At 39.5% G+C, this 72089-nt stretch overlaps 1 protein-coding gene across 1 annotated transcript; it reads left to right on the top strand.

The window, feature by feature from the left end:
- Positions 1-29837: 29837 nt before the first annotated feature.
- Positions 29838-67675, top strand: TSHB (thyroid stimulating hormone subunit beta). The gene is made up of 3 exons (XM_063444314.1): positions 29838-29923; positions 50199-50361; positions 67169-67675. Exons 2-3 carry the CDS (start codon positions 50200-50202, stop codon positions 67409-67411), a joined length of 405 nt encoding a protein of 134 aa, XP_063300384.1. The 5' UTR covers positions 29838-29923; position 50199; the 3' UTR covers positions 67412-67675.
- Positions 67676-72089: the final 4414 nt, after the last annotated feature.

Genomic DNA, 72089 nt, shown 5'->3' with positions numbered 1-72089 from the left:
CTTCAGGTATGGAATCAGCTAAGCATTAGCGCCTTTTTCGTACTATGCACCTCAGCACTCGGTGACCCCACTCTGTGACTTTACGCGGTCTTTTGTTTCGTGGCTGAGTTGCTGTTGTTCCTATGCACTTCCACTTTCCAATAATACCACTTACAGTCGACCATGGAATATCTAGCAGGGATGACGTTTCAGGAACTTTACTTATTGCAAAGGTGGCCTCCTATCACAGTACCATGCTTGAATTCACTAAGCTCTTCAGAACGACCCATTTTTTCTCACCAATGTTTGTAAATGCAGACTGCATAGTAATGTGCTTGATTCTATACACCTGTGGCAATAGGTCTAATTGAAACACCTGAATTCAATAATTAAAAGGTGTGTCCTAATATTTTTGTCCATATAGTATAATTACATAGAGCTCAGTACATATGACAAAGTATAATGGTAATAAAACATATCAGTCTGACCCTGATAGAAGAGGCAATACAAAGGGGGGGGGGGGGGGGTGAGTGAGGAAGGAAAGAGTTGCTAAAGTTTAAAAAAATATATTATGTGTAGGACTGAATGAAAGTGTGAACAAGTCTGATCTCAACTAACTTAATAAGTAGCATAAAGATATAGTGCCCAGTTGTAATTAAATCAATACTCAAAGTAATCAGCGTTATTCATTAAAGTGGGAAATTAAAGAACATCTAAAATTTAAGGCAGTAATAGCTGAAATATAAAATTTCTCTAAGTCAGCTATGATTCTCATTTGGCTACTTTGGCCTTACATTTGAAATTCACTTCAAATTCTCACTTTAGTAAATAACCCTGTATGTTTCAGAACAAAGAAACTTTCACAAATGTTCACAAGCTTGATGAGTTCAAATAATAACCAGGATAAACATCAGGATAAAATTAATGACATACCTTTTTGTAAGTTTGCACTTAAAATGTCAGTGGCCTTTTCCTCCCGCTAACACTTTGTTGCGAGGCTTATTATACTGGAGAGTAAAGGTACCTCACTGGTTTTCCATAATTTCAGCATAAATATACTTTGTGTTACTTGTTACTGTTCTTGGGGAGTTTAGTGTGTGGGGCTAACTTTCAAGTACAGTTGTGCTCAAAAGTTTGCATACCCTTGGAGAATTGGCAATATATGTACCATTTTTAAAGAAAACATGAGTGAGCAGAACATTTTTTTTTTTAATTTCTTTTGGGATTCATATTCAACTGTAGGTTATAACAGAATGGCACAATCAGAAAACCATACCATGGCAACAAAGAAAAAAAATGAAATGACCCCTGTTTAAAAGTCTGCATACCCTTAGTTCTTAATACTGTGTATTGCCCCCTTTAGAATCAATGACAGCATGCAGTCTTTTGTAATAGTTGACTATGAGACCCCTAATTCTTGCAGGTGGTGTAGGTGCTCATTTGTCTTGGCAAAATGCCTCCATGTCATGCAAAGTCTTTAGTCGTCTTCCATGAACAGCACGTTTGAGATCTCCCCAGAGTGGCTCAATTATATTTTAAGGTCAGGAGACTGTGATGGCCACTCCAGAACCTTCACCTTTTTCTGCTGCAACAACTGGAGGATCAACTTGGCTTTGTGCTTAGGGTCATTGACATGCTGGAAATTTCAAGAGCGTCCAATGCGCAGCCTTCGTGTAAACTAATTTAAATTGTCTGCCAGTATTTTCTGATAAGCTGCATTCATCTTGCCATCAATTTTCACAAGATTCCCCATGCCTTTAGAGCTCACACCCACCCAAAATGTCAGTGAGCCACCACAATGCTTCACAGTGGGGATGGTATTCTTTTCACTATAGGCCTTGTTGACCCTTCTCCAAACATATTGACCATAAAGCTCTATTTTGGTCTCGTCACTCCAAATTATTGTGTGCCAGAAGCTCTGAGGCATGTCAAGGTGTTGTTGGGCATATTGTAACAGAGCATTTTTTGTGGCATTGGCGCAGTAAAGGCTTCTTTCTGGCAACTCGACCATGCAACTCATTTTTGTTAAAGTATTGTAGTATTGTGCTCCTTGGAACAACCACACAATCTTTTTCCAGAGCAGCGTGTATTTCTCCTGAGGTTACCTGTGGGTTTTTCTTTGTATCCCAAACAATACTTCTGGCAGTTGTGGCTGCAATCTTTCTTGGTCTACCGGACCTTTGCTTGGTATCCAGAGATCCCCGAATTTTCCACTTCTTAATAAGTGATTGAACAGTACTGACTGGAATTTTCAAGGGTTTGGATATCTTTGGATATCTTTTTACATCTTTATAAAGTTCCAATAACTTGTTATTTGTTATTGTTATTGCTGGTCTCTTGACCGTTCTTTTCTGCTCCCCATGGCTCAGTGTCTAGCCTGCTCAGTGCATCCACGTGAGAGCTAACAAACTCATTGACTAGTTATACACATTCAATAATTGCAATTTAAAAAAAAAGACACAGGTGTGAGAAATTAAGCTTTAATTGCCATTTTAACCTGTGTGTGTCACTTGTAGTGTTAGAAACAGAGTTTACAAACCAGTTAAAATAATGTGTAGATCCACCAATAAATCAAATTAGAGTACTTCACATCCTACCCAAAATCTACTGTGGGCTGTTTCTTTTCCTTTCAGTCTATAAGTCATTTGCTCATATTGGTAGCTAGTGTCCACCCTTTTCCATACCTCCTGAGGTGTAGGTACAATTGCCTCTTTCCAATGGCTCACTATACTGGTCTTTGCTGCCAAAAGAATGTGTAGAATCACAGTCTTGTTGGGAGAAGTCCAGATTTCAGGGGCTATATGTAACAAAAACCCTTCTGGTTTTAGTGGTAATCTGATTTGTGCTAGGTTTTTGATGGTCCTCTGTATTTTAGACCAAAAATCTTTTAGAATATGGCAATCCCAGAAAATGTGCTTCAACGTACCCGGCTCTTGATGGCATCTCCAGCATTTTGGAGAAGTGCTTATGTAAATTTCTGAGAGAAGTGCGGGAACCCAGTACCACCTCATCAGCATTTTACAGTATGCTTCCCAGTGTGATAGGCTCTTGTATGCGGCCTTTGTTAGTTGGATCACCTGTAACCACATAGGCATTGAGATTGAGGTGCTCAAGTCTTCTTACCACATGATCATATACGGCAGCTTGGTCAAAGCTTACGCATTTGTATGGGCATGACAACAATTTGGGAGTCTTTTTGCCTATGCAGCATTGGCCGAAGGGTGTTAGGTGGGAGTCTTCTCCAATAGTTACCTGGAGGTTCGATAGCATATGCTTTACTCGAAGATACGTAAAAAATTACCTTGTGGGAAGGGATAGTTCTCTTTTTAAACACTGATATGCCACATGACAGAATGGAGGCTTTGTAATACATTTTAATGTTTGGGGTGCCTAGGCTCCCCCTTGTAGGGTGTAAATGGGATAAGCGATTTGCAACCCTCTGAGTTTTTTTCTTCCATATGTAGGTGTTAAACGTGGATTGTATCTTGTGTAGTATTTTATTGGGCACCAAAATAGGAGGTGTTTGAAAAATGTATAGTACATGAAGTAAAGACATAATTTTAATCATATGAATACGACCTATATCCACATCCTTCAAATTATCTAGCTGGTTCTTAAGTTTGTACATAAGTGGAACGTGATTGTCCCTCACTAAGTGTTGGTAGGATTTTTGAGGTTGATCCCTAGGTATTTTATGGAGGACTTCCTCTAGTCAAATTGGTAACTTTCTTTTAGGCTTTGCAGTGTGTTGTGCGGTATGCCTATCAGTAATGCTGGAGTTTTTGTTACATTGTTTTTGTAAAATGAAACCTGACCGTATCTGTCCAGCAGTGATATGAGATGCAGAATAGATGTGTCGGGTTATGTCAGAAACAGCAAGTTGTCATCCATGAACAATGTGATACCCTGTTCACCTATCAGTGTAAGTAGGCCTGTTATTTACTTGTGGGCTTTAATGTGATGGATCAATGGTTATAGACATAAGATAAAAATGAGTGGGGAAAGCGGACATCCTTGACGCGAGCCATTAGTAATCTTAAAGGATTTGGAGAGAAACCCTGAGTTGAAAACCTTTGCAGTGGGAGACAGTTAAAGTGCTATTATTCTTTTTAGGAATGCCTGTGAGAATCCCATTCGTGAAAGTGTAATCTGCATGTAAGCTCAGTATAACCGGTCAAACGCCTTTTTGGCATATAAGGCTAATATCACTTCGATTTGTTTGCTTGAATGTGCCCAATTGAGCAGGTTGATAAAGTGTCTTGTATTATCCCCCACCTGTCTCTCGGGGACAAATCCAGCTTGTTCTACTGAAATTAGTAGGGGAAGAAATTGTTTTATCCTAGACGCCACTAACTTTGCATAAAGCATGAGATCTGCGTTTAATAAGGATATAGGATGCAGATTAGCGCAAACAGTGTTTTGTTTTTCTTCCAGCTTTGGAAGTGTGATAACATGTGCTTCTAACATTTCTGTTGGAATTGAGCCCTTTAGTTTAAACTCATTAAACAGTTTAGTGAGAAATGGGGTTAACTTAGCCTCCATCTTAATATAGAAATAGTTAGAGAACCTGTCTGGTCCTGGGGCTTTGTGTTTCGGCAGGGATATTATAGCTGTGCGTACTTCTTCTTCAGTGAAGGGACTGTCAAGGACATCAGATTGTTGTTGAGTTAACTGCGGTAACTGTGTGTCATCAAGGAATTGGATTATGTCATCACGGGATGGCTGGTAAAGTAAGGGATCTCATTGTAAGTTGTAGAGATTAGTGTAGTAACTAGCAAGTTTGTTTACTATGTCTGTAGGATTGAACAGGTTAACATTCTGACTTGGTATTATGTTTGGGATCTTTAGGATCGATTATTGAGTCTGTTTGCGGACATTCTGCCTGCTTCATTGCCTTGTGTGTAGTGTTTTAATTTGAGGGCCCTCAATTGCTTCTCTGTGAGTCGTGTCTCTAGAGCTTTCAGTTTATGTTGGATATTGCTAATTTGTTTTGAGAGGCATTTCGACGGGTTGGCTTTATTTTGGGATTCTATTGTCTGTAAGTCATTGCATAACTTTTTTTCTGCTGTTCTCGCTGCCTTTTTAATTCTTGAGCCCAGTTGGATGAATTTCCCTCATATAACCGCTTTTTGCACAAGCTAAATGAGGTGGTTAGAGCTTTCATCTGACTCATTAGTGTGGAAACAGTCAGAGATTGCTTCCATTATTTCTGATTCCAAGGTTTCCTTGTCAAGCAAGGCTTCATTTAGCCCTTGCCTCTAACCGAATATAATGATCCAAATGTAGTAATGGTCGGACCATGTACGGAGGCATTAGGGAGAGTACTTTTGTCCACTAAGCACATATCTATCCTGGAATAAGTGGAGTGCACTGGAGAGTAAAATGTATAGTATCTGCTGGACAAAGACTCCTCCAAGAGTCATAAAGATCATAGGTGTGGATTAAATGGGATAAAGATTGGCTCTGCGATAGTGAGAACTTGGTAGGACACTTATCGTCTTCCCTTTTCACGTCCAGCATGGCATCTAGAGTGCAGCTAAAATTTCCACACATGATAGTATGACCATGTTTCATTATTTAAAATTACAAGAGCCTTACATAAAAAGGATATTTGAGCGTCATTATGCGCTGTTAGTATCAATATTCTCCCGGACTCCTCTTTAAATTGGTCATGCAATTGAAATACAAGTCAAAGTGGAAAAATATGGATACCCCTTTAGATTTGTATGGTGATTGCGTGTGAAAAGCTTGGGTGTAATTGTTTGGGTGAAAGAGGATAGGTTTGCTTGCACAAAAGTTGGTTTCTTGGAAGCAGATTATTGCTGCTTTGGATTTGTACATGTCTCAGGCAGCTTGTCTGCGTTTATATGGGCAATTAAGCCCTTTCACATTGAGAGATAGGCATTTAAACAAGCTCTCTGCCATTAATGTAAATGTATGCTGCTTACGGTGGTATTAAGTAAGGAAATACAGTATAAGGGCATAAGGTAGATATTCACCATGTTTACTGCTCTACTGGAGCTTGGGAATATCGAGGAAAGTTGGGGGAGAGTTAAGAACCATGGGACAGGGGGAGGGATAACTATCATGGAAGACATATCATCCACACATGAACAGTAAAACTTATGTACAATCTTCTTGCTCTGAAAGCAAGAATTGTGACCGTGATGGGGGCAATGAGAAACCTCGCACCTAGGGTCGGTCATAGGGGTTGTGGGGGTAACCACCGCCTGGAGTTGCCCTATATTCTTTTTTGTAAGGCCAGCAACATCTGAAAACTCAATAAAAATTACAAAATTCGGTGGATAAAACATTATACCTATATATTATGATTTTTTTTTTTCGTATACCTGAACAGAAACCCATTGTATAGTAGCCTTGAGCAAAATTTTGCCGAACTTGCAACCGTCAGCTAATAGTAGTAACATGGAGAGTATGTGTTAGGCATCCCATGCCTGGGTACTGCGCAGATGACTAATGCCATAAGTAGACTGTGAGCGAGACCATGCTGGCGTATTTAAGCCATCTCCCTTCTGGTGTGTCAAGGTAGACAATGAATGAGAGCATATTCGCTATCCTGTCCTATTGTGTTTTACACCCCAGCTCCTATAGAATGTAAGTTCATTTGAGCAGGTTCCTCTTCAACCTATTGTTCCTGTAAGTTTTCTTGTAATTGTCCTATTTATAGTGAAATTCCCCCCTCTCATAATATTGTACAGCACTACGGAATCGGTTGGCGCTATATAAATGGCAATAATAATAATACTAATAAGGTGTGGGACACAAGGGTCTAACGGGGCAATCTCGCTTAGGATAGTCATGTGACAATCCCTTTTTGCATTAGGGGATTATCCTTTACAAACTACATTTACGCCCCTATAATTTCCTTTGAACTCGATTCCCTCCTATGTTGTGGGATGGGCGGGATGGCTTGCTGTGTTCTCTAGTAGTGATGTACAGAACTGTTCGCCGGCGAATAGTTCCCGGCGAACACATGCGCGGTTCGAACCGCCCCCTATTCATCATCATTGAGCAAACTTTGACCCTGAGCCTCATGGTCAGCAGACACATTCCAGCAAATTAGCAGCAGACCCTCCCTTCCAGACCCTCCCACCTCCCTCCCAGCATCCATTTTAGATTCATTCTGAAGCTGCATTCTTAGTGAGAGGAGGGAAAGTGTAGCTGCTGCTCATTAGATAGGGAAATTGATAGCTAGGCTAGGGTATTCAGTGTCCACTACAGTCCTGAAGGACTCATCTGATCTCTGCTGTAAGAACAGCACCCCAAAAAGCCCTTTTTAGGGCTAGAACATCAGGGTTTTTTTCTGTGTAATGTAATTGCAGTTGCCTGCCTGCCAGCTTCTGTGTCAGGCTCACAGTGGATACTGTGCCCACTTGCCCAGTGCCACCACTCATATCTGGTGTCACAATAGCTTAAGCTTGCATTTAAAAACAAAACATTTTTTCCACTGTAATAGATTGAAGAGCAGTTAGTTGTCTGCCAGCTTCTGTGTCAGGCTCACAGTGGATACTGTGCCCACTTGCCCAGTGCCACCACTGGGCAAGTGACTATAGAGTGCCTTTAAAAACAAAAAAAGTGTTTCACTGTAAGCTAATAGCAGTTAGTTGTCTGCAAGCGTCTGGGTGTCAGGCCTTCAGCGTGTGCTCTGCCAACCTCAGCAAGTGTACTTTGCCACTCATATTTGGTGTCTCTATAGGGTGCTTTTACAAAGAAAAAAAGTTTTTCAGTGTAAGCTAATAGCAGTCAGTGTCCTTAAAGCAGGTGTCAGGCCTTCAGCGTGTGCTCTGCCAACCTTAGCAAGTGGACTTTGCCACTCATATCTGGTGTCTCTATAGCATGCCTTTACAAAGAAAAACGGGAAATGAGTAGCTCGGCATCCAACCTTGTGCAAATGGGGTCTTTCATGTTGTCGTGCCTGTTGAGGGACCCTCGTATAAAAAGGCTGAAGGAGAACGACCTGTACTGGGTGTCCACGCTACTAGACCCCCGGTATAAGCAGACAGTGGCGGAAATGTAACATTTCCGCCACTGTCTGCTTATACCGGGGGTCTAGTAGCGTGGACACCCAGTACAGGTCGTTCTCCTTCAGCCTTTTTATACGAGGGTCCCTCAACAGGCACGACAACATGAAAGACCCCATTTGCACAAGGTTGGATGCCGAGCTACTCATTTCCTGTTTTTCTTTGTGCTCTGTCAACCTTAGCAAGTGGACTTTGCCACTCATATCTGGTGTCTCTATAGCATGCCTTTACAAAGAAAAACGGGAAATGAGTAGCTCGGCATCCAACCTTGTGCAAATGGGGTCTTTCATGTTGTCGTGCCTGTTGAGGGACCCTCGTATAAAAAGGCTGAAGGAGAACGACCTGTACTGGGTGTCCACGCTACTAGACCCCCGGTATAAGCAGACAGTGGCGGAAATGTTACCGAATTACAAGTCGGAAAGGATGCAGCATTTGCAAAATAAACTAAAAAATATGCTTTACACAGCGTATAAGGGTGATGTCACAGCACAACGGGAATCTAACAGGGGAAGATGTGAAAGTCATCCTCCTCCTCCCACGACCACGCCATATCTGCCGAGTGACCCTATGTAGGGGGAACAGTCTCTCTTCTGCTCTGTGTCAGTGTGTTTCAGGGATCCTTAGGATAGGTGTCAATCCATATCTGCCAAGTGACCCTATGTAGGGGGAACAGTCCCTATTCTGCTCTGTGTCAGTGTGTATCAGGGGCTTTGAGGACAGGTGTCAATCCATATCTGCCAAGTGACCCTATGTAGGGGTAACAGTCTCTACTCTGCTCTGTGTCAGTGTGTATCATGGTCTCTGAGGACAGGTGTCAATCCATACCTGCCAAGTGGCCCTATGTAGGGGGAACAGTCTCTATTCTGCTCTTTGTCAGTGTGTATCAGGGATCCTTAGGATAGGTGTCAATCCATATCTGCCAAGTGACCCTATGTAGGGGGAACAGTCTCTATTCTGCTCTGTGTCAGTGTGTATCATGGTCTCTGAGGACAGGTGTCAATCCATATCTGCCAAGTGACCCTATGTAGGGGGAAAAGTCCCTATTCTGCTCTGCGTCAGTGTGTATCACGGTCTCTGAGGACAGGTGTCAATCCATATGTCAAGGTGTCAATATGTCATATGTATGTCAATATGTCATATGTCAGGTGTCAATCCATATCAATTGTGATTTAGGAATGTTAGGTGATTTCTGCCCTTTATGGATTAAAACCAGACTCTGCATCAACTGTGTAATTTTCCATGGGAGTTTTGCCATGGATCCCCCTCCGGCATGCCACAGTCCAGGTGTTAGTCCCCTTGAAACATTTTTTCCATCACTTTTGTGGCCAGAAAGAGTCCCTGTGGGTTTTAAAATTCGCCTGCCCATTGAAGTCAATGGCGGTTCGCCCGGTTCGCCGGTTCGCGAACGTTTGCGGAAGTTCCCGTTCGCCATTCGCGAACCGAAAATTTTGTGACATCACTATTCTCTAGCTGAAGCATTCCTACCGCCATTCACATGTTTCCTAGCCCTTCTGGTCTATGACGTTATGGCTGTCCCATAAAATCCCTCTGTTCACTGACATACATGGGAGGAAAACGTTATATGCATAAAAATAATATATGTGACAGATCCATCTGTCTAAGTACTATTTGCTGGTTAGTCTATTTTGTCTACATTCATGGAATTACCTGCCAGTATGTCCCTGTTCGTTTATTGCAAGTTATACCGAATAAATCTACCGAACGGACGGCCACCCATAAGAGAAGTGTGCTGCTGGTTAACCTATTGGCCTCAATTAGAATGTTGTGGTTAATGTGTGCTCAGATCCAGGCTATCTGGGGATACGTTACACAAATCAAATGTATTCGGTAGTTTTACAGTTATGGATTTTTATGTGTTTTTAATAAACCATGTAAAATGGCAGTTTGCCTCTATCCCTGGAGATAATTGGATTTCTTCCCAATTATCTCCAGGATAGAGAGGAGGGATTTACTTGTGCAAAGGGGAGTGTTTAAACCCGAGCCACTGTGATTGGTTACTGTACGTTATCTGGTCCCCTAGGGGAGTGTCCACCAGGTGGGAGACCTGCATAAATACCGGGCAGGTAGCCCTCATTAAAGCAGATTCCTGTTTTTCCCTCAAGACGGAGCTTGGTCTCGTGTTTGGGGGGATTGCTACTTGGAAGTATTATTTTGCCTGTTCTAGGGGAGAAGGAGTTCGGCTGATTCTTTGTTCGGGAGTTTAAAGCATTCCCGTATACTCCGTTCGGGAGTTTGGCGGTCTACAGCAACAGCGCCTGTGTCTCTAAAGGGGGAAGATCAACTAAACGGCGGTTTCACTCATTTAAGCTGGGAGTGTCTTAACAATATATAACCAAATAATCAATAAAAAAAACGTAAATATTGAGATCACCTCAAACTTATTAGCACTGACATAGGTCGCTGCTTCCATTCTTATGTGCATGGTCAGCAACGTATGGAGATATATTGCAATGGTGTTGCATTCAGTTGCCAAGCACTTGAACAAATACTGCAGTAACACATTCTAGTATCTTTATTGGTGCTTAACTAGGCTAAACTGCATTTAACCAATTGCCGTATATACTCGAGTATAAGCCGACCCGAATATAAGCCGAGGCCCCTAATTTTACCCCCAAAAACTGGGAAAACGTATTAACGCGAGTATAAGACTAGGGTGGGAAATGCAGGAGCTGCAGGAGGGGTAAGTAAGAGCTCCCTGCCAGCCCCCCTCCTACACAGCCCCCTGTCTGTATTATGGCAATGTAAATTGCCATAATACAGACATTGACTCGAGTATAAGTCGAGTTGGGGTTTTTCAGCACAAAAAATGTGCTAAAAAACTCGACTTACATTCGAGTATATCCGGTACTTGCTTTTAAACCATCTGATTATTTGAGGAAATCACTACATGCATTAACAGAATATATATCGAAATAATCAATAATAAACATAAACATTGAGATAACCTCAAACTTATTAGCACTGACATATTAGGCCTCTGCTTCCATTCTCATGTGCATTGTCGGCAACTGATGGAGATATACAGCATGCACCGCCCTTGAGCAAATACTGCAGTAACATATTCTAGTATCTTTATGGTTGTTTACTATGCTAAATTGCATATAACTAATTACATGTTCCATCTCATTGGGTATGCCGTGCTGGGGAACCAGCCATCTGCCACTCCGGGTGCAGCTTAATTGGAGAACGGCAAGTTGAAGATGGTGGGTTAGACGACCAGAACAGTCCCCATTCCATTAGTTTGGCTAAGACCAACTCCGGTTCCAAGATAGATATGGTTCTCCCTCCTCTCCAGACCAATATCTTCGTGGAATACCCCCACCTGTAGGAAACATTATAATTTCAGAGCGTTTTGGTGATGGTAATAAATTCCATGGAAGCAAATATTGTTGGGCCATGAATGGTCCTCTATGTCGGCAATCTTGTGCCTTAAGGCAGTCTGATCTTCCTCTAATTGTTGTAATTTATTTGCAGCTGAGTTGTGGGCCACACATAACTCATCCGTTTTCTGCTCAAGGTGAGTAATCCTCCTACCTAAGTCTGCTATAGCTTTTGAAAGTCTGCTTGCAACAAGTTTTTTAAATCCAATAGCATAATCAAGATACTTTTATCTGTGACTGGGGTGTCCTCAGGGGAGAACTGATCCTGATCTTGCCCTCTAAAGCAGGCCAGTGCGCGCCATCGTCGCCATCTTGGATGGACTTGATCCAATCTTTGCGATTTTGGCACATGGGATCTGTAATCTTTAATTGTTTTTAGGGTGCCATTGTCTTCTGAGGGTCTCGAGGAATCTTGTGATCCAACGATTATCAGTTTTTGGCCAATTGAAACGCTTTTTTGGGCTTGGCGGCAACAAAGATCTCACTCCATGCGGCTTGTTCCGTCGGCCATCAGTCACACCCCCCGACCTAATGTTTCTATCAGGCTGCTCTTCCTTCTCACTCGCAGAACAGGAGGCACTTGGTCTTAAAATACAAAAATGTTTTTATAATAATCAAAATGTTCATGATTGTGTCTCATAAACTTGGGGCTTCATCTTTTGTTGTCTCAAATCCCTGGTCCTTATACCAGGTGAGTTATTAGTATTCCCTGATCAGTTGGTGTATTTAGTGTCCTGTTTTTAGAAGTTCAGCCATACATAATCCCCTCAGATGTTGTTTTAAATGAAAAGCTTTGTTTATTACACTATTTTTTCTTTCCTTTTGAAACATACAGTTTTATTTATTCCCTAATTTGTTTGTGTTTTTTCTTATTATTATTTTAGTTGTGTTATTTTTGTTTGTTTGTTTGTTTTGCTTTTTCTGCTATTAGGATTCCAAAGAATCCAGTTTGGTTTTATATTAGTTGTCTTTTCATATTATAGGAGATTCTGTTAATACCTCATATTTGTCTTCCATGTATATCTGTGTCATGTGGGAATTGTCTTATGCTTTACGTTTCTTGATCTAACTATTAAAACATGTAGTTTTCCAGCTTCTAAATGTCTCAATGTCATCCTCTTCTTGTTGCAGAATATATTATGCCAGCCCTTGTGTACTTTTATATATTTATATATTATTTTTATAGCAATATGTATCGTTTGTTTGCTCAGATTAATATCACTCCCTATGGTGCACCATCTTTCACAGCAACGTACACGTGTACATTAACAAATGAGAAAGCGAAAACAGTACAATATATATTTAGACAGCACGTGCAAAAGAAAAGGTAATCTCTGTCTGTCAGTCTAAATTCTAACACTTTCATGCACACAGTACACAGTGGGGTGGTATGTGAGTTTACATAAAATGTAAAGGAGATAATGGGACATGAGACAAAACATAGCAGGGATTCATTCAAATCTACAAGATGTTAGTCAGAAAAGAGTCCAAAACTGAGAATAGGTTGGATTCTGCAATAAAATGGTATATTAGGAAACAACATAACTGACAGTAAACGGGTTTGAGCAAAGTTCTCAGCAACCTATTGATCCTGTAACATGTTGTAATTGTCTAATTTTTTATTACATTTATACCATTTTATAATATTGTAAAGCACTGTGGAATAATGCTGAGATGTATGCACATATTCACTGTCACACATGTAACTGTCACACTGTAAAGCACATACTCACACAGATACACACAGACTGAAACACATGCAGATACACAGATATACACACTGATTGCATACAGATACACAGATATACACACTGACACAAACACACACATACTGACAACATACAGATACATACACTGACAAACATACAAATAGACATAGACACAGCCTGACACACGTGCAGATACAAATAAATAAATACAGGTGATACTCGAAAAATTAGAAAAGTTCATTTATTTCAGTAATGCAACGTAAAAGCAGAAACTAATATATGAGATAGACACTTTACATGCAAAGCAAGATAGTTCAAGCCGTGATTTGTCATAAGTGCGATGATTATGGCTTACAGTTCATGAAAACCCCAAATCCACAATCTCAGTAAATTAGAATATTGTGAAAAGGTGCAATATTCTAGGCTCACAGTGTCCCACTCTAATCAGCTAAGTAAGCCATAACAACTGTAAAGGGTTTTTGAGCCTTTAAATGGTCTCTCAGTCTGGTTCAGTAGGAATCACAATCATGGGGAAGACTGCTTACCTGACAGTTGTGCAGAAAACCATCATTGACACCCTCCATAAGGAGGGAAAGCCTCAAAATGTAATTGCGAAGGAAGTTGGATGTTCCCAAAGTGCTGTATCAAAGCACATTAATAGAAAGTTATGTGGAAGGGAAAAGTGTGGAAGAAAAAGGTGCACAACCAGCTGGGATTACCGCAGCCTGGAGAGGATTGTCAGGAAAAGGCTATTCAAAAGTGTTGGGGACTTTCACAAAGAGTGGACTGAGGCTGGAGTCAGTGTATCAAGTGCCACCACACACAGACGGATCCTGGACATGGGCTTCAGATGTCGTATTCGTCTTGTCAAGCCGCTCCTGAACAACAAACAATGTCAGAAGTGTCTTACCTGGGCTAAAGAAAAACAGACCTGGTCTGTTGCTCAGTGGTCCAAAGTCTTCTTTTCTGATGAGAGCAACTTTTGCATCTCATTTGAAAACCAAGGACCCAGAGTCTGGAGGAAGAATGGAGAGGCACACACTGCAAGATGCTTGAAGTCCAGTGTGAAGTTTCCACAGTCTGTGTTGATTTGGGGAGCCATGTCATCTGCTGGTGTTGGTCCACTGTGCTTCATTAAGTCAAGGGTCAATGCAGCCATCAACCAGAAGATTTTGGAGCACTTCATGCTTCCTTCCGCAGACGAGCTTTATGGGGATGCTGACGTCATTTTCCAGCAGGACTTAGCACCTGCCCACACTGCCAAAAGCACCAAAGCCTGGTTCAATGACCATGGGATTACTGTGCTTGATTGGTCAGCAAACTCACCTGACCTGAACCCCATAGAGAATCTATGGGGCATTGCCAAGAGAAAGATGAGAGACATGAGACATGTTGAATTTTGGGGCATAGCCACCATATATAGGCTGATGTGTCTAGGGTTTTGTGGCATCTCCCATAGGAGGGTGAATTATACCCTCAATATTTTATCTAAATCATGTGTTGTCCGATGCCAGTGTCTGGCTATCTTATAATTATTGAGTTGTATGGATCTTCAGAGGAGTACCCAATTTTCTGCTAGGGAAATTAATGTTCGAAATCCCATTTTTCTCTAGATTAATCATGAATCCTGATATTTTACCAAATGAGTCCATCAGAGCAGACAGAAATGTGATCAGGTAATTTAAACAGAACAATAAATCATAAGTAAATACAAAAACTTTGTAGTCTTGGTCTGATAGCAAGATACCACTCCATTACGTTGGTACTTGGAGAGGACTGCAGATCAGCCTTCTTCCCACTGACTATGGGGCCTGGTCTGGAATGGGGTTCTGTTTTGGGGATGCAGGTATACGGGGGTCATTCAGACTACTTTTCCCCCTGGTTTTGGTCTGACATTGTTGCAAAGTTGGGCTACTCTTTTATTAAAAGGAGATTTGTATTTTTGTAATTACTCGCCATTCCCCTTTGTTGGTAAAACCAAAAAATGCATTGTTGGCATAATCACAATATCTAAATTAGGATATTGGAAAAACTGACAAGTTGCATCTATATAAGTCTGTTTTCCCAGTTTGTAAAGTTGCAATTTTGTTATGTATTAAAGCGATTATTATGTTGCTTGTTCTTCACATTATGTTTGTTGTTTATATTTTTATGGTTTTCACCACATACTTAAGGACTAGTTGACAAAGGCTAGTTCAAGATAAATTATTGTATGATAATTTATTTTGGAACTGTGTGTCCTGTGTCTAATTTGTTCAGTGAGTATTTGTACCTGTTGGTTGGCTGCCTGGTCCCTGTAACATTGGACAAAGAGCTAGGCTTGAGAGCCACAAGTGCCTTTATAAAGGCAGGAGTTAATCATGTTACAGGCAAAGCTAGGTGTGATGAGACCAATCTCGCCACTGTGAGGCATTTAAATACTTTATTTTCCTATGCAGAAAGGTCTATTCATGTATGTCTGCCCAGGCGTTCGGTAGATTTTGGCCGCCCAGAAGCTGGCGAGCGCCGCCAATTGACCACCCAGTAGCTGCGGTTAACCGCAGCTTAATTGACTATACCGGGTGGCCGCGGCTATGCATACTGAACACTGGATGGCAGCAGTTTGCAGTTCACATGCGGCCGGTTCATTCACGGATTTACTGAATGAACTAATTTAACCCAGATAGCTATGCCATGGAGCCTATTCGTATAATAAAAGACTTTGGCTCCATGGCAATTGAACTGTATGTGTTGTCTGAGCGCCATTCAGTAAGTAATAATGTGCGCTCAGACCTAAGCTATTTTATTGTATTCTACTGTCTTTTTACTGCCATGTGCTTAATTTAGTTTTGCCTCTGTCCTTGGAGATAATTGGATTACTTCCCAATTATCTCCAGGATAGAAAGGAGGAATTGTGATGTCATTGTGGGAGTGTTTATCTGTGTTGTATGTTTTGATTGGATGTTCCACAAAACCCTGTGGGTGGGCCTTTGTCTGTAAAATGTGTATATAAGGCCAATAAAGGCACAGCTCAGTCTGTTCCTGCTTGACCCTCAAAACTGAGCCTTGTCTCGTTCTTGGGGGGATTTATTGTATGCTGTTCCAGTTCGACTGCTAGGAGTGTAAACCTATTCGTATGGTTTTTCCTATTCGGCTGTTTACGGCATTCATATGGTTTCCTATTCAGCAGATTGGTGTCTTTGGTAGCTGCCTGTATATCTGGAAGGGGAATATCTACTAAATGGCTGTTAACCCCTTTTATGCCTGGGGGTGCCGTTACATTGGGGATATCTACGTGGAAGGAAAGCTGCAGAAGAATAGGCAGAGGGGACAATACCAGCCTGTAAGAAAAAAGCGGCAGCCTGGTTGGGTAGAAAACCTCCGGAGAGACCCCAATCAAGCTTCAGCAACTGGGTCTGGAGTCCCCTGTTGTGGCTAGGAAGTGGACTGTGTGGAGGTACTCAGTCAGTGTACAGGGGCTCATCACACCACTGATGAGGGATATTATGGATGGCCTGAAGAAATGGTTCCAGTTTTAAAACAAATATTTGGGGGCATAGAGGACACCCCTGTGAGTACCATTACTCATTGTAAAGGGTGGATAGTAATAACCATAACTATTATTCTAGTTGATGGGGAGATATAAAAGGCTTTTATCCAATTAATCCATTTTTTTTTCTGAAACCATATACACAGGATAGCAAAGAGTATAGACCAGTCCACCCTGTCAAATGATTTTTCAGCATCTATTGACAAAAGACAGGAAGTCTCAAAGAAGACCTGGCATGATGGAGCAAGTTAAGGATCTTTATAGTGTTGGCTTTGGTTTCTGTTTCAGGTATTAACCCATATTTATTATGGTGAACTAGCCCCTGGAGCAGCGGTTCCAGAAGAGTTGCTACTATTTTAGATAACCTTTTTAGATCCACATTAATCAATGATATGGATCAATAGTTCCTGCAGGTCAGTGGATCTTTGCCAGGTTTGGTTTTTAAAGTTACAGAAGAGTTTGCTAAGGATGGTGGAAGCACTGGAGTTGACTAAAAAAATGTAAGGCCTCTAGGAATCTCGGACCTAGTTCTTCTAAAAAACACTTGCAATATGTTGCTGTATATCCAACCAGGCCTGGGCTTTTCCCTAAGAGGGTGGTCTTTACTGTCTATTTATGTTTATCTAGAGTCTGCAGGATTTGTTTATGGTATTGTCATTCCAATATTCTTGCATAGGTAGGCCTAGATAGTGGTTGCTAGTGGTGGGAAGGAGCATAGATTGTATAGAGTTTGGTAGTATTTATGAAATTTATCTAATATGTCTTGAGTTGGGTGTTTGACTTGAGTTGGGTTTTTGATAGATTCGTCATCAGATCTAATTTTTTAAATAAAAACAAAAAAAGTATACACCTTATACACAATGTACCAGTGGATAAACACAAGTGGGTATATATACGATAAAAGAAATTACCCAAATATTATAAGGGAGTATGAAGATTCCTCAACATCTTCAGAAGAAACACAAATGTATAATACAAAATCTCCCAGTATAATCACATTGAGCGTAGACAGGAGGATCAATGGAATTCTCTTTTTCCCAAGGATTTCGCTTAAAGGGAAAAATAAAAGAACATAGTGTACCACTTTAAGGATAGAGGAAACACTTTATTGTATGCACTTACAAAATGCCAGAAAGTTAAAAGCCCATCAATTATCGTTGCCAACTTCTCAATGGATCCCAAGGTGGAAATTCAGGAACCCAGGTGGAAGAAGCACGAACAAAATAAAACTTAAAATACAAAATAAAAGTCCGTAATGTAAAGTATTCCTGCCGCCCTACGCGTTTCGTCCTTAGACTTCGTCAGGGGCATCCGGCTGGTGAAGTACACTCCATGATCTTCCGTTCTTTTAAATGTCCCGCCGAGAAACAAGTCTTTTCCGTCGGCCAATCAGAGGCAGTCACGTATTTCGCGGCCGCCTATCAAAAGTGCATCTGTAGGGCCAATGGGCTGCTCAGAACCAGTCTCTCGCGGGAAACTCCTCTCCTCACACTCTGTTGGAACGCAAATGCGTTCCAGTGCTCGGGTGGGAGTGGCCTCGCGGAGGAAATGGATAGCACAATTCATTAAAAAAGAATGGGATAAAACAAGAGTTAATATCATCGGGACATGTTATCCATACAAAACCTAAATTTAAATACAAGATGCTGTATACAATATAAGAGAGAAACATAAAAACAAAGAATATATATGTATATAGTTTCGTCATGATAAAAACTACCTTCATACCACAAAAAATTGTATCATACAAGTCATAAAAAACATACTATATCAAAATCGATGTTCATACCCTCAGGTTGCATAGTGTTGAGGGTATGGATCCAAAACCCCTCTCTTTGCCTCAATTTGAGTAATAAATCACCACCTCTTTGATCTAAAGTGACTTTTTCGATCGGAGTGCAATTAAAATTGTGGAAACTAAAACTAGGGCACCTATTGCAGTGCAAAGGAACTGAATGGGTAGTAATCTTCTTTCTGATATTGTTCCTGTGTTCTAAAAATCTTATTTTAACAGGTCTGGTAGTTCTACCCACATATTGAACTCCACATCCACATTTTAAAAGGTAAACTGTGTTACTTGTGTTGCACGTAATGTGTCCCCTAATTTTAAAACTCTGGCCTGTCACTGTACTAGTGAAATTTAGAGTCTTCTTTGAGATTTTTTCACAGCTTTTACAGGCACCACATGTAAAAAAGCCCTCATTTTGTTGAATCGGTTGGGCATAGTTCTTAAAAGTGCTGGGTGCTAAGAGGTTCTTAAAGTTCTTGCCTTTTTTAAAGATGACTTGTGGGGCTCGAGGAAGTTCAGTCTTTAAAAATTCATCTTCCAATAACAAAGGCCAATGTTTATTTAAAATATATTTAATTTTCTTTGCATGGGTGTTATACTGTGTATTGAAAGAAAAGGCAAATTTGTTAGCTGTGGGGCGCGTCAATTTGTTAGATAAAAAGTCGTCCCTTTTGGAGTTGTGGGCCTTCATAATTTCCTTATTGATAAAATTCTCGGTGTAACCTTTTTCTAAAAATTTATCTTTAAGGATTTTCGCTTGATCTAAGAAATTGTGCTGATCTGTACAGTTCCTCCGTAGTCGAGAAAATTGGCTACGGGGAACGCTTTTTAGCCAAGGGGGGTGGTGACCACTTTCTGTATTTATAAAACCATTTGCATCTGTTGGTTTAAAAAAGGTTTTGGTTTTAATCTTAAGATCCTCAATATAGATAGTGAGATCTAAAAAATTGATCTCTTTTCGACTCATGGTAGGGGTAAAAATCAGAGAAAAATGATTTGCATTGATATATGTAAAAAAGTTTTCCAAGGATAAAACATCGCCTCTCCAAATGATTAAAATGTCATCTATATATCTTCTCCACAGCACCAAGTTCGCGCCGAATGGGTTATTCTTCCAAATAAAAAGATTTTCCCAAAAATCTAAAAAAATGTTCGCATAACTCGGCGCGAACTTGGTGCCCATGGCTGTTCCTTTAAGTTGCAAATAAAAATCCTCATTAAATAGAAAAAAATTGTGAGTAAGGATAAAATTGATACTTTCAAGTAAAAATTGACACAAATCAGCTGAGAGTTCTAAATCAGTCTCAAGGGCTTCTTTAACTGCTAGTAGACCCAATTGATGTTCGATTATGGTGTACAGGGACGTAACATCCACCGTTGCCCATATATAGCCATCTTTCCACTCCAAACATTCTAGTTCTTGAATCAAGCTTTTGGTGTCCTTTAAATAAGACTTAGCCCTTTGGGCATATTTTTGTAAATGGAAGTCAATAAACTCTGATAACTTTGACGTTACTGAGTTGATCCCACTAATAATGGGTCTCCCTGGGGGGTGGGTGGCTGATTTGTGGACTTTAGGGAGAAAATAAAACGTGGGGATTCTGGGAGCCTTTAAAAACAAATATGAAAAAATTTTATTGTCAATAATCTCCTTTTCTTTGCCAGAATTTAATAAATTCTCTAATTCTTTGTTAAAAAGAGAATTGGGATTATAGTTCAATTTCTGGTAGGTGGAAATATCGTTTAAAATTCTATTTGATTCTTCCAAATAAAAATCGATTGGCATCACCACAATACCCCCTCCCTTATCAGCACTTTTGATAATAATGTCTTTGCGATTCTTTTGATCTCTTTGTCGACTTAAACAAATTCATACGGAAAATGTCGCTAAAAAGATTTTTTAAAAAGAAAGAGTTAGATAACACAACACTAAAAATTGAAAGCATTGAGAATAAATATTCGAGATTTAAACCCAAATCTACCTTCTTCCCCAATGAAAAGGATCATCAGTTAGAGGCTTTCAACAAAATGGTCCTTAAAGATCTGAAAGGATTAGATTACAAATTGAAGGAATTTAATTTGACCAAACAGGAAAATGCTATCTTAAAATCCATCAAGAATCGCAAAGACATTATTATCAAAAGTGCTGATAAGGGAGGGGGTATTGTGGTGATGCCAATCGATTTTTATTTGGAAGAATCAAATAGAATTTTAAACGATATTTCCACCTACCAGAAATTGAACTATAATCCCAATTCTCTTTTTAACAAAGAATTAGAGAATTTATTAAATTCTGGCAAAGAAAAGGAGATTATTGACAATAAAATTTTTTCATATTTGTTTTTAAAGGCTCCCAGAATCCCCACGTTTTATTTTCTCCCTAAAGTCCACAAATCAGCCACCCACCCCCCAGGGAGACCCATTATTAGTGGGATCAACTCAGTAACGTCAAAGTTATCAGAGTTTATTGACTTCCATTTACAAAAATATGCCCAAAGGGCTAAGTCTTATTTAAAGGACACCAAAAGCTTGATTCAAGAACTAGAATGTTTGGAGTGGAAAGATGGCTATATATGGGCAACGGTGGATGTTACGTCCCTGTACACCATAATCGAACATCAATTGGGTCTACTAGCAGTTAAAGAAGCCCTTGAGACTGATTTAGAACTCTCAGCTGATTTGTGTCAATTTTTACTTGAAAGTATCAATTTTATCCTTACTCACAATTTTTTTCTATTTAATGAGGATTTTTATTTGCAACTTAAAGGAACAGCCATGGGCACCAAGTTCGCGCCGAGTTATGCGAACATTTTTTTAGATTTTTGGGAAAATCTTTTTATTTGGAAGAATAACCCATTCGGCGCGAACTTGGTGCTGTGGAGAAGATATATAGATGACATTTTAATCATTTGGAGAGGCGATGTTTTATCCTTGGAAAACTTTTTTACATATATCAATGCAAATCATTTTTCTCTGATTTTTACCCCTACCATGAGTCGAAAAGAGATCAATTTTTTAGATCTCACTATCTATATTGAGGATCTTAAGATTAAAACCAAAACCTTTTTTAAACCAACAGATGCAAATGGTTTTATAAATACAGAAAGTGGTCACCACCCCCCTTGGCTAAAAAGCGTTCCCCGTAGCCAATTTTCTCGACTACGGAGGAACTGTACAGATCAGCACAATTTCTTAGATCAAGCGAAAATCCTTAAAGATAAATTTTTAGAAAAAGGTTACACCGAGAATTTTATCAATAAGGAAATTATGAAGGCCCACAACTCCAAAAGGGACGACTTTTTATCTAACAAATTGACGCGCCCCACAGCTAACAAATTTGCCTTTTCTTTCAATACACAGTATAACACCCATGCAAAGAAAATTAAATATATTTTAAATAAACATTGGCCTTTGTTATTGGAAGATGAATTTTTAAAGACTGAACTTCCTCGAGCCCCACAAGTCATCTTTAAAAAAGGCAAGAACTTTAAGAACCTCTTAGCACCCAGCACTTTTAAGAACTATGCCCAACCGATTCAACAAAATGAGGGCTTTTTTACATGTGGTGCCTGTAAAAGCTGTGAAAAAATCTCAAAGAAGACTCTAAATTTCACTAGTACAGTGACAGGCCAGAGTTTTAAAATTAGGGGACACATTACGTGCAACACAAGTAACACAGTTTACCTTTTAAAATGTGGATGTGGAGTTCAATATGTGGGTAGAACTACCAGACCTGTTAAAATAAGATTTTTAGAACACAGGAACAATATCAGAAAGAAGATTACTACCCATTCAGTTCCTTTGCACTGCAATAGGTGCCCTAGTTTTAGTTTCCACAATTTTAATTGCACTCCGATCGAAAAAGTCACTTTAGATCAAAGAGGTGGTGATTTATTACTCAAATTGAGGCAAAGAGAGGGGTTTTGGATCCATACCCTCAACACTATGCAACCTGAGGGTATGAACATCGATTTTGATATAGTATGTTTTTTATGACTTGTATGATACAATTTTTTGTGGTATGAAGGTAGTTTTTATCATGACGAAACTATATACATATATATTCTTTGTTTTTATGTTTCTCTCTTATATTGTATACAGCATCTTGTATTTAAATTTAGGTTTTGTATGGATAACATGTCCCGATGATATTAACTCTTGTTTTATCCCATTCTTTTTTAATGAATTGTGCTATCCATTTCCTCCGCGAGGCCACTCCCACCCGAGCACTGGAACGCATTTGCGTTCCAACAGAGTGTGAGGAGAGGAGTTTCCCGCGAGAGACTGGTTCTGAGCAGCCCATTGGCCCTACAGATGCACTTTTGATAGGCGGCCGCGAAATACGTGACTGCCTCTGATTGGCCGACGGAAAAGACTTGTTTCTCGGCGGGACATTTAAAAGAACGGAAGATCATGGAGTGTACTTCACCAGCCGGATGCCCCTGACGAAGTCTAAGGACGAAACGCGTAGGGCGGCAGGAATACTTTACATTACGGACTTTTATTTTGTATTTTAAGTTTTATTTTGTTCGTGCTTCTTCCACCTGGGTTCCTGAATTTCCACCTTGGGATCCATTGAGAAGTTGGCAACGATAATTGATGGGCTTTTAACTTTCTGGCATTTTGTAAGTGCATACAATAAAGTGTTTCCTCTATCCTTAAAGTGGTACACTATGTTCTTTTATTTTTCCCTTTAAGCGAAATCCTTGGGAAAAAGAGAATTCCATTGATCCTCCTGTCTACGCTCAATGTGATTATACTGGGAGATTTTGTATTATACATTTGTGTTTCTTCTGAAGATGTTGAGGAATCTTCATACTCCCTTATAATATTTGGGTAATTTCTTTTATCGTATATATACCCACTTGTGTTTATCCACTGGTACATTGTGTATAAGGTGTATACTTTTTTTGCTTATATTGTATTTCCTCACTATTTCACCTTGCACTAATGGCACAGAAAAGGAACATGTTTTCAGAGCTACAACAATCCCGAGAGGCTAGATTTAACTCCTTATTCACAATGAATAATATTGAGAAACAAGCTAATCACCCACCCAACTGTGATGAATATTTCTTTAAACTGGAAAAAATTGCCATAAAAGAAACAAAAAAATGGTGGGAGATAAGGTTTCTTGAAACTTATATAAAAGAAAACCTCATTCCTAGAGGTTTACGTCTCAAAAAAGATCCAGCTAATGGTCTGGAGTATTCTCCCTATGCCCTCAGGTGGGATTCAGCTCTTGAGAAATGTTCCTTCACCCTTATGGAAATTATTATAGATTTTGAAAAAGACAATCTACAAAAATTGTCAATTGATATGGAAAAATTGGAAAATGACTTCCCCCTTGATAAAGAACAAGAAGTCTTTAAGAATAGAGAAGGGGTGTTACTTGAGAAAGTCAATAAAATAGATGAGAAAATTGCAGAGACAAAGAATAAGAAATATATGAGAGATAAAAATGATAGAGTTTCCAATGTACATTCCATCACTAACAAATCTAATAGGAGTTTTGTAAAAAACAGTGGATATAATCGGAATAGTCGAAATTATGTAAATAATAGTTCCAATAAGTATGAAAAAAGGGGAAGGTCTATAAGTTTTAACAGACACAATAGTAACAGCAACAAAGATAAGTCTGTAAAGGAAAAAACCCCTCTAAAAAATCCCCAAACAGTACAAGGGAAAAGCCCGTGGAAAATACCACAAAAAAGATCAAATAGAATTTATTTGCCCAGAGGGAAAGCGGGTTCACCCACAATAAGGAGTCCACAGGAAGACTCAGGCGATTTTTTAGAGAAGGGGCAAAACCTAAACAAAAGACATCAAATAAACCAATTTTTTTCCCCAAAGAGACCCAAGATAGACCTTACAAACAAATTTGCTCCTCTGGGAGAGTGGAACATCCCAGAGAAGAAAAGACGTCTAGAAGACGAGAGGATCCAAACGAACTAATAGAAATGGCCCGTTCAAAAGGCATTTTTTTAATATCAGATGCTGTTTTAGAATTGAATGAAATCCGTATTTTAGAGAAAGGTTTAAAATTCTCCCCAAATAGTGCTGCCAATTCTTTTGATCTCTTTGTCGACTTAAACAAATTCATACGGAAAATGTCGCTAAAAAGATTTTTTAAAAAGAAAGAGTTAGATAACACAACACTAAAAATTGAAAGCATTGAGAATAAATATTCGAGATTTAAACCCAAATCTACCTTCTTCCCCAATGAAAAGGGTCATCAGTTAGAGGCTTTCAACAAAATGGTCCTTAAAGATCTGAAAGGATTAGATTACAAATTGAAGGAATTTAATTTGACCAAACAGGAAAATGCTATCTTAAAATCCATCAAGAATCGCAAAGACATTATTATCAAAAGTGCTGATAAGGGAGGGGGTATTGTGGTGATGCCAATCGATTTTTATTTGGAAGAATCAAATAGAATTTTAAACGATATTTCCACCTACCAGAAATTGAACTATAATCCCAATTCTCTTTTTAACAAAGAATTAGAGAATTTATTAAATTCTGGCAAAGAAAAGGAGATTATTGACAATAAAATTTTTTCATATTTGTTTTTAAAGGCTCCCAGAATCCCCACGTTTTATTTTCTCCCTAAAGTCCACAAATCAGCCACCCACCCCCCAGGGAGACCCATTATTAGTGGGATCAACTCAGTAACGTCAAAGTTATCAGAGTTTATTGACTTCCATTTACAAAAATATGCCCAAAGGGCTAAGTCTTATTTAAAGGACACCAAAAGCTTGATTCAAGAACTAGAATGTTTGGAGTGGAAAGATGGCTATATATGGGCAACGGTGGATGTTACGTCCCTGTACACCATAATCGAACATCAATTGGGTCTACTAGCAGTTAAAGAAGCCCTTGAGACTGATTTAGAACTCTCAGCTGATTTGTGTCAATTTTTACTTGAAAGTATCAATTTTATCCTTACTCACAATTTTTTTCTATTTAATGAGGATTTTTATTTGCAACTTAAAGGAACAGCCATGGGCACCAAGTTCGCGCCGAGTTATGCGAACATTTTTTTAGATTTTTGGGAAAATCTTTTTATTTGGAAGAATAACCCATTCGGCGCGAACTTGGTGCTGTGGAGAAGATATATAGATGACATTTTAATCATTTGGAGAGGCGATGTTTTATCCTTGGAAAACTTTTTTACATATATCAATGCAAATCATTTTTCTCTGATTTTTACCCCTACCATGAGTCGAAAAGAGATCAATTTTTTAGATCTCACTATCTATATTGAGGATCTTAAGATTAAAACCAAAACCTTTTTTAAACCAACAGATGCAAATGGTTTTATAAATACAGAAAGTGGTCACCACCCCCCTTGGCTAAAAAGCGTTCCCCGTAGCCAATTTTCTCGACTACGGAGGAACTGTACAGATCAGCACAATTTCTTAGATCAAGCGAAAATCCTTAAAGATAAATTTTTAGAAAAAGGTTACACCGAGAATTTTATCAATAAGGAAATTATGAAGGCCCACAACTCCAAAAGGGACGACTTTTTATCTAACAAATTGACGCGCCCCACAGCTAACAAATTTGCCTTTTCTTTCAATACACAGTATAACACCCATGCAAAGAAAATTAAATATATTTTAAATAAACATTGGCCTTTGTTATTGGAAGATGAATTTTTAAAGACTGAACTTCCTCGAGCCCCACAAGTCATCTTTAAAAAAGGCAAGAACTTTAAGAACCTCTTAGCACCCAGCACTTTTAAGAACTATGCCCAACCGATTCAACAAAATGAGGGCTTTTTTACATGTGGTGCCTGTAAAAGCTGTGAAAAAATCTCAAAGAAGACTCTAAATTTCACTAGTACAGTGACAGGCCAGAGTTTTAAAATTAGGGGACACATTACGTGCAACACAAGTAACACAGTTTACCTTTTAAAATGTGGATGTGGAGTTCAATATGTGGGTAGAACTACCAGACCTGTTAAAATAAGATTTTTAGAACACAGGAACAATATCAGAAAGAAGATTACTACCCATTCAGTTCCTTTGCACTGCAATAGGTGCCCTAGTTTTAGTTTCCACAATTTTAATTGCACTCCGATCGAAAAAGTCACTTTAGATCAAAGAGGTGGTGATTTATTACTCAAATTGAGGCAAAGAGAGGGGTTTTGGATCCATACCCTCAACACTATGCAACCTGAGGGTATGAACATCGATTTTGATATAGTATGTTTTTTATGACTTGTATGATACAATTTTTTGTGGTATGAAGGTAGTTTTTATCATGACGAAACTATATACATATATATTTTCTTTGTTTTTATGTTTCTCTCTTATATTGTATACAGCATCTTGTATTTAAATTTAGGTTTTGTATGGATAACATGTCCCGATGATATTAACTCTTGTTTTATCCCATTCTTTTTTAATGAATTGTGCTATCCATTTCCTCCGCGAGGCCACTCCCACCCGAGCACTGGAACGCATTTGCGTTCCAACAGAGTGTGAGGAGAGGAGTTTCCCGCGAGAGACTGGTTCTGAGCAGCCCATTGGCCCTACAGATGCACTTTTGATAGGCGGCCGCGAAATACGTGACTGCCTCTGATTGGCCGACGGAAAAGACTTGTTTCTCGGCGGGACATTTAAAAGAACGGAAGATCATGGAGTGTACTTCACCAGCCGGATGCCCCTGACGAAGTCTAAGGACGAAACGCGTAGGGCGGCAGGAATACTTTACATTACGGACTTTTATTTTGTATTTTAAGTTTTATTTTGTTCGTGCTTCTTCCACCTGGGTTCCTGAATTTCCACCTTGGGATCCATTGAGAAGTTGGCAACGATAATTGATGGGCTTTTAACTTTCTGGCATTTTGTAAGTGCATACAATAAAGTGTTTCCTCTATCCTTAAAGTGGTACACTATGTTCTTTTATTTTTCCCTTTAAGCGAAATCCTTGGGAAAAAGAGAATTCCATTGATCCTCCTGTCTACGCTCAATGTGATTATACTGGGAGATTTTGTATTATACATTACTAATTTTTTAAATACATGGCTCAGCAACAAACACGGGATGTGTTAGGGAGATAAATATTGACAAATGTAAATAGAGTCTGCTATCTTTTCTTTAAGCAATGAATAATGAACTTTAGAGTCTTCTAGGTATAGAGGTAAAAGGTAGGGAGGCCATTAAGATTACTCCTACTCCTCTCAACTTTCATTCTGTTACTTACTAAAGTACCCAACTGGATATCAGAGTTTTTGTAGGGTGGGTTTTTTCCCCATTTTAAAGTGGTCTTTAAGTGGAAAATGACAACTGCCTTTTGTCGGCAAAACTCACTAACTGCCATATATCGCCATTCTGTCAGGTTAAAGGACCACTCTAGTGCCAGGAAAACATACTCGTTTTCCTGGCACTAGAGTACCCTGAGGGTGCCCCCACCCTCAGGGACCCCCTCCCGCCGGGCTCTGGAGAGAGGAAGGGGTTAAACTTACCTCTTTTTCCAGCGCCGGGCGGGGAGCTTTCCTCCTCCTCTCCATCTTGATCGCGACGTCATCGGCTGAATGCGCATGCGTGGCAGGAGCCGCGCTCGCATTCAGCCGGTCGCATAGGAAAGCATTTACAATGCTTTCCTATGGACGCTTGCGTGCTCTCACTGTGATTTTCACAGTGAGAAGCACGCAAGCGCCTCTAGCGGCTGTCAATGAGACAGCCACTAGAGGATTTGGAGGCTGGATTAACCCTCATTATAAACATAGCAGTTTCTCTGAAACTGCTATGTTTATAAAAAAAAGGGTTAATCCTAGAGGTACCTGGCACCCAGACCACTTCATTAAGCTGAAGTCGTCTGGGTGCCTAGAGTGGTCCTTTAAGTACTCTAACATTGAAGAAAAGGAGATTTATGGTGGCCATTTTAACAACATGATTGATGCAATGTATAAGCTGCTTTTGTGAAAAAAAAAAGTAATAACATGAAATTAAAAAATAAATTAAATACGTAAAAGCTAGTGTCGGTCTTTGGGAGTCCATCAGATCCTAACAGACCTTTTCTAGTAATAAACACTGTGTGTTGGTTCATGTCGTATATCCATAAGTAATCATGGGTGGTAATACAAATATATGTGGAAACATAACATCGATGTAAAGCAAGATGGTAATCTCTCAAGGTTCAAATGGGATATACATCTTTACCTTAACAGCAAGTGCTCTACCCAGTTAATCAGATGAGATCAGGCTAACTATATGGTTTTAACAGGTAAAAGTTTTTATAATCTAAAAATAGATTATAACAAACAGTGGGAGTGGGAGTGTCCATAGCAAAACAAACAACGTCCACAGCCAATCATTGGAACCCACAGCAAAATCAAATACCTGGCTGTGGGGCCAAATTACCTGTAGGGAAAAAAGGAACAACTTGAGAAGGGTGCTTGGCTGCCTGTCAAGAACAATTGTAGTGACAGGTAGGCACTAGTCAGTAGTAATGAGGACGCTCTTTTAGAGTGAAAGCATCAGTTATGCCTCTGATGTTCAAGTGGTTTCACTGACATTTGTAATCTAGTGTGGTCTTTTAGAGAAAACAGACTCTGTTTGAAGTCCACAATCACCCCTTCTGAGGCCCTGATCCTATATTGATACATTGCTTTTTTATATGATATATGTCTTGATATTTTAATATGTTGAACATTTGGAAAAAAAACATTAATCCAACATTATTTAATTGAAGCCTATTTGGTTTGTATTGTCTATTTGTGCCATGTGTTATGTTTTCCTCGTGCCCTTTTGTTTATAAATACAAATCAGAGATATATAATTATTGTATCTCTTTCTTTTATCTATTTACAGATTTTCAGAAATACAAAGGAACATCCAGAATTAAAAGTAAGTAAACTATAATTTTACCTTTACTTTTCAACAGACATAACTTTTCTTCAGACATTAAATAATTAGGCTGATACTTACATCTACCTCATAGTAGCAATAAATATAAAGCAAAGAGCCCTGAATAATTGATAAAACAAAAGTAGAATATTTAAACAAAGTCTATGAAACAATCCAGGTCTTCGACGGTTAACTTTTAAGGGTTTGGTAGATCCATTTTCCAATACCTAAACAATCAGGTGTGGTAATATTAAATCAAGCAGTCAAAGAGAGGGGAATCCTAAAGGTACAATCCAATTAACAGAGTAGTACACAGTAAATCAGTCCGAGACTGAAGGGTAGATGGGAGAAACAGTAATCCTTTAAGCCTGTCCAGTATGATAACAGTAATTGAAGTCAGAATTTAGGGACACCCACTAAGCGAAGGTCAAATAACAAGCCGGGTCATACAGGAGAAGTAGTATAAATCAAAGATTCTTGTGATGTTATTCTTTTTCAGCTGACAAAGCGTTGGGGCCCTTAAATGAACTTCCTATAGAGAGGAGAGATGAAAGGTTTCTCAAGGCAACAAACATTTACAGGCAAAAGGCACTGACGGTGCACGGTATTTAACAGGTAGTGTGACGTCCATCAGTGTCTCATGAAGATACAGTTGCAAAAAAAAACATTTAAAGATATATCACATATTAAGAGATTCATGACACCTGTTCGAACATACTGAATATGTATATTGTATTAAGCTTCGGTAGCTTTGAGCTTCAAACTACTAGTTTAGATTCATTTTGTTATGCTATATAGATGCCAATAATAATAATAATAATAATAATAATAATAATATTACAGACGTGTAAGATAAAATACAACAGAGGATGGGCATTATATGTACTCATGCTGTCATATACATGGTGCTTTAAAGTCATTGTTAGGGGACCATATCATTGCAATGCAAGGTGTATCATAAAGAGAAACGATTAAAAACAAAAAGGCCCCACATTCTGACCTGGACCAACTAAATCCAGCCTGTGGCGGTCCGCCAAGATATGACCGCCACGGATTCCCTTTTCCCCGAATAAAGTAACGCCAATAATTCTGAAGTGAAATATCGCCTATATCCCCCACATATTAGCCAAGGCTTAATCCTGGGAGAAGACTGTTTTATCCAGGGCCACACATGGCTTTTTATGACAAAGCCCATGCAAGGGGTTTCTTACACAAAATAACAGGGTAATCCCTGCCCTGTACCTGAGAGATAATTGAGGCAGGAACTGTACAAACTCAATTATCTCCAGCAACAGAAAAACACATAATTTACAGACACCCCAAAAGTACCTCCAAAATACATGAAAACCCCACAAAAGTCACATCCCCGGAAAGCCCTGATCTGAGTGACCAACATATGCAAAAATCACTAAAATAATCACAAGTGGAACATTGTTATATATATGATATAAAATATATACAACCGTAATCTGTTAATCCTCCAGTAGATGGCACTCAATCAGTGTACGTAGAATAAAAGAACAAATTGCAGATGGTATAGAGCATATTAAAATAAATAAATAAGTAGTTCTCCTATATTGCACCACATTATTTATGTACTCTGTATCACTTTAACCATTAGTTAAGCCATAAAATTAAAGTGTGTATATACTTAAAGAGGTTGCCTCTATAAGAAGCCAGAGTTCTACGTATTTACAATACAAATTTATTATGCATACTGTACAAATATAACAAATAACAAAAAACAAATATGTGAATCAAATCATTAAACACACTGCCTCTTAGGAGAACAGGTGGTGAGTAAACACGGCATATACCGTTACTCACTAACAGGTTCACTACAATGGGCTGCGGGCGTCTCTGTATGGGGAATAAAATCCTCACGAACTTCTGTTAGACAAGGTCCCCAGTTCCCGCCGAACGGTTCAACTCGGTAAGCTCCTCCCCCTCTGAATGACGTCTATGCGTTTTGCCGTTAAGTGACAGCTTTTCAGGACGTATTGATGACTCCATCTTGCAAAGGGGCATTTAAGGGCAAGGTCCAGAATCCTCATTAGTGATTTGTGGATTCCATTATTTGCATATCTCTTATTTACATTTTGGCTTGCAATGTCCAGTATTATGTTGCCCATATATGAAAGTCCAAATCACAGTATAATCTACAGTAGTGCAACTTGTAAACTGATATATAACATTTGTAATAACCTAGAAACTTGTATATGTAAATAAAAACAGGAAGCAGCATTCTTTATTCAAATGGTCATATGACATAGTTAAACATATATGGTAAAACAAAAGTTATAGGCGCTTGCTATAGTGCAATGAATTAGTAGGGGCTGCTGTATACAATACAAGGATTCCCAAGACCTTGTATAATAATTAGACAGAAAAGTATATAGCGTATACTGCGCCCAAAAATCATACGTACATAGAGCTTCAGAGAGTACAATGCTGTGAACCCCAGGGTAACAAAGAAGAGACAATAATGGTACAGTACAGTATGATTTTTGACGTTACGTGCGTTCCAAGCATGCATTCTATGAGCCTATTCAAACAACTGAGGATTGGGCTATGCCACGTCACTTCCTAGTGTGACGTGGGCATTTCACAGTGGCATACAGGACTGAACTTGCACACAAGCTCGCCGCATCACTTCCGGTCCGTTCCGCGAACCCAGAAAAAGATATCACCAGGTAGCAATCTCCAATCAAACTCATCCCATATATACAGAACACCGAAAGGACCACTCCACACTTTTGAAAAAGCCTCTGGACAGGCGTAACGCGTCACGTGGTACACTCTTACTCAATTTTAGAACACCTTTATTGTTCTTATATTTTTATAGAATAAATCTTATCTTTGCACATAACTATTTATCTCCTGCTTGCTACCTGGTACCATCAAATCCTGAGGTAGGGATTATACCACCCATGCTGCTATAACTAGAGCAAGTCTTGCTCTCAAAAATGTAAGTACATTACTTCTTTTTTTTTTTTTTTTTTTTTAATTCTTTATTTTTGTTGTGCGGGTAGGTACAGCATATGATCAAGCGCCACAACAGCGTAGTACAATAGTAATAAACATTAGGTAGCGGCATGAGAACTCGCACATTTTTATCGTTTTATCAAGCTTAACCCCTTAAGGACCAAACTTCTGGAATAAAAGGGAATCATGACGTGTCACACACGTCATGTGTCCTTAAGGGGTTAATCAAACATTTATACAGTCAGCGTAATAAGTAAAACTAGTAAGTAGAATCAATGCTCAATAGGTTGAGATTAGCTATGTTTTTGTTTTTGTCGAGGAGTTTTGTTCTGTTTTGTTTATCATGACAGGTAAGGTACAAGATTAGAGTGAGCAAAATAAAATAATATAAGATTACACAGAGTTAGCATTGGAGATTGAAGCGTTGCTGTTGCAGAGTATGCATTAGTAAGAGGTATAATGAGAGTAGCTTAAAGACTCCTGCATTTGTGGGCTAAACTAACTATGGTATAAAACATGCTTAACCGAATATTAGAACTGACTCAGGTGCAGGCATAAATTGAATATACAAATTATGTTGGACCCAGTGCGCAGCGTCCATAGTGAGAGACACGAAGTCCTAGTTGTGTGGTCTAACCGATCCCCATCAGCAGTAGAGTTGGTGCCCGGGGTAGCAGACGGTGGGGGTCTCCCCAGTCGGTGCCCTTCACATTCCCAGCTGTGTCGTGGGCTTGTTGTCCCTGGTGGGGACTGGAAAGGTTGTGGTCGCTGGGTTCCTCTGCCGGGGAAGATTGGTGAGTATGGGGATGTCCCTTATCGTGCCACATCACTTTTGGGTAGAGACGTGTCTGGGAGTCTGAGGGCCACCACCACGCTGTCTTCGCCCAGGAGGAGTAGTGGATACCCTGGGGGAGGTGGGTTTGTGTGGGTAGGCCTGGGGTTTGTTGGGTCTTGGTTAGTTGACTCACCGCTGGTCTGTTGCTGACCCGCTGAGGCTTGAGTCTTGTCTCCCGCCTCCTCCTCCCAGCCTTCCATGCTGCAACCTGGCACCTTCCTGGAGCCGCGGGCTGTGGGGTGGTGACCTGTGGCGTTGTTGCCGATGAGACCTCTGCTGCAATGCTCCTGCGGGCAGAGAGCTTGGCCCAAAAGTCAGCCAACAGGCGGTCCAGCCGTTCCGAGAGTGGTGGCAGTGGGGATCCACGATCTGGTTGGCACGTGGCATCCGCCATGTTTAGCAGCGCTGGACCGGTAGTGCAGGTACGCCAAGTGTTGTGCTGCTGAGTCGTGGGCTGTTTGCTGGGATATCCCTCTCCGGCGGGGGGGGGGGGGGGGGAGAGAGTGTGCCAGGGAGACCTCCTTGTGAGAAGGCTGCAGTCTGCAGAGGGATCGGCCGCTTCCCTCGTGCCGTCTGAGTAGGCCGCTTGTAGGCCTCAGATCAATCCCCGGGATGTCACCGCTGATTTCGGCCGCAGTTTTGCTTTTGCACTGCCTCTGTGGTATGTCCTCTTCTCGGTGGTGGAAAAGCAGGTAGTTTTATCGCTTAATGTACGTTTTTAGGCGTATTTCAGGCTTTTTGAGTGTGGAGCTCATCCGATGTGCGGCCGTTCAGCTCGGCTGCTAGGCTCCGCCCCCCAAAATAGTGTTTTTGACACTACAGTGTTATAGTGTTTCTCTAAGGGACACTATAGTCACCAAAACAACTTTAGCTTAATGAAGCAGTTTTGTTGTATAGATCATGCCTCTGCAGTCTCACAGCTCAGTTATCTGTCATTTAGGAGTTAAATCACTTTGTTTTCACATTACTTCTTTTTAATTTCATATTATAGTGCTTGCTACACCATTGGAGTTTTTCTGCTCTTTTACTTTCATATATACCACGCATATCTGCATTTGCATCTGGAGGACCAGCACCACGTATACCATCATATATCCTTAGACAAGGATTGTACCGTCCACGCGCAATACAGCAGAGCTCTACTATAGCTCTATTAAATGTGAGTGGTTTTCCTATAGCTACTATCTGCATAATTTGCACTTTATCATACTGTACCATTATTGTCTCTTTTTTTGTTACCCTGAGGTTCACAGCATTGTACTCTCTGAAGCTCTATGTACGTATGATTTTTGGGCGCAGTATACGCCATATACTTTTCAGACATATATGGTAGCTGAATTAATCTAGTCCAGTGTAATATTATTTAAAACACCCTATTTTATAAAGATAGTATTAAAAACAAAAATTAGTGTATGTATATACATGTTAAAAAGCAATCATTTTAAAGCTGCCTCCCCCAAAAAAGGTGACCATTCTTTAAAGCAATCATATGCATTAAATAAAAATAAAAGTAAAAAATTAAAAATCTAATATTTTTTTTTATATAAAAAATATTTGTAAAGAATATTTTTGGATTCCCATTCCTGCTTAAACTATTTGGAAAAGAGAGGAAAAATATATATGTGTATCTTAGACCAATATGCATTACAATCCATAATTCAGATATACAAAAAATATGAAAGAATAGAAATGCCATGCACAAGTTCGGACAATGTGTATAGAGTGGTGGAGATAAAATAAATAAAATTAGGATTGTAAATAAAAAGGTTCCAACTATCAAAATCAGGGCAGGCAGAGTAAGGGTACTAAAAAATGGTAAAATATATATTAAATATGTAAAAATATATAAATATAACAAATTTAATCATTTTAAGAAGTGCCCGGTCTCAAAATCATTATTAAGTCCATAAGGGACCAAAGTGTGGAGAATGAAGATCCACCTCATTTCTGCCTGCCCTATCTTCTCGTTAAAACCTCCACCTCTCCATTCGCCCCTCACCTGTTGTATCCTAATGAAATCCAATTTTGTGGGGTCCGCCTCATGGTGATCTCTAAAATGGAGTGACCCCTGATGTAGTGCATATTTTCTTTTAATGTTATATACATGTTCACACACCCTAGTCCGCAATGGTCTTGTAGTGTGGCCTATGTAGTTAAGTCAGAATGGGCATTAGAGCATGTATATAACATTATGGGAACTGCAAGTAATCCCTTCTTTAATTTTATACACAGTGTAATTTGCGGTTAATTCTTTAAAGTGCTTTTTCTTACCTCCTGTCTTAGTGCAGGCATTGCAACAATCACATTTATAGAAACATTCCTGCATACTTAAAAAAATATGTATTTCTCTCTTTTGGATTTTCTAAGACATTTTTAATTACAATTCTTTTCAAGTTGGGAACCCACCTTATGAATTATTTTTTGGTTAAGTGTTAAAATTGCATTTAAAATCGGATCTTCTCTCAATAAATACAAATGTTTGTTTATTATGTTACGTATTTTATTATTATATCCACCTGAAAATTAACATAAAAAATGAGTGTTCTACTCTCTATTTATTTTCTTCTCTTTATATTTTAACTTTTGGACTCTCTCTATTTTTCTAGCGCTTTCAATTTCTCCTTGTAGAACATCCTATTTATAACCTCTGTCTCTAAAGTCCTGAATTATTTTTTCACTCTGTTCTATAAAGGTGCTTTCTTCAGTGCAGTTTCTCTTAAATCTAATGAGTTGGCTCCTGGGGACATTATTAAGCCATGGACTAAAATGAATTTTGAATGTAGCTATTTACATCCACGGGTTTAAAATAGGTTTTCGTCTTGATTTTATTGTCTTCTCTCTCTCTCTCTCTCTCTCTCTCTCTCTATATATATATATATATAGATAGATATATCTAGAAAATGTATATAACAATAAAAGAAAATATACACTACATCAGGGGTCACTCCATTTTAGAGATCACCGTGAGGCGGACACCACAAAATTAGATTTCATTGGGATACAACAAGTGGTGAATGGAGAGGTGGAGATTTTAACGAGAAGATAGGGCAGGCAAAAATGAGGTGGATCTTCAATCTCCACACAATGGTCCCTTATGTACTTAATAATGATTTTGAGATCTTGCACTTCTTATGATAACATTTGTTATTTATATATTTTTCCATATTTAATATATATTTTTAATACCCTTATTCTGCCTGCCCTGATTTTGAAGGTTGGAACCTTTTTATTTACATTCCTAATTTTATTTATTTTATCTCCATCACTCTATACACTTTGTCCGAACTTGTGCATTGCATTTATATTCTTTCATATTTTTTGTATATCTGAATTATGGATTGTAATGCATATTTGTCTAACATACACATATATTTTTCCCCTCTTTTCCATATATTTTAAGCAGGAATGGGAACCCAAAAGTATTCTCTAAAAATATTTTTTATAAAAAATATTTTTTTTTTATTCTATTTTTATTTTTACTTTTATTTTTATTTAATGCATAGGGTTGCTTTAAAGAATGGTCACCTTTTTTGTGGGGAGGCGACTTTAAAATGGTTGCTTTTTAACATGTATATATGTACACTTATTTTTGTTTTAATACTATCTTTATAAAATAGGGTGTTTTAGATAATATTACATTGGACTAGATTAGTTCAGCTACCATATATGTCTAGCTATGTCATATGACCATTTGAGTAAGGAATGCTGCTTTCTGGTTTTATTTATATATAACATTTTCTAGGTTATTACAAATGTTATATATCAGTTTACAAGTTGCACTACTGTAGATTATACTATGTTTTGGGACTTTCATATATGGGCAACATAATACTGGGCATAGCAAGCCAAATGTAAATATGGGATATGCAAATAATGGAATCCACAAATCACCAATAAAGATTCAAGACCTTGCCCTTAAATGTCCCTTTTAAGATGGAGTCATCAATACGTCCTGAGGAAGCCGTCACTTAACGGTGAAATGCGTAGACGTCATTCAGAGTGGGGCAGAGCATACCAAGTTTAACCGCTCTGCGGGTCGGCTCTTGTCGGCAGAAGTTCATGAGGATTTTATTCCCCATACAGAGACACCTGCAGCCCATTGTACTGAGCCTGTTAGTGACTAACAAGCCTAACAAGGCTGAAACGATCGTCTGGGGTTGCTGTGTCTCTCGTGCAGAGGGGACTTGCTGGCATTTTGGATCTGGACTGCCCGTGTGGGTGGGACCAGTCTGATATGTTTCAGAGAAGTTCTCTCTGTAATGGCACAAGATGAGCAAAAAACAGCTTGAGAACTGAGCGGGGATTGACCGAAGGGCAGGCTATTTCAGCTGCTGCCCGTTCTCAGTATTCTCTTGCGACCCATTTTTTACTCTCCACAAGTTTAAAGGGATAATCCAGACGTGGACCCCTTGCTCACGGTGCCTAGAGAGATATCAGCTATGCCTCACTGATGCCTAACAAGGCTGAAACGATCGTCTGGGGTTGCTGTGTCTCTCGTGCAGAGGGGACTTGCTGGCATTTTGGATCTGGACTGCCCGTGTGGGTGGGACCAGTCTGATATGTTTCAGAGAAGTTCTCTCTGTAATGGCACAAGATGAGCAAAAAACAGCTTGAGAACTGAGCGGGGATTGACCGAAGAGCAGGCTATTTCAGCTGCTGCCCGTTCTCAGTATTCTCTTGCGACCCATTTTTTACTCTCCACAAGTTTAAAGGGATAATCCAGACGTGGACCCCTTGCTCACGGTGCCTAGAGAGATATCAGCTATGCCTCACTGATGATGCCTAACAAGGCTGAAACGATCATCTGGGGTTGCTGTGTCTCTCGTGCAGAGGGGACTTGCTGGCATTTTGGATCTGGACTTCCCGTGTGGGTGGGACCAGTCTGATATGTTTCAGAGAAGTTCTCTCTGTAATGGCACAAGATGAGCAAAAAACAGCTTGAGAACTGAGCGGGGATTGACCGAAGGGCAGGCTATTTCAGCTGCTGCCCGTTCTCAGTATTCTCTTGCGACCCATTTTTTACTCTGAGCCTGTTAGTGAGTAACGGTATATGCCGTGTTTACTCACCACCTATTCTCGTAAGATGCAGTGTTTTTACTAATTTGATTCACATATTTGTTTTTGTTATTTGTTATGTTTGCAGAGTATGCATAATAAATTTGTATTGTAAATACATATAACACTGGCTTCTTATAGAGGCAACCTCTCTAAGTATATACACACTTTAATTTTATGGCTTAACTATGGTTGAAGTGATACAGAGTATATACATAACTCTATTATTACACACTGTGTGAGAAATAGTGGTGCATTATAGGAGAACTATTATTTATTTATTTTAATACGATCTATACTAACTGCAATTTTTTATTTTATCCTCTACTGGAGGATTAACAGATTACGATTGTATATATCTTATATCACATATATAACACTTCTCCACTTGTGATTATTTTAGTGGTTTATTTTGCTCTTTGTGCAGTGGGATTGCAGTGGGTAAGTGGGTAGCATACATCAATTATTAAGTATTTTTTATTGCCCAATTTAAGATCAACATTATATTTTAAATTTAGCTCTCCACAAGTTCTCTATTTTCACATATGCAAAAATCACTCCGGTAGTTTTTAATCGGCATCGCAGGGAACGTTTGGCCGGTTTGCCTGGATGTTGGAGCCCAAAATAGTTCCAGGGAAATTGTGGCAATGGCCGGTCTCCATTCATGGGGATTTGTACGAAAACCGCATAAGGTACACAAAAGATTTCACTGTTAAAATGCTCCCCTTGTTCGGTAGTCGATAACCCCCTAACGATGTTCGTGTAGATGGTCGGGAACTTGAACGGGCAGCAGGTCTATCTTTACCGGTATTTGCGGGGATGCCTGGCCGAAAACAGTTTCAGGCACTCGACGACCAGGTCCTGCTTCCTGCGTTCGGGAGATGGCCATCATCCATTGTCTCGACCACGTGCGTTCGTTTGCACGAAATGGCGGCCACCCTGTGGAGCATTATATTAATTGTTTCCTTTGCGGTTTTCGTGTAGGATACTTAACGTTCCAAGTTCTAATGAGGGTCTGGGGTGGTCCTTGTTTGGGAACCGAACCAAGATGAAACAAATCAAATAAAAAGGGATATAAATCCACGAAATCAACCAAAATAAGTGATGGAGCTATTCCTTCACACAGCCTAACCAGCTGCTCGCATGAGCTTTTACTTTTATCAGGCAAAATGTCCTCTTCTTCTTTACTTCTGTGTGCTTGCTGGCTGTGATGGGAGGCAGCTATAGAAGCATGCATTGCTTTTGGATGGGATATTTTTTGGGGGGAGTATAGGGGAGGTAGGTGGGGCTTTAAAGAGAGACAGTCAATTTAAGTGGAAATTTATGTAATTGCTTGGTGTAAATAAACTGTCATTCTTACTGTTAGTTGCATTGTGGAATTAGGCCTAACGAATACAGTAATTTGAAGACATTTATAGCTAGGAGGGGTAAGGGTCAAGGAATTGCATACAATTGAAATATTTTCCAACCAAATTCTATCAGCTATAATACTAATAACTACATGTAACTGCAAGTACAATAACAATATTACAGTAGTGATCTATAGGTAGGCTTACCTTAATTTTTCAAATTGAAACTGGGATTAATTGGAGTATCAACAGCCATGGCAGAGGTGGGAGGGTGTAACACCCCTATTTGGGAAAAAGATATACACACATACTGATACAGCATACACATACACACTGACACATATACCGATACACTTATACACATACACACAGATACACACATGCTGATACTGACACAGATACATATACACACTGATACACACACACACAATGACACAGATACACATATACCCTGACACACATGAATACTCACACATACTGACACAAATATACATACCCACAAATAGATACACACACATACTGTCACAGATACACATACACACAGATACAGACACATGCTGACACACACAAATACACATATACACTTACACACATACACATAAGCACTGGCACAGATATGCGCATATACTGACTGTGACGGAACCATCCGTCTGTCTGGTGCTTTAGTGGATTCGACTGTTTTGGGCCATCCGTCTAAAGGACTGATTTGTTACGTTATGAAACATGTTTTTACCGTTCCAGCCTGTTTTCCAGCCGTTCACCCCATTTCGCACGAACTCCATGTCTAACATATGGGTGGCCGCCATTTTGGGACTTTTGCACGTGTTCGCGGCCATCTTGCGTGCGAACAGCGGTGTTTGCCTGTGAACGCGTGGAACTAAAAACGGATACCCAAACAGGCGAACACCGCTGAGACCTCCATACACCCAGAAATTCGTGTTGGAACTACCGAACGACGAGCCATTCGGTAGTTACTTGTAATCGGCTATGGGGAATCCATCGAACCCGGAGATAGTTGTGGATGACAAGGATTTCGTATGATTTTAACCGGCGAACGGAGACCGACTGCAGGGCCAAAACTTGTGGAACTCTTTTCGGCTAGAAGATCCGTGCAGTCGGTCAAAACTTCAATCATCCATAACTCCCGAACCCCTTAACCGAATGGGCTGAGATTTGGACAGAGTGTTCCCCTAACCAAGACCTTTCAAGCGGTGCTGGACTTAAAGGTGTACCCCCTGGTTTTGGGGTACATCCAGAACTGGGGTAAATTATTGTACAGTATAATTGTGTTATGTGGTTATCTGAGGGGAGGAGAGGTGGGGGTGTTACCCTGTGTATAATTGGTTATTTTCATCCTCCCCCTGGGAGTGCCCTGTGTGTGCCTTTTCCTAATAAAAAGCAGGCTGGATGTTCCAGTCCTCAGATCTTGTTTTGACCCTCAACACGGAGCTTCAGTCTCGTTATTGGGGGGATTCTTATTTACGCTTAAGGACTATTATTGGGAACTTATGCCGGTTGGTGGATATCGTTATTCGAGAGATTACTACTTCCCCTGGTTATGGTTCGTGGATTATACAGTATACGAACAAGGACTTGATACGGTGAGAGGGGAAGGTGGACTAAACGGTGATTTACTTATTAAGACAAAAGGTGTCTTAACACTGACACAAATACACATCCACACAGTCACACACACATAATGACACAGATGCACATACAAACTGACACACACAGAGTTACACACACATAATGACACAGATACACATACACACTGACATACACACAGGTACACACACATTATTACGTAAACCGGAAGGTGTGCGTGCCGTAAGGGGGAGGGAGCCGCTGGAGCTGATCGGTGCGAGGAAGCAGTAACACGATACCATGCCATACAAAACACCGCTTGGACTAAAAATATACTAAATGGATATTTCGGCTCAAGTATATTTTACTTACCTCATATAGAGGTTTACGTTTGAAATTACCTCCTTTGTTAGTGCCTATTGATGATGCCCACGTGGGCAATCTGAGGAAACCGACTTGTCCAGTAAGGATTGTTGCCGTTAATGGCGGAGTGAACGAGGGGACTTCCTGTATACCCGATCTCTGTTAGTGCCGTGCTGTTTGTCTCTCGACGTTACTGGAGGACAAACTAAAGGGGCAATTGTCTTCCATAAAGGTATTTAAAATACAATATGCAAAAAATACAAACACAATATAAATAATATAATAATTGAAGGAAGAGCAAAAGGAAGGAGAGAAGAAAGGGAAAATTTATATATTAGAGGGAGTATGAAAGGAAACAAGAGTTGAAAGAAAGAATATAATCACAACTAAGTGAAGATAAGCAAAAAGGAATCGATAAAGAAAAGGAAATAAAGAGACAGAGAGAAGAAATATAAACTTTTTTTTATTATTCTTATTTACTTTTTAATATTATCTTTTCTCTGTGTACATACTCCCTATATTCCCTACACCCTAATAACTAGCTATACGGGTGCTCCTCATATAATTTTGACAGCTCCCAAAAGAGATTTCTTGAGAACAAAGAGAGCAAGAGTAAGAGCTGAAAGAAACTACATTGCTAAATTGCTAAACTGCTAAATTAGCCAAATTGCTAAAAAGAATTGGAGAAACACGAGAGAAGAAAGAAAGTGAGTGGAACGTTGAGAGAAGGAGAAGCTTAGAAACGTAATTCTGGTATGAACAAGCAAAGAAGCCTGGAAAATAAGTTTGAACTTAAAGAATAAGCCCTCTCTTTTAAATGGCTTCTAAACGCTCGCATGAACCTAAAGTTACATCAAAATTGGAAAAGAAACGGTCAAAACAAGAAAAGAGACTCTCCACATTTTTCTCTCCTCAAAAAACTCAAGACACCAACGAAGATCCTTTCTCTCCTCAAAAAACTCAAGACACCAACGAAGACTCCTTTATTGCAATGACCCCGTCGTCCGCAGAACCAGCTACTATCACCATAGAAATAATAAAATCACTGTTAGATAACACCTTGAAAGAAATAAAAAGAGATCCAAGAAAACTCTATCGATCTTAAAAATGATATCTCTAAGGTGCTAACTCGAATCCAAACAATAGAAGAAAAACAAGATCATACAGAATTTCAGATTCAATCTCTTAAAGATACCCATACAGAAATGGAGCGTAAATTGGATCAGCTGGAAACTAATAAAGCAGATTTAGAAGATCGGGCCCGAAGAACAAATTTAAAATTTAGAAATATCCCAGAAAGCATAACAAACGATACATTGAAGGACTTTTTGAAAGAACTGTTCATTTGCATTGTGGAATTAGGCCTAAGGAATACAGTAATTTGAAGACATTTATAGCTAGGAGGGGCAAGGGGCAAGGAATTGCATACAATTGAAATATTTGCCAACCAAATTCTATCAGCCATAATATTAATAACTACATGTAACTGCAAGTACAATAAGAAGTACAATAAGAATATTACAGTAGTGAACTATAGGTAGGCTTACCTTAATTTTTCAAATTGAAACTGGGATTAATTGGAGTATCAACAGCCATGGCAGAGGTGGGAGGGTGTAACACCCCTATTTGGGAAAAAGATATACACACATACTGATACAGCATACACATACACACTGACACATATACCGATACACTTATACACATACACACAGATACACACATGCTGATACTGACACAGATACATATACACACTGATACACACACACACAATGACACAGATACACATATACCCTGACACACATGAATACTCACACATACTGACACAAATATACATACCCACAAATAGATACACACACATACTGTCACAGATACACATACACACAGATACACACACATGCTGACACACACAGAAACACAGATACACTTACACACATATTGACACAAATACACATAAGCACTGGCACAGATATGCGCATATACTGACACAAACACACATACACACAGTTACACACACATAATGACACAGATGCACATACAAACTGACACACACAGAGTTACACACACATAATGACACAGATACACATACACACTGACATACACACAGGTACACACACATTATTAAACAGATACACATACATATACACCGACACACACACACACACACAAACACACATTATGACACAGATACACATACACACACATACTGACACCGATACATACAAAGTTACACAAACGTATACACACATTTACTGACACACACAGATAAATACACATACTGACACAGATACACTTATACACAGAAAACACATACACATTGACACACACACAGATATAAACACATACCTAGCAGATGCACACACACTGACTAGTGGCAGAACTGTTACAGAGATGGACCTGGTGCAAGAAATTATTTTGACCACCTCCCAGCACAAGGGTGGCCAAAAGATAAATTAGATTCCCACCTGTTGTACATATCCCATGATACATTGCTAGCTGGGGATCTATTATTTACTCATCTTTGCAGGGTTTTACTTGTGAATAGTTTTTGTGCGTTTGAATGTAAGGATGTTTATGTATGGAGCATATGTGTGTGTGTGAACGTAGGGGTGTATTTGTGTATAGTGCTGACATTTTAATGTAGTTGTGTGTTAATATGTACTGTTGCCACTTAAAAGTGTTGTACAGTGTAGTGCATTTAATTCAGGGGTGTGTTTTTATGTAGTGTTGGTCTTTGAATGCAGGGGTATATTTGTATGTAGTTTTGGTGTTTGTATATAATGTTGGAGTATTAATATAATGGTGTGTTTGTTTGTAGTGTTGGCATTTGATTGCAGGGGAGTGTTTGTATGTAGTGTTGATGTTTGAATGCTGGGATGTATTCACATATACAAATATGTGGTCACACACAATTAACACTGAGATAAGTGTACCCACACTGACATACACAGATTAAAAAGATATACCTACACAGACACATATATGCACACACCTATACACACACTGGCACACACAGACACAAAAAATATACTTACGCACATACACATACACACAGATATACACAGACCCACAAACTCAGATACACACATTGGCACACCCTCATATACACACACTGACAAACACACACACACACATATAATAAGCTACATATACATACACAGATACAAACATATGCCAACACATGCACACAAACACAGATACTCACTGACACTCACAGATACACATATATACATACCTACACATACACACACTGATACACACAGGCACTCACACAGAAACACACACATATACAAACTGACACACACAGATGCATGCCTACTCGTATACACACAGATACAAACATGTACCTACATATACACACACCTACACATACTGGTACACACACACAAATGCAAACATATTCACTTGCACACACACTGGCACACACAGATACAAACACATACCTAGACAGGCACATACACACACTGGGACACATACAAACATATATCTACACACAGATACTCACTGGCACACACAGACGAATACATATCTACACATACACACACACCGATACACACACTGGCACACACAGATACATATCTACACATACACACACAGTTACAAACATGGCTACACAGGCACACATGCAAACATATACCTTCACAGCTGTACACACAGATACACACTAACACACACTGATACACACAGATACACACTAGCAGACGCATCAAAGCTCACAAATACATACACAGATACATATCTACACATATTCACACAGATACAAACATATACCTAGACAGGCAAATCCACACACACTGGCACACATACAAACATATACCTAAGTATACACACGCACTCACTGATACACATACCTACACATACACACAGGCACACACATACACATACAGATACACACACACACTGGCACACACACACATACCTAAACACACACACTGGCTCCTGATTAGTGATGTCACGAACATAAAATTTTCGGTTCGCGAACTTCCGCAAATGTTCGCGAACCGGCGAACCGCCATAGACTTCAATGGGCTGGCGATTTTTTAAAACCCACAGGGACTCTTTCTGGCCACAATAGTGATGGAAAAGTTGTTTCAAGGGGACTAACACCTGGACTGTGGCATGCCGGAAGGGGGATCCATGGCAAAACTCCCATGGAAAATTACATAGTTGATGCAGAGTCTGGTTTTAATCCATAAAGGGCATAAATCACCTAACATTCCTAAATTGTTTGGAATAACGTGCTTTAAAACATCGGGTATGATGTTGTATCAATCAGGTAGTGTAAGGGTTACGCCCGCTTCACAGTGACAGACCAAACTCCCCGTTTAACGCACCGCAAACAAAAGCAACCAGTCCATTTGCACAACCGCAAACTCCCCATTTGCACATGTTTTAGTGCAAACTAGTCTAACTACTAATATAGTTGAAACATGCTACTTTTATTTATGCCAGACAACCATGCAGGCCAGACTAACAAACATGCCAGGGCCAATCATAGTTAACCACCTCAGATAGTAACATGGCTCCCTCTATATACAGAGTAAACATGGCTCCCTCTATATACAGAGTAACATGGCTCACTCTATATACAGAGTAACATGGCTCCCCTCTATATACAGTGTAAACATAGCTCCTCTCTATATACAGAGTAACATGGCTCCCTCTATATACAGTGTAAACATGGCTCCTCTCTATATGCAGAGTAACATGGCTTCCCTCTATATACCGTGTAAACATGGCTCCCTCTATACACAGAATAACATGGCTCCCTCTATATACAGAATAACATGGCTCCCTCTATGTACAGAGTAACATGGCTCCCCTCTATATACAGTGTAAACATGGCTCCTCTCTATATACAGAGTAACATGGCTCCCTCTATATACAGTGTAAACATGGCTCCTCTCTATATACAGAGTAATATTGCTCCCCTCTATACAGGGGCGTACCTGGAGCATTTGGCACCCCCTCCCCAACTTTGAAATGTAAAAAACAACTGTATTTTTTTTAAAATGTGTGTGTATGCAGTGTGTGTATAGTGTATGAAGTGTATGCAGTGTGTGCATAGTGTATGCAGTGTGTGCATAGTGTATGCAGTGTGTGTATAGTGTGTGTAGTGCATGTAGTGTGTGTAGTGCATGTAGTGTGTGCAGTGTGTATAGTGTGTGCAGTGTGTATAGTGTGTGCAGTGTGTGTAGTGTGTGTAGTGTGTATATTGTGTGCAGTGTGTATGCAGTGTGTGTAGTGTGTGTGCATAGTGTATGCAGTGTGTGCATAGTGTATGCAGTGTGTATAGTGTGTGCAGTGTGTGTATAGTGTGTATGCAGTATGTGTACAGTGTGTAAGCAGTCTGTATAGTGTGTGTATATAGTGTGTATGGAGTGTGTGTATAGTGTGCATGCAGTGTGTGTGTATAGGGTGTATGCAGTATGTGTATAGTGTGTGCAGTGTGTGTATAGTTAGTGCAGTGTGTGTATAGTGTATGCAGTGTGTGTAGAGTGTGTATAGTGTATGCAGTGTGTGTAGAGTGTGCAGTCTGTGCATAGTGTGTGTGCAGTGTTTGCAGTGTGTGTAGAGTGTATGCAGTGTGTGTGCAGTGTGTGTGCAGTGTGTGTGTGCAGTGTGTGTGCAGTGTCTGTAGAGTGTGTGCAGTGTGTGTAGAGTGTGTGCAGTGTGTGTAGAGTGTATGCAGTGTGTGTAGAGTGTATGCAGTGTGTGTATAGTGTGTGTAGTGTGTGTGTGTGTGTGTGTGTGTGTGTAGTGTGTATGCAGTGTGTGTAGTGTGTATGCAGTGTGTGTATAATGTGTGTAGTGAGTATGCAGTGTGTGTAGTGTGTATGCAGTATTTGTAGTGTGTGTGTAGTGTGTATGCAGTGTGTGTATAATGTGTGTATGCAGTGTGTGTGCAGTGTATGCAGTGTGTGTAGTGTGTATGCAGTGTGTAGAGTGTGTGCAGTGTGTGTAGAGTGTGTGCAGTGTGTGCAGTGTGTGCAGTGTGTGCAGTGTGTGCAGTGTGTGCGCAGTGTGTGCAGAGTGTGCAGTGTGTGTAGAGTGTGTGCAGTGTATGCAGTGTGTGTATAGTGTGTGTATGCAGTGTGTGTAGAGTGTATGCAGTGTGTGTAGAGTGTATGCAGTGTGTGTAGAGTGAGTGTAGATTGTATGCAGATGCAGTGTGTATGTTGTGTGGAATAAGTGCTGCCACTTACCTGTCCCTCCCGTCCTCCTCGACTGGTGGTCCGGTGGCACAGCATCACTGGGCAGTTTAGAGGGGCCCAGTATTCTCCATGCTCGTTAATAAGACTATCTACCCAAGTTTCCCTTCCAGCAGCAGCCAGCAGGGTCCTCTGTTCTCGCGATCTGCGAGAGCGTTGCTATGGCAACCCACGGCAACGCTCTCGCGGATCGCGAGAACAGAGGACCCTGCTGCTGCTGGATGGGAAACTCGGGTAGATAGTCTTATTAGTGGCCGGTCCCTTTACACAAGACACAGGGCGGCATTTCGCCGCCCCTGTGAAAGTTCGCCCCGGGCACCCCCCTAGTGAGTGGTACCCGGGGTGGACCGCCCCCTGTTTTCTCCTCTCTATATACAGAGTAACATGGCTCCCTCTATATACAGAGTAACATGGCTTCCCTCTATATACAGAGTGACATGGCTCCCTCTATATACAGTGTAAACATGGCTCCTCTCTATATACAGAGTAACATGGCTTCCCTCTATAAACCGTGTAAACATGGCTCCCTCTATATACAGAATAACATGGCTCCCTCTATATACAGAGTAACATGGCTCCCCTCTATATACAGTGTAAACATGGCTCCTCTCTATATACAGATTAACATGGCTCCCTCTATATACAGTGTAAACATGGCTCCTCTCTATATATACAGAGTAACATGGCTCCCCTCTATATACAGAGTAACATGGCTCCCTCTATATACAGTGTAAACATGGCTCCCTCTATATACAGAGTAACATGACTCCTGAGCTGCGGGTGGGGGCCCTATAAAAGAATAATGGGGGGGGGACCTACTGTTCTCCTCCCCGCCCCCACCCCTGAGTGGCGGGTGGGGGTCCTATAAAAGAATAATGGGGGGGCCTACTGTCCTCCCCCCGGCCCCCACCCCTGCGCGGCGGGTGGGGACCCTAAGTTACAATAAGAGGGGGGACCTACTGTCCTCCCCCCGGCCCCCACCCCTGAGCTGCGGGTGGGGGCCCTATAAAAGAATAATGGGGGGGACCTACTGTCCTCCCCCCCGGCCCCCACCCCTGCACGGCGGGTGGGGACCCTAAGTTACAATAAGGGGGGGGACCTGCTGTCCCCACCGGCCCCCACCCCTGAGCGGCGGGTGGGGGCCCTAAATGAAAATCCCCCTCTCCCCCATCAAAGGTGACTAGGGGTCCCCAACGTCTTCTTTTTTCTAAAATCTTTATTTTTCAGCCCCAAAAAAGGGCAAATAAAAAGCCATCATACCCGTCGAACTTAAAAATAAAATAAAAAACCCGAGCGCAAAAAAAAAAATGGCTCCGCGCAGACTAGGGTATTAACATATACCCTATTGTTGCAATTGTTACTTGAAAAGCATGAGGAATGCCATTGGGGTACCACATGCTCATTTGTTATACCTCCATGCACTACAAAAATAAAGAATAAAAAAAAAAATGTATGCAGCTTCCAAATGAATCTAAAATGGATGCTGTCCAGGAGGTGGGAGGGTCTGCTAGGGAGGGTGTGCTGCTGATTGGCTGGAATGTGTCTGCTGACTGTGAGGTACAGGGTCAAAGTTTACTCAATGATGACGAATAGGGGACGGATCGAACCGCGAATGTGTTCGCCGACCGTGGCGAACGCGAACACGCTGTGTTCGCCAGGAACTATTCGCCAGCTAACCATTCGGTACATCACTACTCCTCCTGATGAGAACTGCCTGACTGCAGGGTTTGACCTAAGTCAGATGGGCAGTGATATGTGCAGAGACCCCCCCATTTCCATTCTGGGACTGCTGATTTTGGGAGGTATGCATTACAAGCAGAGCAGAAATATGCACTTAAATACATTTATACATATGAAGTTGTCAAATATTATTATATGTTTTAAGATGTTTATCAGCCTGCAATGCCCAGTTAATACATTCATTATAATTACTTTATCTACCTTACTTTGTGTTTGGGGAGCCGAGGGCTCCTTGGAATTTTGTGCATACAGGCGCCTGACACGTAAATCCGGCCTTGCCCATCCTCTATGATCACCCTCCTCATTTATCCTTTGTGTCACTTATATTCTCTTTTATTAATTATTATTATTATTATTATTATTATTGGTATTTATATAGTGCTTACTTATTTTGCAGCGCTTTGCAATATTATGAAAGGGGTGAAGTTTAACAATAAATGAGACAATTAAAAAATGATACAGGCACAATAGGTAGAAGAGTACACTGCTCAAACAAGCTTACAGTCTTCTTTATGGCATGTCGGCTGTAAATTAGTCTCTCTTTCTGTTGCTTGTCTGTTCTTTTTCTATCTCTTTGTAACTGGATGTTTCTTTGAGATATTTCCTTTGTACTGAAGCATGTACCGGTACTGTAGTGAATCTGTATCTGTTTCTGTATCTAACCATGTAAAGAGAGTATAAACCGAATAAAGGAAATCTTTGTAACAAATCACAGATCCCTTACAAATATGCTTGCTTCTAATTATAATTACAAATATTTTCATTTACAGAATGGGAGCAGTTTTGATGGGAACTTTGATCTTTTGCATTGCCTTTGGACAGACCATTTCATTGTGTCTTCTGACTGAGTATACCATGTTTGTGGAGAAAAAGGAGTGTGCATATTGCATTGTCGTTAATACAACAACATGCTCTGGATATTGCCTTACATGGGTATAGTAGCCTCTTACATCCCATAAATGAACTACTGTCATACTGTCAAATAATTATTGTATACAGATTTGCAATTTAAATGAGATACATTTTGTAATTGAAAATCATGCAATATTCCTATATAATGTAATGAAATAATCATCAAATGCTATAACCAAGACATATTATCTTCTTATTTCAACTAATTGGAGAAAAACTCTTATTATTATTATTATTATTATTATTATTATTATTAAAAAATCAATTTAAATAGGGTAGGACAAATTACAAAGCAAATAGGGATGGATGGTAAAGTGCTAAAAAGAGTCTCTAGGGGAAAAGGGAATAGGCAGCATGGTGAACCAAACCAAGATTCTCTCTTCTTGGCAACAAACACTACTAACTTGCAGCAGAGATGGATGTTGTGCCTCGAAGAGAAAGATGGAATATGTGGAAACAAAAATGAACAGAGAGGATCCAATAGTGTAGTATGGTTTTGAAGTGGGAGCAATAAATAGATGCACCTTTAATATATAGGGACCTTACAATCAACATTCTTAAATACAAATGAGCAGTGCAATTCCCGCTTATGAATAATTGAAATATCACTAGTATGAGTCCTTAAATGGATAAATAAAACTCAACAACAGAAAAAAGGTGCTCTATGGTGAAGTCAGCTTCCAATAATAAATTGCACAAATAAAGGCAAGTAAATTCACTCACAAATTCATGAGTCCAAAAAGTGTCTCTCTTGTGTGGGTTTGGAGTGGGGATTTGTAAATGAAGAAAGGGGTAGCGCCACACAGTGCTGTATGTGTAAACAATCAAAAGATGGAGAAATACATAGTGTTGTATACATAGCACAATGGGAGAATAAGAAACTTTTTGATCAATAGCATAAACAAATGTGAAAAAGGCTAAACTTGATGGACGCACCTCTCTTTTCAGCTATGTAACTTTATTCTGACACACAGTAAGCTAATCAACAGTAAAATATAAAGTAAAAAATAACACTGATGCGTTTCGAATGGGGCTTTTTCAAATTGTATGTGTATTGAATTGTATATGAATGATATGTTCACATATCTCGAGATCCCATACTACTACAGGGAACCCATTTCAATCATCCATAAGTGGGGGTTGTACTGCTCACGCCTATTGAATAGTACTGATGGTAAGCTCTCTATATTGTAAGTTAATCTATTTACTCTACTTATTGCTTCCACTTCAAAACAATACTACACTATTGGGTCCTCTCTGTTCCTTTTTTGTTTTCACTTATTCCATCCTTCACTCTGAGGTGCAACATCCATATCCACATCCATATCTCTGCTGTATGGTATAACAAACATATTACCTTTCAAAATTTTATTCTTGCCTGGAACACTTAGTAATTCTTTCATTTATATGCAAAAAAATGAAGCTTATGGGTCTGAAATGTTTGTATCTAGGGGGATCTTTCAAAGCTAACGTCCTAATTTATTAAGATATAATTAATTGAGGTGAAAAAAGAAGCTTGCCCAGTGATGATTAATAGTATAGAGGCTGAATAAACAAGAGGCTGAAAAAAACAATATATGTGTTGGGTTTGACAGGAGAAGCCCAGTGAGCAGGAAAAAGCTGTAGCAAGGTAGGAATAAGTATAAGCGTGGTTAATAAAAGCCAAATCTCAGGACAAGTGGTACAGGTTCACAGATGAAACAGGCAAAAATGGTTCAAATACCAAGGGAGTCAAAAGAATGCAAGTGTAATGTGTATACACTGAGAAACTGAGAGCATAGTAAAACTGAGCACAGGGGACCTAGTTAAATATGATTATATAGGGGAGAGGGCCAATTTCATTGATAATAAAGACTCCACCCATAATGTAATCCTGCCTCCTGCCATTTTAAGAGGCTGTCCATCAGGCACACATGCTCCTACTGAATATGAATTTTGTGGGGACTCTGCCCCTATCACAGGTGCGATGCTGCACGACACCTCAAGAAGAATGCAGGCTGTGGCCAGGAGATAGCTACAGCACTGCTTCCACTGAGGGAGAAGAACCCGGCCCTCTTTGCGAATGACTGTAGTGTTACTTACCTAGTCCTCGAGCTGACCGTGGTCCCGTGCTTGCATCGTGCGAACAGCTCAGGCGTGTAGGGAAAAGAAAACAGGCAGGATGCCGAATGCAGCATGGATTCGCGCAGACCGCCCCTTAACGGGGAAAACGCTGCTCACAGTCACAGTGCAATTTTAATGGGGAAATGGGCAGGACTGTTCAATAATTGGTCCACGTCAGTCCAGTGCCCCCATCATGTTTTGGGGTCGCAGGCATGATATGGACCAATCACAAAGTACCACTTAATATTTAAACCCGTCTGATCCTACTTGATTTGCTCTATTGTGGTTTCTGTTCCCAGTACCCTTTTGTACTGCCAAAGAAGATGCAACATAGACAGGAAATACATATTTGCGTTCCAAAGTGGAACGCACGCGGATTCACATGGAACTCATCTTCTCCTCACTAAGAGGTATTTATAACGGCGATTTAGATTTCTTCATATATCCCTGAGGAAGTCCCATATTGAGGACGAAACGCTTTGGATGACCCAGGACATTATATACATATATTTTTTATTTGTTTGTTTATTTTATTTTATTTCCGATATATTTTTTTCTCTCACTTTTTGGGCTTTGTATCCTGTCCGGGAAGCAGATCCTTCTACATTACACCACCTATCTGGAGATATGCTCGTTAACTTATTTTAATTGTAAGTGCAATACAATACATTTTTATACTTTTTCTTCATACTTCCCTATTTTGGATATATTTTTTATTTACATGTGAGCAACTTATATTTGCTGCAAGAAGAATTTGTACGTTCCTCTTTCACGTACCCCAGTTGGGTGATGAGTGCATTACCTCCTGTTTATTTTCTTCCATTCTTTGGACATATTTTACCAGTGCTGCCATTTTCTCCATTTACCAGGTTGTTTTTCTGTTTTTTTCCTATTTTTACACCTATGTTGTGTGATTTGTCCATACTTTCTGTATATATAACCCTTTTGTGTGTTCCTTGGGTCTTTGTGTAATATTGTGGTATTGACCTTGGTTTTGCTACTGACCCTGCATTTATCTTTAATCCTTTCCTGTGTTCTTTGCCTGTTTGACCAATTACCGAGCACCTGACTCTGGCTAGTTCTCATTTTCATTTTTTCTCTTTTACCCTGACCTTAGCTTGTGTCTTGACTACACTGTTATCTCTGTCTAACATTAAGTCTAGCCATTCTAAGGCCCGGTAATGTTATTTACTTGTTTCGTTCCTTGCTGTTCTAAACGCTACGTGTTGGGGTTTTTAACTTGTGACAATAACCTGGCATGCACCAATAAAGTGCCACGTCAGGCCAGGAAGGAGGCATGGCGAGGGAATCCCAGGTGAGTGAGTTGGGGGCCCTGTCAGTATGTTTACTAAAAAGGGAGTTAAAATACTGTATGCTCAAGTAAATGGGTGCACTATGAAGTAAGAAAAACTACAAATATTCACAACATATGTCTGAGAATCAAAAGATCAGGAACAGTAGACATGGACCTTTTGCTAGAATTCAAAGACCTAAACACCTCTTGTTCTTCTGATTCTGTTGCCCTCTCCCCTTCCCTCCCCTCCCCCACCTGTAAAGCTTAGAGGTTAGTGCTGTTTATGGTCTGACTTATTCAAATTTGGAGGACTCCTTAATTTGCAACACTAAATAGAGTGAGATAAAACAACGTCCAAAGCTTGAATTCCTGAAATTACCTACTCCCCTGACAATGCCGAGAAGGAAAGTAGTCCTGTAGAAGTTAGAGTTAATGGTTGCATATACTTGATACAAAGGCCACTCCTCCATATTGATTCTCTGCTGCCTTTGACAACGTTGATCATGCTCTCCTCTTTCAAATTCTTCAATCGCTCGGTCTCTGTTACTCTGTCCTCTCATGGTTTTCCTCTTATCTCTCCCAATGCTCATTCAGTGTCTCCTTTTCCAATGATACCTCCTCCCCTCATCCTGTCTCGGTTGGAGTTCCCCTAGGCTATGTCGTTGGTCCGCTTCTATTTTCTCATTATACTGCCTCGCTTGGCAAACTTATTGCCTCTTTTGGATTCCACTACCACCTGTACGCTGATGACACCCAATAAATCTCTCCTCCTCAGATCTCTCCCCTGCCATCCTGCAACATGTCACTGCTTGCCTTTCTTCCATCTCTGACTGGATGTCTTTCTGAAACTCAATGTCTCTAAAACTGAGCTTCTTGTCTTTCCTCCACCTAATACTGATCCTCCTCTTTCACTCTCCCTTCAAGTTAGTGGTATCCACATCAGTCCATCCTTGCAAGCACGCTGTCTTGGCATCATACTTGACTCTGGCCTCACCTTTGAGCCCCAATCCTGTAGATTGCAACTTAAAAACATAGCCCGCATCCGCCACTTTCTTCGAAAGATGCTACCAAGGAGCTTGTCCATGCTCTAGTAATTTCCCGCATGGATTATTGTAACTCTCTCCTGATTGGTCTTCCCAAAAGCCTTATCACCCCACTTCAGTCTGTAATGAATGCCGCCGCCAGACTGATTTTTCTCTCTAGAAGGGTCCTCTCACACCTCACCCCTCTGTCAATCCTTACATTGGCTTCCTGTATCCTATAGGAGACAAATTCAAAGTTCTAACCCATACATATAAAGCACTGAACAATTCTAGCCCCTCTTATATCTCTTCACAGATCCATAGGTATGCCCCTCCTCGTTCCCTCCGCTCTGCCTGTGACCACCTCCTGACCGCTGCTCACACCTGTACGGCCAACTTGCTCTTGCAGGACTTCTCTGCTCCCTTCCTACGGAATAGCATGTCTACCGCCATCAGACTCTCCCCTAGTCTTCAATCCTTTAAGATTCCACTTAGGGGTGTACTCACTTTTGTTGCCAACGGTTTAGGCATTAATGGCTGTGTGTTGAGTTATTTTGAGGGGACAGCAAATTTACACTGTTATACAGGCTGTACACTTACTACTTTGCATTATAGCAGAGTGCAATTTCTTCAGTGTTGTCACATGAAAAGATATAATAAAATATTTACAAACATGTGAGGAGTGTACTCACGTTTGTGAGATACTGTATATTCCTGCTTGTAATGGGTCCTATTAAGGGTTAATAAGTATGAAGGGGTTTAGAAAAATACCCCATTCTGTCTCATTAGACATTTTGCCTTTAGCTCAAAGAAGCAAGTTGAATAGTTGAAGGATTCACCTAAGAGGTTTTGCCTTGACGTGGCAGGTGAGCTTACACTTTAATGGTCATTGGAGTGATACTAAAAACCACTGGTTATTTAAATGTGAATGAATAGGGATTTGGAATAGTGTGCAGATAACTTTTTGGTTTTGTTCCTTTTCTTTCCTAGGATCTCCCTTTTTTATCTCTTTATTGTAATTTTTTAAATAAATACATGAGAATGTAGTAATATCTTGTTACTCAAAAAACAAAACAAACTAGATTAAAATAATCTTTACCATAACACATGTTGATCAAAACTCTAGTTTTGATTCCTCAGGGAGCTGAAATACCCCTTGAGGGAACTTTGGCATTTGATTTGATAGTGTCTTACAGATGCTCCCGAGAGCCATTTTCTTCTGCTTTCCATCCCAAAGCAACTGGTTGATTAATGATAGCTTAAAAATAATTGTGTTTTCGATCCCATCTTCTAGTTATTAATATTTTAACGGCCGCAAAAGCATTACAGCTCAAGAAGCTTGTTCTTTCAGGAACTAAAGACATATTCACGTTTAAAAGCGCATTCTCTGGAGTTATTTTAATATGGTTAAAACTGTTTCTGAGAAATTCAGAAGCACAAACCATGGTTTCTAACAGATTTAAAATACCACTGAATATGCATATCGCTACCTATTTCTTATTACAACGTTAACACATCTTATTCTATTTGGAACATAATACCACCTGTTTATGCATTTATAATGTATTTCACTTACTGAAAGGTGATGTGTATTTTTATAAAATTTAGAAAAAGTTGAATTAAAATCTCGAGTATTAATTTTCAATTTTAGATGTTTTTCCCAAATTTCAAGATTCCCCCACATTCCTGTCTGTGATCAAACTATGATCTTAACACATTTAGATAAAATCTTTTAATTATATTTTTGTTAAAAAAAAAAACACATTTTTCAAGGCAATTAAAGTGTCATTATTTTCTGCCAATAAATGCCTTTTAATCTTAAATAATTCAGAGTGGGGCAAAAGGTTTTTACTATATGCAAATCTAGAAAACTCTTCACCTTGTTAATTCCTAAAATTCTCCATATTATTAAAGATATGTTTTTGATTTTATTTCTATGACTTTTAATTCAACATATTTTGGGAATTTTGTTCAGCAGATTCATTTTTTCAGCTGAAAGGACCACTATAGGCACCCAGACCACTTCAGCTTAATGAAGTGGTCTGGGTGCCTGGCCCAGCTAGGTTTAACCCTTTTTTCTATAAACATAGCAGTTTATCCAGCCTCTAGTGGCTGTCTCGTTGACAGCCGCTAGAGGCGCTTCCGCGCTTCTCACTGTGAAAATCACAGTGAGAAGATGCCAGCGTCCATAGGAAAGCATTGTGAATGCTTTCCTATGAGACTGGCTGAATGTGCGCGTGGCTTTTGCCGCGCATGCGCATTCAGCAGAGAAGGAGGAGAGGAGGCGGAGAGGAGGAGGAGAGCTCCCCACCTGGCGCTGGAGAAAGAGGTAAGTTTAACCCCTTCCACCCCCTAGAGCCCGGCGGGAGGGGGACCCTGAGGGTGGCCAGGAAAACGAGTATGTTTTCCTGGCACCATAGTGGTCCTTTAAACCACAATGGCAATATTTGTTCCAAAATAAGACAACTATTTAATTAGGTGTAAAATTTCTTTATGGGGATTTTCCATAATAATAAAGATACATCTTTTACTCCACCAGATTCCACCTTTAATTTATACCAGGCTTGATTCCTGAACAATACACTGTGCATGTTGTTTATATTATATAGGACACTTGGCCTCACAGTAGTGATCCTAGCACCGCTCTTTAATAGTATTTGATAATTTACTAAAACTAATACTTGGTAGCTTTCCTTACCAAACAAAATTTTTAAAACTAGTTTGTATCAAGTCTAACCAGCAGTAAGGAATGTTCATGTGTAACATCCTGAACAAATAAATCCATTTAGGTAAGATGTATCACTTTGCTGTATTTACTCTGCCATACCAGGAGATTTATTTATTACTCAATTATTTTAAGGTTTCAATCATGGATTTAATATTATCCAAGAAATTAACCTCACCAATTATCTGTATATCTGATGGAATTATAATTAGAAAAGAGGTGTATTCCTTCCAGGAACAATCAAACAAAATATTTCTTTATCTTTGCTTTTATTGCCTTATTGATATTAACGAATTGCGCTATTTTTCCTGTATTTCATTAGCAACCAAAGGCATACAAAAAATAGCTCAAATTTCCTGAAAATCATTAAACAGGAGTGTGATGTTCTTAGTCCCATAGCTACAGTCCTAAACCCTGTATAGAAAGGAGCTAAATGTGTCTTATCTACTCCAAGCAAAAAATATAAAATTATGATACGATTCTAAGTTACATTTTTAGCTGAGGATAACAACGTGAAGGATGGAGAAAAGTAAAACATAAAGGAGCAAGAGAGGAAAAAACCAAGAAGGAAAAAGGAGAAAAATAAAAAATATATAATACCTTATATAAAATAAACAACTCTAAATATCTTCCCAACACTTCATATAAAAAATTTTGAAATTATATAATTGACCATACTATATATTTCTATTCTTATGTATTTCTCTAAAAGAGTGGTACCCAAAGCAGTCCTTATTGCCTACCAACAATCCAGGATGTATGTGTTTCACTTTTGTACTCCAAAGGAGATACTGACAAAACCTGTTCTGTTGGTGGGCCATGAGGACTGGTTTGGGGACCACTGTTCTAAAGCTTTATCTGCAACATTTTCGTTATATGAAAAAAAAGAGAGATTTTAGCATAGCCATTGCTAAGCATTAAGCTTCTGTTTTAAATAATATTATAAGTAATTATATGATTATATATAATTTTTTTAATGTTTTTGTTTTTTAATAATAATAAAATAGAGAAAAATGTGATCACCCAATGTTATTATATTTTGACATAGTAAACATCATCAAAAATCATTTTACTAAGCTTTAAGCTTGTGCATTGTCATATTTTGTAGATTTTGCTTATATTATATAACACCATTACTATAAAGATTAATTACATTCTATTATTATCAGAATAACCCATTATATGTAAAGTTATAAAGTTGACTTATCTGTAGATCTCGAAAATTTTAATTATACATTCCTTTGAAACAAAACTTTATATCTCTCCACTGTTCCATTTCCTTTGTCTGACCACCATCTACTAACATTTGACATCAGCATACCCCATACCAAAATTTCACCACCCTCAACTCGCCAATCTCGCAGAAACATCAAGTGCCTTGATCTCCAGCAGTTCTCCACCAAACTCAAGACTCTCCTTTTACCCATCTCAAATCTAACTTACCCTAACTCATCTACCTCACTCTACAACTCAACTCTCTCCTCTCAACTCGACAACATAGCACCTCCTACAATTAAACCCAGCAAGCGCCCCCAATTACAACCCTGGCACACAAAGCTGACCCGTTACCTCCAAAAATGTTCTAGAACTGCTGAACGCTGCTGGAGAAAGTCACACTTTGCATCTGACTTCCTCCACTATAAATTAATGCTGCGCTCCTACAGCCTGGCTCTCTCCGCTGCTAAAGTAAATTACTTTAACACCCTCATAAGTACACTGTCCCATCAACCCAAACACCTATTTCACACTTTTGATGCTCTTCTTCGCCCTTTGAATCCCCCTCCTTCTACCACCTTGTCCATCACAAACTTTGCATCTCACTTCACTGAGAAGATCTCTACAATCAGAGAAGAGATCGCTAATTTCTCTCCTTCCCCTACCATTACATCTCCCAACCTCACTCCCTCCACCATTCTACACTCATTCGCACCTGCTAAAGCAGAAGAGGTTTCTGCTCTGCTCCGGTCCTCCCGTCCCCCCAACACCTGTTCCCTCGATCCTATTTCTTCATATCTCATCCGCACTATGTCTCCATCTCTTGCTCTTCCCCTCACTAAAATTTTCAATCTCTCCCTTTCCTCTGGCACATTTCCCTCACTCGTCAAACATGCAACTGTAACCCCAATTCTGAAAAAGCCCAGCCTTGACCCCAACTCCCCATCCAACTACCGCCCTGTCTCGCTACTGCCATTTGCCTTCAAGATCCTCGAGAGAGTTGTGTACACCAGACTGACTGACTGACTTTCTCTAAACCAACTCTCTGCTTGACCCCCTTCAGTCTGGATTCCGCGCTAGTCATTCTGTTGAAACGGCTGTGACCAAAGTATCCAATGACTTAATTGCTGCTAAATCTCGTAGCCATTACTCTATCCTAATTCTCCTTGATCTTTCTGCTGACTTTGACACTGTTGATCATCAACAGCTTTTTTGCCTTCTCTGTAATTTTGGTCTACGGGATACTGCTCTCTCCTGGTGCTCCTCCTACCTCTCCCAGCGTTCTTTCAGTGTTTCTTTCTCTGACTCTGCCTCTTCCCCTCCAACCACTCTCTGTCGGCGTCCCCCAAGGTTCTGTCCTTGGTCCCCTACTGTTCTCTTTCTACACTGCCTCCCTTGGTAAACTCATCAGCTCCTTTGGCTTCCTATGCGGACACACAAATCTACCTGTCCTCTCCTGATATCTCATCCCATCTTGACTCGTGTCTCTGACTGCCTCTCTTCGATTTCTAAATGGATGGCTGCTCACTTCCTTAAACTCAACCTGTCCAAAACAGAACTTCTGGTCTTTCCTCCCTCAAGTGTTACTACTCCCGTGTCTGTCTCCCTCAAAATCAACGGTGCTACCATCACCTCTACCTCGCAGGCTCGCTGCCTGGGTGTTCTTTTTGACTCCAAACTCTCCTTCACCCCTCATGTACAATCAATCGTCAAATCCTGTCGCTTCTATCTCAAAAACATAGCGCGCATCCGCCCCTATTTAACCCCGGATGCAGCTAAGGTGCTAGTCCATGCTGGTCCATGCTCTTGTTTTCTCTCGCCTGGACTACTGCACTCTTCTCAGTGGTCTTACATGTTCCCAGATTGCACTGCTGCAATTTATAATAAATGCAGTAGCGAGGTTCATTTTCCTGTCCGCCCGCACCTCTCACGCCTCCCCGCTCTGTCAGTCCCTGCATTGGCTTCCAGTTAGATATAGGGCTCAATTTAAAATTCTGGTGCTTGCTTACAAGTCCCTACATAACGTTGCTCCAACCTACCTATCCTCCCTAATACACCAGTTTGTCCCATAAAGGCACCTACGCTCTACCAAAGACCTACGTATATCCTCTGTCCGTACTCCCACCTCTAATGCTCACCTCCAAGACTTTTCCAGGGCTGCACCTCTTCTATGGAACTCCCTTCCCTTCTCCATAAGAATTTCACCCACTCATTCAAAAAATCATTGAAAACTCACTTCTTCAAGAAAGCATATCAATTAAACTGTTAGCAGGTTTTCATCCCCCACCCTCCATGACTCCCCTCCTGCAACTGTCAAAAATTAACTTCTAAGCCCTCAATGAATGCTTTTCTAACAACCTATTTCGTACCCCTACTTTTACCCTCTGTGTCACTATACCCCACTCCCTCTAGAATGTAAGCTCGTGGAGCAGGGCCCTCCACCCCTCTGTTCCTGTACGTCCAGTTGTCTGGTTAAAATGACATGTATGTTTGCCCACCCATTGTACAGCGCTACGGAATTTGATGGCGCTATATAAATAATAAAATTAAAATAATGTACAGCATTTACAGTAAGTGATGGAAAATTCACTTTTTCTCAATAACTGTGAATCTAAACTCTTGTATTTTGTGAGAGAAAAAAGTTGTCTCCTTATTTCTTCAATGATATCTTCCCCTACTTCTTATCATCATGTGTCAACGAGAAATCATTCTTTTAACTTTTCATTGTATCAGAAGCTTGCACCCAGCTTAGGCAAATACTTCTCTTTAAGCCATTCTTCAACTAAATTGGACATATCAAAATAGAGCATTTTACCCATATTATTAGAATTGAGACACATCTGTATTCAATATTATACTGTTTTAGCTTTGCTAGAACCATTGTAAAAATTTCATTTGAACCATTGTAAAAGTCTCAAAAAATGAAATGGTCCTTAAACTTTGAATTTTCTATATGCTAATATCTCTTTCAGCTTTCATAATATTTTCTTTGTACAAGTAGGGTTGAAAATTGTTACTTACATCTCTCAGAGAACTATAATACATTGTTTGGCTTAGAAAGGCGATGTACTTGCTCTTTGACTTGATTAAATCTTATTTCTTCAACACCCAGTTCTTTAAACAGCTGCTGTGAGTAATTTCTTGATTGATTTTGGCCAGTTTAATCTGGAATATTCCTAAAGCATAAGTTACATCTTCTGGATCGATCTTCTAAGTCGTTTAACTCGATATCGAGTTTATTCAGTCTGTGTGGCAGAGAATCACATTTATCTTGCAAAGATGAATATTGAGTATCCATAACATCCATCTTTTTATCTATATTTTGCATTCTTCCTGCCAATAAACCAATTCCTTTCTTGATCTCCACAGTACTCTTATTAATCTCTGCTTTCATATTGACCGAGTAACTATCAAGACAGTCTTTCAAAACATCTTGTGTTACACTTAATGTGTCCTGTACAATAACACTTGCTATAGAATTCTCTGTCTTCAAGATCTTTAAGCTTTGACTGTGGTGAAAAATCTATTGCTGATCATTGGGGTTTTTTTTTCCCCCTCTTCGTTTTCCTCTCTCTTTTTTAAAAACGTATTTTTTTCTATCTAAGAAAAAGTGCAATACTTAGAATTGTATTGTGATCAACACTTTCCAAAAGGGATTTTAGGAATAATTTTAGATGTAGTTTTTTTATTCTTCTGCTACTGGGTACCATTTAAAGCTTAAAGGAACACTATAGTCATCTAAATTACTTTAGCTAAATAAAGTAGTTTTAGTGTATAGATCATTCCCCTGCAATTTCACTGCTCAATTCACTGTCATTTAGGAGTTAAATCACTTTGTTTCTGTTTATGCAGCCCTAGCCACACCTCCCCTGGCTATGATTGACAGAGCCTGTATGAAAAAAAAACTGGTTTCATTTTTTAAACAGATGTAATTTACCTTAAATAATTGTATCTCAATCTCTAAATTGAACTTTAATCACATACAGGAGGCTCTTGTAGGGTCTAGCAAGCTATTAACATCGCTTAATTAAACAGAACTTGCAATAAAGAAAGCCTAAATAGGGCTCTCTTTACAGGAAGTGTTTATGGAAGGCTGTGCAAGTCACATGCAGGGAGATGTGACTAGGGTTCATAAACAAAGGGATTTAACTCCTAAATGGCAGAGGATTGAGCAGTGAGGCTGCAGGGGAATGTTCTATACACCAAAACTGCTTCATTATGCTAAAGTTGTTCAGGTGACTATAGTATCCCTTTAAGTATGTACACAATATATTAAAAATCAATGAGTAAAAATAGTAATGAAAAAAATTATTTTAAAAAAATGGCTGTTAATGCTGTAGTATAGTTTTGGAGATGCTGGTAATATCTGAAGCTTAGCATACCTCATTTGCACATCATTGACAGTATAGATGTATGTGTGGTTAGTCTTCACTTTAAATCGTCTAGAATGGGGAACTTAAGACTTTTTTAAACAGGTTGTAACTAACAGTCATAAACATATGAAGTATTTTAAATGGAACCAGGCAAGGTTGCCCGCTCTCCCCAATTCTATATATAATGTCACTGGAACCGCTGGCTTCTCAGATTAGAGATAATATGATTAAAGGGTTCAGAACAAATTCTGTCAAATTGAAACTGAACCTTTATGCAGATGATGTGATAATGACCTTAGAAGATCCCGAAAATTCTTTAAAAGAAACGGTTAGGATCATAGAACAATTCTCTGAGGTGTCCGGTTGTAAGCTAAATTTTAACAAAACAAGAGCTTTAATAAACAACGTTTCGGTTCAAACTAAAGAGCTATTGAAAAATAAAGATAGATTTGTTTGGTCATCAAGTATGAAATATTTGGTTATAATGATATTCTCTGACCCAAACAAAATAATACAAGAACATTTCTCACCTCTTCTTAAACAAACGTCTAAACAGTTGAAAGATTGGGGAAAGATGGAATTCTCATTCTGGGGAAGAATAATATTCTAAGATCATATGTCCTCCCCAGACGGCTATATAGCAGGCTATCTCTGATTCAGGCTGCATTTAGGAACTTTGCATGGCGTAGTAAAAAAAACGAGGTTAAAATTAGATTGTCTTAAATTGATACCCGCCCAAGGGGGTTTGTCTATGCCAGATATATATGAATATCATAACGCAAGCATGCTGATGCATTCACAAAAGGAATCTTTAAGAGAAGAAAACTGGTACAAGGGGGAAAAAGACCTAACACAACAGAAAGACTTAGTGTATGGATTCTCGACAACAGAATCAGACAATAGTGGTAAGGTGTTTAATTATGAGGCCCATTTTAACTAATTGGCAAAAATTTAGGAAGAAAATAAAGTTAAACAGCAAAGTCCTAATAAATACTTCTCTGGGAAACGTAGTGAATAATATAAAGGATATTAATTTGAGCAAATGGCATAGAAATGGGCTCAGGACAATAAATGATCTATTATTGGATAAATGTATTAAAACTTTGACAGCACAAGAACTTAAAGGTGAACATTTTACTTACTTACGAATAAAAGGATACATTAGGAAACATCTATGCCTTGGACCCAAAGAAATAATCACAAAGATACAAATAATCCAAAAAAAGATTGAATCAAAAGGTACATTAGCTTTATGTAAAGATCTGCTAAGATTGGAAGAGAAAATAAGCCACAGAGAAATGGGAAAGAGACATACAAGTTAAAATCACTCAAAAAGAATTAATAATAGCTTTTCAAAAAGTTTGTAAATCTGTAAGATGCCTGAATTTAACAGAGATGCAATTTAAGATCAATCATCATATTTATCTGGTGCCTAGTCATCTAAACAGGATGTGGTCTGGCCACACTGATAGGTGTTGGAGATGCGAATCGCAGAAAGGCGATTTATTACATATATGATGGAAATGTGAACCGATTCAGAGGTTTGGGGACAGATAAAGGATGAAATCCAAGCAATAAGTAACATCAAACTCCCATTAAAGCAAGAATCTTATTTATTGCACTTAAATTTTCCAAAAATGCCTAAAGCAGAGAATCACATAGTGGTACATATTTTGCTGGCAGCAAAGATCAGTATAGCTAGAAAATGGAAATCCTGTATTCCGCCATTATGGATTGAGGTTAAAAATCAACTCCTCTTCCAATTACATTTGGAAAAAGGAATAGAGAAGTAGCAAAATTTAACTCTGAAGAGGAATTACATATAGGACCTATGGATAAAATCGATCCCTGAGTGAGCATGATAAATAAATACCCTCGCATAAGATGTGATGATATTTAATCTCTCTAGGAACTTCCCTGCCGGACATGTGTGTAGTTTTATATGTTCCTCCTTTCCAGTAAAAAGGAAAGGAGCATATTGGAAATGTCTGATCTTACAGAAGGGAGGAGTGTTTTTAAATTGACTGTTCAGCATGATTTTATGTTTTGTACGTTCGATTTTTTTCTATGGCAATAATAGTCAAAAAATTAATAAAGAATAAATAAATGGGAAAAAAAACCATATGAAGTATTTTGACAAAGGGACACTTCCACCTGTTACTGGTAACCACAGTGCAGAAGATCTGCTTAGAACTGATCTTGTAGAATGCTGGGTAGGCAGAAGTTTATATATATTATTATTATTTATATAGCGCCATCAGATACCGTAGCGCTGTACAAAGGGTGGACTAACAGACATTTAATTGTAACCAGACAACTCGATGTACAGGAACAGAGAGGTGGAGGGCCCTGCTCAATGAGCTTACATGCTAGAGGGTGTGGGGTATAGTGACACAAAGGGTAAAAGTAGGGGTATGAAGTAAGTTGTTAGAAAAATATACGCTGAGGACTTAGTAGGTAATTTTTGACAGTTGCAGGAGGGGAGTCATGGAGGGTGGAGGATAAAAACCTGCTAACAGTTTAATTGATATGCTTTCTTGAAGAAGTGAGTGTTCAATGATTTTTTTTTGAATGAGTGGAGACTGGGTGAAATTCCACAGAAGAGGTGCAGCCTTGGAAAAGTCTTGGAGGCGAGCGTTAGAGGTGGGAGTATGGACAGAGGATATACGTAGGTTTTTGGCAGAGCGTAGGGGCCTCGATGGGACATACTTGTGTATTAGGGAGGATAGGTAGGTTGGAGCAGCATTATGTAGGGACTTGTAAGCAAGCACCAGAATTTTAAATTGAGCCCTATATCTAACTGGGAAGAAGAAAGAATCACAGGCACTCTGAATTCAAGCCGCAGGCAGTTTTATTGTAACAAAATGCAACGCAACGTTTCGACCGTAAAGGTCTTTTTCAAGCTGACACCACATGGTGAAAAATGTGCTTATATTGCAAAAAGTGACAAACAGGAAATCAGTCCATAATCCAATTAACTCATTAACTGTTTGTCACTTTTTGCTATATAAGCACATTTTTCACCATGTGGTGTCAGCTTGAAAAAGACCTTTACGGTCGAAACGTTGCGTTGCATTTTGTTACAATAAAACTGCCTGCGGCTTGAATTCGGAGTGCCTGTGATTCTTTCTTCTTTACATATGATTCTAGGGATTGCTGGTCCTCATCCGGAGCACCCGTGGCCGCTGGGATTGAGTGCGGTTCCCACTATCTACTCTGCTATATCTAACTGGGAGCCAATGAAGGGACTGACAGAGCGGGGAGGTGCGAGCGGACAGGAAAATGAGCCTTGCATTCATTATAGATTGCAACGGTGCAATCTGGGAACACGTAAGACCACTGAGAAGAGTATTGCAGTAGTCCAGGCAAGAGAGAGCATGGACCAGCACCTTAGCCAAATCCGGGGTTAGATAGGGACGGATGTGCGCTATGTTTTTGAGATAGAAGCGACAAGATTTGGCGATTGATTGGATGTGAGGGGTGAAGGAGGGGTTGGAGTCAAAAAAAGAACACCCAGGCAGCGATAGCGACCATACCTCCAGTTCAGACATGACCAAACTCCAGAAATAATAAACAATAAAGGAATAGGCTAGGCACAGATCTAAAGGGCAGGTAGATTTAGTGAATTAAGTGCAGCAATGTAATAGAGCTTTCATCAAGCTTGATAAAGGTTCTGTTAGCAGCCAAAACGTTGCGGCTCTTTATCTAAAAAATCTGTCTACACTGTAGACCTGTGCCCAGCTGAATTGTTTACTAGAACTGATATGCTTACACAGAATCTTCATATACCATAACAAAGAAATCATATTACCTATATCCAGCAGAAGGCAAGGGCACACTGTGTCTAGATAATTTTACACGGAACTAGAAATTATAGTTACTCTGAGAGTAATGAATACTCAACATTGGAAACACACTGTGGACCCTTCGATAAGCAAAAATGTCTTTGCTTTGGTATATAGCAGTAAAGTGGCAGGATTTTAGCACATCTCTTATTAATATGCACATAATTTAGGCTGCTTTCCAATGCCATTATGTTATGCTATATATTGTAATCATTGAACTAGCTAATAATGCTCATTTTGATTTCTCCTAGGATCCAAATGTGAAGGAAGGACACCCTAAATTTTTTCATTCTCAGAATCAGAAGGCTTGCACGTACAACGAATATACTCACAAGACAGTTACTATACCAGGTTGCCCAATGCATGTGAATCCAGTTTATACCTACCCTGTAGCTATCAGTTGCAAGTGTGGTAAATGCAACACAGACTACAGTGAATGCATACAGGATGTGATTAAAACAAATTACTGTACAAAATCTAAAAAGCCCAATTAGATTGGCTTCTCTAATTATATCTAGTAACTATCTATCAGAATCATCGCAAATCATGATTGCAGTATGATAGCCTTCAGATACTCAAAATCTGACCCTTGTTTAGCTTAGAACCTTCATGCAATCGTTATGGCATCCAGAACCTTTAGCAATGTAAGTTTTCTTCTGTTTATGGTAAATGTGAGACTTAATGCTTTAGAAAGGCAGGCATGGCAATGTACTTAGGACATGTAGAATACAGCCAGAAATTGCATCACTTTATTACACCAGAAGATCTGTTTCCATAAATAGTTACATGTAGATGCATTGGAGAAATAGATGTATAGAGTCCGGATAGTTATTAGGTAATTTGTAAAATGTGATTTTCTTTTTAAACCGTACATGGATTTAGTTCACCATAAGTTATTTTTCCTTCTTTCCTGAGAAATTAATGTTACATGATTCATGAAAAAGAAAGGAACATTATATTGTTAGGAATATGCTACTGTATGCCTAACACTAAAATGTCCCACTGCCTTCACGCCTCTCCCCCCCATGACCATGAAAGGGTTAAAAACACTTTCACTTACTTGTTTTCAGCACTGAGGGCCCTCGAAACTGGATCGCTCTCTGCCTCCTCTGGCGGCAGTGATGGAGGAAAACTAATGTGCATGAATCAATGCTTTTCAAGAGGCTCGATGTCCCCATGCAGCGTTGTTTCACAGAGTTAAATTCCGTGAATATGCAGCGTTGTTTCACAGAGTTAAATTCCGTGAAAGGCTAGGAAGCATCTGGTAGACACCCACTAGAGGAATTCTTCAAAAAGCCAATGTAAACATTGCAGTTTCTCTAAAACTGCAATGTTTTACATTGCAGGGTTAAAGGACCACTATAGGCACCCAGACCACTTCAGCTTAATGAAGTGGTCTGGATGCCAGGTCCAGCTAGGATTAACCCTTTCTTCTATAAACATAGCAGTTTCAGAGAAACTGCTATGTTTATAATAGGGTTAATCCAGCCTCTAGTGGCTGTCTCATTGACAGCCACTAGAGGCGCTTCTCACTGTGATTTTTCACAGTGAGAAGACGCCAGCGTCCATAGGAAAGCATTGATAATGCTTTCCTATGGACTGGCTGAATGCGTGCGCGGCTCCTGCCGTGCATGCGCATTCAGCTGATGATGACGAGGAGGAGAGGAGGAGGAGAGTCCCCCGCCCGACGCTGGAAACAGAGGTAAATTTAACCCCTTCCACCCCCTAGAGCCCGGTGGGAGAGGGGCCCTAAGGGTGGCCCTGAGAAAATGCAGTGTTTACATTACAGCCTAGTGATAACTTCACTGGTCTCTCCTCAGATAGCTGTTAGAGATCCTTCCTGGGTCGTGGCTGCCTAAAATGCATCCAAACATTCAGTGTCTCCTCCCTTGCATGCAGACACTGAACTTTCCTCATAGAGATTCATTGATTCAATTAATCTCTATGAGGAAATGCTGACTGGCCGGGGCTGTGTTTGAATCATGCTGGCTCTGCCCCTGACCTGCTTCTTTGACAGTCTCAGCCAATCCTATGGGGAAGCATTGTGATTGGATCAGGCTACCACTTCTGATGATGTCAGCAAGCAGTGGGCAGGTCTAAAGGAAACAGAGCCAGAGCTAGCAGCTCCAAACTTGAATACAAGTAAGATTTTACATTTTTTAGAGAGGCATGGGGGGACCAGGGTGGCTAGATGGTGTTTTTAACCCTATAGGGTCAGGAATACATATATGTGTTCCTGACTCTATAGTGCTCCTTTTAGTATAAAATCTGTAATAAATCATTTGAATGAAAGAGTTGCCTCAAAGGGATGCAAGTCCCTGTAAAGCACCACAGTATGCCCTGTTTCAAGAATCAACTAAGTTATACAACTATACAAAATGGGGGACTATACAAAAGTATTTGAATCCAAAAAAGAAACCGGACAGGCTTTTGCTAGATTCAGTCCTTTTCTGGCAAGGATGAGTAAAATGTAAGTTTTTCACAACTGTGAAAAAAGTAGTAAATTTGATCTAATTATTTTACATAATTTTAGATTTTATTAAATATAGATTTTTTATTCCCATCAAGAAATCAGGAAACACATAAACTTGAGCTATTTTTAAAATAAATAAACCTAAGCTATTTTTTAAACTTGGTTGTCAATCCACCAAATGAAAGCCCTATAGTGAATAGAGGGTGTCCCTGCAATTCTGACCAGGTAATAAGGAAGAATGTTTCCCCATTAGTACTTTTATGGGCAGTGATTACATTAATGCATTGAGTGCATCTGATTTAAACCAATCATTATATATTTTTGTATTATAGCTTAATTTGTGTATTTTTATTTATAATAGGTTCTTAGTAGACATGTGCAAAAAATACTTTTCATCTGGTACAAATGAATCAAATAAATTTTAACCTGCTCCTGAATGAATCTATCCTTTCACAATTAACCAATGGAGTCAATGAATATTCACTTAATAAAACTCCATGGGTAAATCCTGGATGGATCAGTTTGGGCGCAGGTTAAAAGGCATGTGATTTGTTTATACCAGCTGAAAAGCATTTGTGCAGAAATTTAGAAGTTAGTAAACAAACTGCTATGACAAAAATCCCTTGAAACTGTCACAGTAATGTTTAATTTGCTGCTAGCATTTGTATTTCCCCCAAAAACTTTTTTTCCTCACCATTGAACATTAAAGAAACACTATAGGGTCAGGAACATAAACATGTATTCCTGACCCTTTAGTGTTAGAACACTATCTAGCCCTCCTGGACCACCTAAATATAGTAAAATCTTACCTTTATTCCAGTCTGCTGCTGCTGGCTCTGCCCGTGATCTGCCTCCTTGGCTGACATCATCAGAACTGATTAACTCAGCCAATCACAATACTTTCCCATAGGAAAGCATTGGATTGGCTGAGATTGTCAATTCTTATGATGTCAGCCAAAGAGACTGACCAGGGGCGGAGCCAAATGACACCCTGGCCAATCAGCATCTCCTCATAGAGATACATTGAATCAATACATCTCTATGAAGAAAGTTCAGCATCTCCATTCAGAGGGTGGAGACACTGAATGTCAGTGCTGCTCACTGTGCAGCACTTCCCAAGAAAGCACCTCTAGTAGCTTCTGAGGAGTGGCCACTGGAGGTGTCCCTAGGCTGTCATATAAACTCTGCCTTTTCAATGAAAAGACAGTGTTTACTGCAAAAAAGCCTGCAGGGACTAACTATACTCATCAGAAGAACTATATTAAGCTGTAGTTGTTCTGGTGTCTATAGTGTCTTCCTTTTAAGTTTACTTTTGTTTCTCTCTGCTGAACATTACAAATATCCTATAAGAATAAATCTAATAGTTATCAATTTATGTGGTCCCTGGTTTCAGTTACTGTATTCTGTTTAGTCTTATTAAAGATAAGTGTCTTCTTCTTTAAAAAAAACAAAAAAAAACAAGTTTTTTGTCTTAAAGGCATACTATAGGCACCAAAACTGCTCAATGAAGCGGTTTTGGTGTATAGATCATGTACTTGCAGTTTTACTGCTCAGGTTTCTACCATTTAGGTGTTAAATCACGTTTGTTTCTATTTATGCAGCCCTAGCCACACCTCCCCTGGCTGTGACTCCCACACATGCATGAAAAAAAATTGTTGCTGTATTTTTATTTTATTTTATTTTTGATGTGCATCAACATTACAAGACAACATTTTGCATAAAAATGCAGCAAAAAGATATCAAACATATGTTGTATGGAGGAAAGACCATGCTATACATCAGCACAAATTTTGTACTATTGGTACTATACATACTTGAGTAAATAAAGCAGAGTGTGACACCCAAAAAGTTCCAGGGATAATAGGGAAGCTACCATGACATGTTATGACATAATACACTGCATCAAATTTTAGCAATCCCTAACATAAACTATAAGAAGGAGGGAGAGAAATCATGTCTAGCAGCAGATTTCCTTAGAGACTTAACATAAGATTAATTAACTAGGCTTAGACAAACATTAAAACAAAAATACACAATCTGAAAGCATGCTCACTGAGGAGAGCATGTCAGCAAGAGTCTAATGACCACATCAGCCTGTTCCCATCTGAAGGGGATCAAAGGAAAATTGTTTCATTCTTAATCTGATCATTACTTACTTTAAAGTTTTTATCTCATACTCTGTAAATCGAAATTTAATAACACACAAGGCTACTTCAGGCTCTAGCAGGCAACTAACAGAGCATGCAATCAGAAATTCTAAATGAAAAAGGCTGTGCAATAAAGGAAGTTTAAACATTACATCTCCCCTTAAAGGAAGTGTTTAGGAAGGCTGTGTAGATCACATGCAGGGGAGATGTGACTAGAGTGCATAAACAAAGTCTTTTAACTCCTAAATGGCAGAGAATTTGTTAGTGAGACTGCATCGGCATGATGTATACACCAAAACTACTTCATTAAAGCTTAAGTTGTTTTGGTGCCTATAGTGTCTCTTTAATTTACAACTGCCAGATAAATGATTTGAGCAACCATCTCAATAAACAATGTTAATTCCCTGGCTTTCAACACATTAAATGATTGGATATTTTATTTGACTTTGTTTATTTGACCCGGACATAAGTGTGTATACTCATTTTTAACATTTTAAAAGTTTATTTTAGAGGATTTAACATGGGTAGGTGTGGATTAACTGAGAAGGTGAA

Source organism: Pelobates fuscus, chromosome 1, assembly GCF_036172605.1.
Source record: "Pelobates fuscus isolate aPelFus1 chromosome 1, aPelFus1.pri, whole genome shotgun sequence".
NCBI lineage: Eukaryota > Metazoa > Chordata > Amphibia > Anura > Pelobatidae > Pelobates > Pelobates fuscus.
This window is presented reverse-complemented; position numbering and strand designations above follow the sequence as displayed.

Excerpts from the sequence above, each read along its gene's own strand:
- TSHB (XM_063444314.1), top strand. The coding sequence starts at position 50,200 with ATGGGAGCAGTTTTGATGGGAACTTTGATCTTTTGCATTGCCTTTGGA. Across the intron at positions 50,362-67,168 it reads CTGGATATTGCCTTACATGG|GATCCAAATGTGAAGGAAGG; the intron begins GTATAGTAGCCT and ends GATTTCTCCTAG.